The sequence below is a fragment of the Arvicola amphibius genome, chromosome 9 (genome assembly GCF_903992535.2).
Source record: "Arvicola amphibius chromosome 9, mArvAmp1.2, whole genome shotgun sequence".
Classification (NCBI taxonomy): Eukaryota; Metazoa; Chordata; class Mammalia; order Rodentia; family Cricetidae; genus Arvicola; species Arvicola amphibius.
Genome location: NC_052055.2, coordinates 123,396,429 through 123,467,753, shown reverse-complemented (window position 1 = coordinate 123,467,753; position 71,325 = coordinate 123,396,429). Strand labels below are relative to the sequence as shown.

At 44.9% G+C, this 71,325-nt stretch overlaps 2 protein-coding genes, 1 long non-coding RNA gene and 1 other non-coding gene across 4 annotated transcripts; 2 read left to right on the top strand and 2 right to left on the bottom strand.

Annotated features, from left to right (window-relative positions):
• The first annotated feature begins 26,101 nt into the window (after nt 1-26,101).
• Nucleotides 26,102-31,533, top strand: LOC119823508 (H-2 class II histocompatibility antigen, A-F alpha chain-like). The gene is made up of 5 exons (XM_038343552.1): nt 26,102-26,231; nt 29,755-30,003; nt 30,397-30,678; nt 30,923-31,097; nt 31,256-31,533. The coding sequence occupies exons 1-4, from the start codon at nt 26,147-26,149 to the stop codon at nt 31,075-31,077; spliced, it is 771 nt and encodes a 256-aa protein (XP_038199480.1). The 5' UTR covers nt 26,102-26,146; the 3' UTR covers nt 31,078-31,097; nt 31,256-31,533.
• Nucleotides 31,534-36,601: 5,068 nt separating this feature from the next.
• On the bottom strand, nt 36,602-42,114 carry LOC119823509 (H-2 class II histocompatibility antigen, A-U beta chain-like). Its single transcript, XM_038343554.1, has 6 exons — nt 42,018-42,114; nt 40,142-40,414; nt 38,625-38,906; nt 37,939-38,049; nt 37,517-37,540; nt 36,602-36,937 (listed from the first exon to the last, which is right to left on the bottom strand). Exons 1-6 carry the CDS (start codon nt 42,106-42,108, stop codon nt 36,924-36,926), a joined length of 795 nt encoding a protein of 264 aa, XP_038199482.1. The 5' UTR covers nt 42,109-42,114; the 3' UTR covers nt 36,602-36,923.
• A 4,777-nt stretch (nt 42,115-46,891) lies between these two features.
• On the top strand, nt 46,892-47,324 carry LOC119823222. Its single transcript, XR_005286917.1, has 2 exons — nt 46,892-46,997; nt 47,191-47,324. It is a non-coding gene; the product is annotated as an uncharacterized LOC119823222 (long non-coding RNA).
• Nucleotides 47,325-48,856: 1,532 nt separating this feature from the next.
• Trnak-cuu lies at nt 48,857-48,929 on the bottom strand. Its single transcript has one exon. It is a non-coding gene; the product is annotated as a tRNA-Lys (tRNA).
• Between the last annotated feature and the right edge of the window lie 22,396 nt (nt 48,930-71,325).

Here is a 71,325-nt window from a genome sequence, read left to right as displayed (position 1 = left end):
TCAGCTTTCCAATCCATCCTAAAAGTTGAGTTTCCAGAATATTGTTTAATTAAAAATAAATTATAAAGTATTTTAGTATTTGCTTTACTGATAGTCCATTCCAGATGATAATCTCTTAGCTGACCAATAAAATTAATAGCAGTTATTTACATTAATGACATTTTACCTGAATAAAATCAACTCAAATATTTTATAAAGCAAGGTTGGGGATGAGTAATCTCCCGCTGTCACAATGTCATCCTCTACGTCCTATGTCAGTCAGCCCAGCACACACAGTCTGATGTCATGGAATAATCTTTGACAGAATCATCAGAAAGTCATTGGGATCTAGAAGCAATAGAGTCGTCCACGTTCTGACAAACATTAAAAAGACAACCAAGGTAGTTTGTTTCTTTTCATCACACAACAAATAAATAAATAAATAGTCAATAGTCACCAAGTTAAATACAGTATACCTTTTATCACAGCAAATAAACTAACTAAATTTTGTCCTTTTGTAAAAGCAAAGAGCCTTTATTTTAAGCAAGTTTGCAAACTCAGTCTCTCTGCATGTCCAACGTATTGGAATAAACAGAGAGCCCTGAGCTCAGTTAGAATTGGGTTTTTATAGTAGTAAAGGTGGGGGTGAGGGGTTTCTGAGGTTCAGGACCCCTGATTGGCTGACATTTGTCTAGGGGTGTCCTGGTGAGTGTGTGCTGGCAGGTGCTCCTATCTACAGAGGTTGCAACGTTAGGCATTTCCTTTGGATGGTTTTTTCCTTGGGTGGTGATCAGGTAATCTCAGTTTGTGGTTCTTCCTGCAACCAGGTATTGCTTCAGGGTAAACTACTGAGACTCAGGCCCCTATTAAACTTATTGATTCCTACTCTAGCAGGTGATAATGGTTGGAAGTGAAGAACTTTCTTTGGGTGGTCTGTTTCTATTTAGCTTATCATGGCTGACTCCTACTTTCCCCCTTCACAAGCACCAGTGACAGGACCCAATTCTAGGTCCTGCTTTCCTAGTGTTTTAAGGAGGTATTATTGGGACCTAAGAACTACTTAAGTTAAATATACTTAAGTTAATAAATCTATTAATTGACAACTCTGGACCTATTTTTTTGGTATATCAACCGGCACTATAGATATCTTGTCCCCATGCCAGTGAATTTTCCCTTGTCTTAGCCTATGCAGGGAGCATAGGATGATGTGTTCCTTTCCACAACTACTTCCAGCTGTCATTGGGGCATTGTTATCAAGGCCCAAGCAGGTTGAAAGGCTAGCCAAAGGTAGGGAGAAAATTTAGGCAATGGGGCACTCATCAGACTCCATTGAAGGGAGAGGGAACGTTCATATCAGCTGAACTGGTCCATATCAACTTTTAGGAAGTTTAGGGCTTGCCACCATTCAGAGCGGGTTGTAGTCAGCAACTCATGCTTAGATGTGTCTGCCAGCCAAGTGGAAGCCTATTGAAATAAGTTCAAACTAAAAACAGAAGTTAAAATTTATGTACTTAAAGAAAAACCCATATTGTAGAAGAAGAGCAGAAGGAATAGACTCATACCTTTGAATCCTAGCAAAAACTACAGAGTTTGGTTAGAAGCATGTATATTTTTCTGCTATCCAGAGAACCATTTATGGTTTGGACAGAGATGTCTTTTGCCCAATGAGAACCACCTTTTATATTTAAGTGGCAACTAGAATAAATCTAAAATCTTGAGTTTGTGATCCAAACAGCTAGTAGTCATTGTTCTATTAGCTTATTAGAACTATACCATGGAGGGGGGAAGAAATTAGAAACATTTTTCATATTTTAACCTGTATTTACATCTTAAGTCATTTCTTTTAGACCCTCAAAGCTCATGAACTTTTATATCCTCAGGCCTTAAAGCATTTTTTAATGAGCTAACACGCTGACTGTAGCTTTATGGAAGGATCTGGATATCTTTTGCTGTTGCTAAGCTGACAGTATGACTGCCCTAGCCATCAATATGATCAGAGATCCTAGGAGGATAAATAAAGTATATCTGAGTACAGACCAAACAGTTTCTGAATCTATTAAAAAATGACAGGGACCAGAGTCATACCCAGGTCTCCATGGCATTGGAGGCAGACATATCCAGAACAGCAGTCTTACTGTCAGCCAGGCCCATAAGGCGGATTTTTTTTTTCCTATGGAAAAGGGACATGGAAAAAAAACTGACCTTATTTTGTCTAGGAAAAAGTGGTGCAATCAATTCTCCAAGGTCCTGCTGTTTGTCCACAGTCTGGACTGGGTCCTGGCATCAGGTATTGCACTCGGGCACCTTGCCCGGTGGTCAGCGTCATCGTAATCCAAGTGGAGACATCATGGTGTCCCATAATCCTCTCTGGAGACCTTTGGTTACCGCTAGGATCTTGGAGTCTCTGTCTAATATAAGCTTTTTAATCATTATTTTAAATGGCATATTCTGCAGATTTCTGAAGTATGAGGGCTGCCTAGGTATATCTGATTAGACAAACTTTGTTTCTCATTACTTGGTTTTTTTTTTATTTTTATTTTTCCATTCAAATATTTACACTTCCTTCCCTCCTCCCAATCCCCTCCCGCTCCCCCACACCCCCTCCTCCCTCTCCCTCCCTGTTTGAGAGAGGGCAGGGAACCCTGCCCTGTGGGAAGTCCAAGGCCCTCCCCGCTACATCCAGGCCTAGGGAGCTGTGCATCCATATAGACTAGGGTCCCAAAAAGCCAGAACATGCCGTAAAAACAAGTCCCAGTGCCTTTATCAATGGCTTCTCAGTCAGCCCCCATTGTCAGCCACAATCAGAGAGTCCGGTTTGATCACATGCTCATTCAGACCCGGTCTAGCTGGATTTGGTGAGCTCTCATTAGAACAGGCACACTGCCTCAGTTGGTGGACCAACCCCTCGCGGTCCTGACTTCCTTGCTCGTTCGTCTTCTCCCTCCTTCTGTAAAGGCAGTATTTTTTTAAAGCCCTCCAAAAAATGTCCATGATAGACAAGCCTCACATGTTCTGTGGTCTCCCTGGGAAACAAACGTTACACTTTGCACAGAAGGATGACAAGTGGGAAAGATGGGCCAAGATGACTCCTAGCTCCAATGTCACCAAAGTCTGTTCAGACAAGGAAGCCACAGCTCCGCAGCGGCATGGGTGGAGACTGGGTTTCGGGAGTTTGTGGTTCTCAGAGGCTGATGGAGGAGAGCTCTTGTCAGGATTCCCGAACAAGCAGGAACAAGCAGGCCTGGCTTCTCTCAGGGGTGGGGGCTGAGGGGAAGAGAGGAAGGGGCTGTTTGCAGAGGAGAGCAAGAACTGGTTTCCAGAAAACCCAAACAGGCAATTTAAGCAGTTATTTGGTGAAAACTGATTCTTATAGAGGGGGAAAATAGAGTCTGTTTCTCTCCCACCTACTTCCACATCCAAACATCACCATCAGAAAATGCTGATTTCTACTGCTGCCTCTGGTGGTGTTGGCCTCACTCACCAGCAAGTGGAGTTTAAGTGAGGGGCCGGCACGTGCGTATTACACACACAGTCTAGTGCAGACACTCAGATCACACATGTCAGTGTTTCCAGTGAGTTCAGAGCATCTTCTAATGCTGGGCTGAAAAAGACTCGAAGCTGGAGCCCTTGGTAAACATGGGACAATAAAATTAATAAATATCTCTCTCTCTCTCTCTCTCTCTCTCTCTCTCTCTCTCTCTCTCTCTCTCTCACACACACACACACACACACACACACACACATCTTCTTCTCTTCTTCTTCTTTTTCTCTGTTCCTCCCCCACCTTCCCTGCTCCTTTTATGGCCAGGTCCTGTCTTGTAGCCATGTTTAGTCTACTACTTTCTTTCCCTGCTCTGGACTCTTCCAAATGCCTCTGGTTATTCTCTCCTTCATGTCCATTATAAAAAAATCTTTCCCTCAACCATATCTTGGAACAGTCATGCCCTCACTTTATCTATATTCCAATCATTTTTTTCCTGTTCTCACAACTGAACCTATGGCCTTGTGGACACTGTGCATATTCCCTAACCCTGACTCATTCCCAGCCTATTTCTGTTATTTTTTTTAATTTATGTTATTATTTACTTGGTGTGTGTATGTGTGCATGCACCTAAATTATGCATCCCACATGCATGCAATGTCCATGGGGGAAGAAGAGAGCATCAGATCTCCTGGAGCTGGAGTTACAGGCCACCTAATGTGGGTGCTGGGGACTGAAAAGAGAAATACATGCTCTTAACCACTGAGCCATCTTTCCAGTCCCATGGTTGCATTATGTTTTCAAACAAAATGGTTAAAATTAAACCAAATCCAGTATTTACATTAAGAAAGAATAATTGGGCCGGGCGGTGGTGGCGCACGCCTTTAATCCCAGCACTTGGGAGGCAGAGGCAGGCGGATCTCTGTGAGTTCGAGACCAGCCTGGTCTACAAGAGCTAGTTCCAGGACAGGCTCCAAAGCTACAGAGAAACTCTGTCTTGAAAAACAAACAAACAAAAAAAAAAAAAGAAATATTAAGTCTAGGCCAGGTAGTGGTGGCGCACGCCTTTAATCCCAGCTCTCGGGAGGCAGAGGCAGGCGGATCTCTGTGAGTTCGAGGCCAGCCTGGTCTACAAGAGCTAGTTCCAGGACAGGCTCTAAAGCTGCAGAGAAACCCTGTCTCGAAAAACCCAAAAAAAAAAAAAAAAAAAAAAAAAAAAAAAAAAAAGAATAATTGAACTGGCCATGGTTCATGTCTGCAATCCCAGCACTGGGGAGGCTGAGACAGGAGGACTGCTGTGAGTCTGAGGCCAGCCAGGGCTACATGGTTTCAGGCAATCCTGGGGTACAGACTGAGACTTTGTCTCAAGCCCCCTCCACAAAGGAGGATTGCACAGGTGTGTGTGTCAGAGGAAATGATTCGGGATTGGTAGGAGGGTCATGTTTCAGGTTGGTTAGAGACAGAGTTAGTCTAAACTAACTAGAACAACAGGGAAAAGCAGGTGTGTGAGGCGTGGGAAGGAAGGGTGTACAGGGAGGGATACTGATGAGTGGGAATGGGGGCCCTTCAGCCACACTGGGCGCTCCGGTCACAAGCAGTTGATGTTCGTGATGAGAGGCATAGAAATGACATCTATCAGAAATCTAGGAATAGGAGAGAAAGTATTAACCAGTAAAACTGTCAGCGGGAAGAGCCGGGCACACAGTTTGGGCAGTGACAGCAGGAACACACAGGAGGACTCCCACACTCCTTTTTGGTCCCCAAGGGTGTTTTTCAAACTGATGCTGGCAAATATCAAAATAACAAATACATAAGAAGGGGGAGCTTGGCGCCCTTCCTTTTGGAGGCGGCACGCAAAGAAACCAACCCTTCCTTTAAGAGTCCAAGCGAGGTTCCTCCTTTCGGGAAAGACACTGGAGAGAGATCTTAGTGGAAATCCCCTCCTGTCTCAGATAACTCCCTCCACCAATGGGGACCAAGGGTGAGGCAGCGTCAGCTATCTCCAGCGGACATGTGTGGCCAGAAGGTCTTTTGTGAGCATTGGGAGAAACTGGGGTGAGGCAGTTGATGATAGCTTCGTGTAGAAGTTGATTTTGTTTCTTGTTCCGTGTTGGGGATTGAACTTAGAGCCTCACACACTCTGGGCAAGCACTCTGCTCCCCCTGAGCCCTGCTCCCGCTGAGCCCTGCTCTGGAGTAAAGCAGTGTGGAGTGAGGTTGGAGCAGCTGACCACCAACGTGAACAAGCAGTGGCCTTGCTGGAGTCTTGCTCTTGTTCCCAGCAGCACAGCTGGGGCCATGAAAGGCCTGATGCCTCAGCTCTGACTGCCAAAGGCTTATGCTCAAACTCGGGGGTCTCACACAATGAATCATCTACTTTCTACCAGACTCTGAGTTAGGGAGTCCAACACCTGTTCCCACCACATCCCAGCAGACACTGTTTCCCACAGACCACTGCAAGCTGAGCACACTAAGACAGCCGAGGGCCCAGGACAACTTGCTAAATACTAAATTACTGAGAAATGACCAGAAATTAAATATTTTAAAGTTTTAATACTATGTGGTGAAATAGAATTGCAAATAGAAGAAATTAATACACACTTACTTATTGTTGTTCCAAAGTCCAGAGAGCCATGCAGATCTAAAGCCAGCACCAGGAACACAGAAGGCCAGCATGCCTTGTCCTGTCTACACTGCCCTCCTGTTCCCCCAGGTAAACTACTGTCTGCGTTCATGTGAAGTGTCTCCCCCCAGGCTCGTGTGTCTCCCCAGGTTCGTGTGTCTCCCCAGGCCCGTGTGTCTCCCAGGCTTGTGTGTCTCCCCAAGGCTCGTGTGTCTTCCCCAGGCTTGTGTGTCTCCCCAAGGCCCGTGTGTCTCCCCCAGGCCTGTGTGTCTCCCCCAGGCTTGTGTGTCTCCCCAAGGCCTGTGTGTCTCCCGCAGGCTCATGTGTCTCCCCCAGGCTCGTGTGTCTCCCCAGGCCCGTGTGTCTCCCAGGCTTGTGTGTCTCCCCAAGGCTCGTGTGTCTTCCCCAGGCTTGTGTGTCTCCCCAAGGCCCGTGTGTCTCCCCCAGGCCTGTGTGTCTCCCCCAGGCTTGTGTGTCTCCCCAAGGCCTGTGTGTCTCCCGCAGGCTCATGTGTCTCCCCCAGGCTTGTGTGTCCCCTCAGGCTCGTGTGTCTCCCCAGGCTCGTGTGTCTCCCCCAGGCTCGTGGAGCTCAAGGCCAGCAGGGGCTATAGAATTAGAAGAGGGAAAGCAACAGAGGAAGGTGGGATAATAGATAATTCAGTGTGAGCTTATTCACACTAATAACAATAATAGTGGGTAATAGAATACTTGTGAGCTATTATTTATGGATAATTTACATTGGTATACTTTTTGTATATTGATACAAGTTTAAATTATTTTTGTTATTTTTGTTTATAATATTTGTACACCTATGCAAAGTTATTCTGTCAGATTGTATACATGCAAGTTTTTACTTCTGTTTAGGACATTTTGCAAATTGATACAACTTTTAGGATATATTTTTATATTGTATTACGTATTATTTTTACCTCTGATCAAGATACTTATACATTGTTTACATTTTGAGGTCATTGTCCCCATTTGCTGTACATTTGTTTACAGATTTTTTTAATATTCTGATATAAAGTCTTAGTCTTTCAGTTATACAGGTATTAATTATTATAGGTCAATAGTTGTTCATGTTTGTTATATATACAGTCAGATTAATTAGGTTCTTTAGATACATAGAGATTGTTTTGCCTAGATAGGTAATCTTCAACCACTTCAAGGATCTGTAGAACATGGCATTTAAATAACTTAGGGTTCTGTTGACATGAGACATGGTTGCTTCTGACAGCACCAATCTACTCCCAAGAAAATGTTGAGCACCAAAGACACTCCACTTGGAGTTTGCTTTCTTCTTGGCACAATTGGCCTTTGGGCCAGGAACTGCCCAGGCCTCAACCATTGACAAAGTACATGGTATCCAGACTGGATAAGCAGGACACAAGAAAAAGGACTGCCAACCTTGCCAAGACACAGTAAGACTGTTTAGAAAACTTTATCTTCCTCTAAAAATGGTCTTGTTATAATAGGCCTTAGCCAAAGTTGGTTGCTTCAACACTGCAAATGAGACCTTGGATGATTGCTCAGGTAGTCAATTGTCGCTGTTATATACTGCTCAACTCAAATAATATTATCTCCTTTTTCAGGCCTTCAATGGGGTTAAAGATTAGATAGTAGTATTTACCTTTCTCTTATGATTTAGCCAAACCTTCCGATGCAAGACTTAGACTCTTCGGAATAGAATGTTTATTAAAACATTTATTATGTGTTCCTTGCCTAGTATTCCTTATGTTGGTTGTAATTTTATACTTGATATCTATTCCTATTGTATACAGTTTTGTATTGGGTTTGGACCACTCTTGTTTAGACAAAAGAGGGAATTGATGGGGAGTCTTTGTCAACCAATTATCTTTAAGAAGTGGGACCAAGTTAGGGTGTGGCTTTCTGGGACCTGGAGAAAAAAGGGCACATGGCCCAGGTGCGCTCTCTGTGTGATTCCCCTGTGGCACAGCTGACCTTGGATTTCTCGTTCCTGTTTCGTGAATTTTCCCCTTATAATAAATAAAAACATAATTGTTTTATCTTTTAGCTAGTCTGGTTATTTCCCAAATCCACAGGAAAGAGAAGATATTTTTAGATTTTTTTGGGGGGGGGACATAAATTCATTTTTTAATGTGCTGGTGCTATAATTACACAAATATTTTTCAGAGCAATGGCCTCACAGGTGTGACTGGGGTCAGCAAAGCTCATTTCCTGGGCCCAGAGCCCACATAAACATGCAGTGATGACAGACACAGAGAGCTACAATGGTTTGTTTCAAAAGCAAGAGTACAGATTTGCAGGCTATGAGTTTGTAAAAGCTGGCAAAGATGTTTTACTATGTATAAGTCCATAAGAATGATAAAGCTTTTTAAACTGTAGCTCTGTGTGCTGGAGAGAAAGTCAGCAGGTAGAGTGCTCGCCGAGAATGCAGAAAACTCTGGCTTCTATTCCCCAGCATTGCATGAACCAAGACTGTTAGCACACACCTGCCAGTCCAGCACTGGGGAGGGGAGAGCAGAAGAATCAGAAGTTCAAGGGTGGCCTTGCCCAAGCAGTGAGTTTGACGCTATTCTAGGACACCCTGTCTCAACAAACAAACAAACAACAACAAAAACCTAGGGAAATGAATATGTTTCAAGCCATCTAAAGGACCAGATGGGGACAAAGAAGAACCAACAATGAATGATTGCACAGGGTATTACGGGGGCGTGTGACAGGGAGAGTCCTGTTGGCCTTAAGAAATGAAAGGCAATACACAGAGTAGAACCAGTTGGCAAAGGTAATGAATTGTGTAGCTGCAGACCATGGGAATCAGTCAGGAATCATCCTTGTAAGGCAAGGGTGTCACAGGTGGAACAGAGGGTTTGAATTTACTGAGTGACCAATATTCTCATAATTGTGCTAGATAATATAACTTGAAGAATAGAGAAAGATGAGCCTTCAGAGATAGTGCATTCCTTCCTCCCTTCTCTCCTCCCACTTCCCTGCCTTTCTTTTCTTCCCCCATGGCCCCGCCCTCAAACCCAGAATCCATCTCATGAGGCTCAGTTCTGGCTAGTTAGTTCCTATTTGGGAAAGCAGTCCAGCATTTTCTTCACCAACGCATTTAAGAAAGAAAAACATTTTTGGAAATTCCCCTCGAGACAGCAGGTTTTCCTTCGACCAATAGGAACAGAGAGAGAAACAGCGTCCCTTGTCTCCAGCAGATGTGACTGCTATGAAGGTCTGAGCTGGTGCAGGTCTTGAAGACAAAGTGTGCAGAAGAAGGACAAGGACAGGCGGTGGGGGAATGGCTGACCAGCTGGTGTAGTGGGGGAAGGAGGATCTGCAGGAAACCACAGCTTGGATGACTAAGCTGAGCAGAGAGGGAGGATTTAGTGTGTGATATTAGCAGGGATGGAATGGACATCGAATATTCTTCATGCATCTGTGGCAAGTCCCTTGTCAGTATAAGGGGAATGAAGTGATTGTGGTGCCTGAGCTCACTGCTAGGGATGCATTGGTACCTGGTGGATGAGGAGGGAACTGGAAAATTCCATGGTCACACCTGACTGTCATGGGACAAGGTGAGGGGAAGCCATGTTACGAGGGACCAGCCCTGCCTGCCTTCCCATCCCAGCTAATCACCACAAGAAATCTCTATTGTATTTTTGTTATGTGTTGAATCTTTAGCACCTATGACAGTTTCTGTCACTGAATAAATATTTTAAATTAATTAACCATTTATGACATGTGTGTTTCCAAAGAGAGGAAGTGTGGCATAAATTCCCCCAGGACCATGGTGCATCACAACTGCCTGGCTGGCTTGTCACTCAGATCTTAGGCTCCCTGGGTAAAATGGAAAAAGGAAGTAATACAAATGTTCCATCTCACATGACACATAAAGATATTAATAAAGTAGAAGTACAGAGAAGACAGTGCCGTCATCATCACCACAGTCATTATTATCATTATCACTCAGTACAGAGAACTCCAGTCTTCCAGTGGCTCCTGACCCCTGAGACTTTCTTCCCAGAGACAGCAGTTCTCCTCTGCCAAGACAGTGAGGAAACGAAGGCATTGCAATGTTACCTGCCAGTCACAATGACTGCAGTGACCATTGACGCAGTGATTAATAATGATGACTACGATGATGATGGCGACTCTCTGTACTTTTACTCTATTAATACATTCATGTGGCACATGAGGTGGGACCTTTCTGTTCTTCCCTTCTCCATTTTACCCAGGGAGCCTAAGATCTGAGTGATGCACCAGGCAGGCAGTTGTGATGCACCGTGGTCCTGGGGGAATTTATGCCACACTTCCTCTTGTGGTCACCACGCGCGGCAAAGCACCCAGCCGATTCCTCCAGAGAAGTGACCCACAGGAACTGCCACCTACACCCTTGGCCGGCTTCCCTTTTCTGTGGACTCCTCAGGCACAGCAAAGGGCTCCTCTGTCTCAGCTCTGACACAGCATCAGGTGCACAGCTAGGGGCTCCTGTGGTCCAGCTTAACTCAGCTGCAGGCAGGGTGATAGCGTTCTCCTAGAGTGACAGGAATCAGAATAGAAATTCAATCGGATTTGCTTGGAATTATTATGGACTTTGGGGCTAGCAATACTTTTCTGTTTCATCAAAATACAAACAAGCATTCTTGAGTCCAGACCAGAGGAGACCTAGTTGGGATTTGAGCCGAGTCTGGATCCATCCAGAAGTTTCTGTAGTTGGCCTGAGACTGGAACTTTCTTTCTCTGGGGAAGAAAGTATAGAAACCCCAGCAGGGCTCAACGGAGTCTCTCCTTGTGGACAATGAGTCAGTGTGCAGCAGATTGGGGGCGTTTGTGTCTGTGGCTGCGAGGAATCACAGTAATGTGAGGTCTGTGTAGGATCACGGTGGCGTTGTTTCAGTTCTGAGGACAGTAGATAAAATATAACAGTAAAGATGGCTAAAGAATTGTAAAGAACTGGACAGTGGATTTAAGTGCTTAACCCAGGGAACCCCACAGTCCTGTAGCTGAGAGACAGAAAATAGACACCAGCCGCCTGGGCACTTCCAGCCTGCATTGTCCCTGAACTGAGGAGTCTCAAGGCCCCAAAGCTTCATTCCTCAGACCCAACTGAGACTCCAAATAGGACCAGGGCACCGCCTCAGTTGGTGAAGGTGCCTGCCACCGTGCCTGGGTTCTGACTCTGGGACTCATATGGTGGAGGGAGAGACTGACTTCTCTCTCTGTCCTCTGACCTCCACACACATGCGCACACACATAAATGAATATAAAATCATTATTTTAACTTTATGGATTATACCTCCATCCAGGTCAGTGATATCTTCCCACTTACTTGTGATTTTTTTGGGGGGTGTGTCGTTTTCACTTCCTCTGGATTATATGCATTTCCTAGGAAAATTATTCTTTGCTTCCAGGTGTTAATGGCACCGCTTCCCTCCCTGCTGCTTTGGCTATGACTTCCTGGCTACTGAGTCTGCCAGAGACCGCTGATATGGTCTCTCTGCCTTGCCTATTAACTGGGAAGAAAAGTAATTAAGACAATGTCATGGCCTCATTGAGATGTGGTTTATGCAGATGTTTATGTCACTAGCCTTCCTTAAGAACCACGGCCTTGGGCAAATAGCCACTCCCCACACCTGGGTAGCCCCCTTGCAAGAATCAAACATGTTATTTATTTTCTGAGTCCCTCAATGTAAAGTTTAGATAGAAAGATATCTTTTGTTCAACCCAACAATGTTCACACAAGACATAAAAGACAAGAGACTAAAGCTATTCATAACTAATGGTGTTGGAGAGTAGTTCCAAGCTGTGATTGCCTAAAAGGCAGTTACTCTACCAGGGTCTTTCTTTGGGACCGCCACCCAGCTCCCAAAGCATGACGTGGAGACTTCTTAAATGCAGAACAAACGTAACACATCTTTATATCATTAACAAAGGCAGCAGAAACAAATGTAACACACATATCTTTACACAGTTACAGCAACACAAGGGTGCAGAGAGGAAACACTGCATCCAGATGTGGTGAACTCACAGCACCAGGGTGCAGAGGGGAAGCACTGCATCCAGATGTGGTGAACTCACAGCATGAAAGTACTGAGGACTTTTGTCCAGACTCTCCGGCAAACTAATATTTTTAAAAATTTATTTTCATTTTACATGTTTGAGTGTTTTGCCTGCACGTATGTTTGTGCACCACACATATGTACAGCACAAGGAGACCTGAAGATGGGGCTGAATCTCCTGTCAGATGGTTGTGAGCTGCCTTGTGGGTTCCTGGAATCAACCCCAGATCCTCTGGAAGAGCAGCCTGTGGTCTTAACCACTGAGCCATATCTCCTGCTCCCAAAATAACATTTTTTTCTAATTCCTAGAATTTGAGTCTAGGTGGAACTGGGTTTGAACAATAAAAAAACCACTTCCTTATATCACTAAAGATGATTCTTAATTTGGTACCTGGTTAATTATTAAAAATATTTATTCAGGCCGGGCGGCGGTGGCTCACGCCTTTAATCCCAGCACTCGGGAGGCAGAGGCAGGCGGATCTCTGTGAGTTCGAGACCAGCCTGGTCTACAAGAGCTAGTTCCAGGACAGGCTCCAAAGCTACAGAGAAACCCTGTCTCGAAAAACCAAAAAAAAAAAAAAAAATATTTATTCAGTGCCAGGAGCTGTCATAGGTGTTAAAGATCCAATACATGACAAAAATACAATAAAGATTTCTTGTGGTGATTAGCTGGGATGGGAGGGCAGGCAGGGCTGGTCCCTAGTAAAACAACTTGTCCTCACCTTGTCCCATGACAGTCAGGTGTGACCATGGAATTTTCCAGTTCCCACCTCATCCACCCAGGTGCTAATGCAGCCCTAGCAGGGAGCGCTGACATCACAGTCACTTCCTTCCCCTGACACTGACCAGGGACTTCCCACAGATGCATGAAGAATGTCCCATGTCCTTCCCACCCCTGCTAATATTACACAAGGAAATCCTCCTTCTCTGCTCAGCTTAGCCATCCAAGCTGTGGTCTCCTGCAGATCTTCCTTCCCCCACTACACCAGCTGGTCAGCGATTCCCCCACCGCCTGTCCTTGTCCCTCTCCTGCACACTTTGTCTTCAAGACATGGACCAGCTCAGACCTTCATAGCAGTCACATCTGCTGGAGACAAGGGACGCTATCTCTCTCTCTGTTCCTATTGGTCGAAGGAAAGCCTGCTGTCTGGATGGGAGTTTCTGAAAATGTTTTTCTTTCTTAAAATGTGTCAGTGCATAAAATGCTGGAGTACTTTTCCAAATAGGAAGAGACTAGCCAGAACTGAGCCCCATGAGGTTGATTCTATATTTGAGGGTGGGGGCCATGGGGGCCGCCTTTGGGGAAAAAAGAAGGCACGGGAAATGGAGAGGAAGAGGAAGGGAGGAATGCTCCATCTCAGAAGGCTCATCTTTCTCTATTCGTCAAGTTATATTTTCTAGCACAATTATGAGAATATTGGCCACTCAGTAAATCCAAACCCTCCTTTCCACCTGTGATATCCTCGCCTTACAACTGCTCTGGGATCCTGGATGATTCCTGGCTGATTCTCATGATCTGCAGCTGCACAATTCATTACCTTTGCCGGCTGGTTCTACTCTGTATTGTCTTCATTTCTTAAGGAGGACAGGACTCTCCCTGTGCAATCATTGCGTTGTTGGTTCTTCTTTGTCCCCTTCTGGTCCTTTAGTTGACTTGAAACATATTCATTTCCCTAGGTTTTTTGTTGTTATTCGTTTGCTTGTTTGAGCCAGGGTGTCCCAGGCTGGCCTCAAACTATGTGGGCAAGGTCAACCTTGAACCTCTGATTCTCCTGCTCTCCCCTCTACAGTTCTCGGCTGGCAGGTGTGTGCTAACACTCTTGGTTCATGCAATGCTGGGGATTCGAACCCAGGGCTTCCTGCATTCTAGCCTAGCACTCTACCTACTGACTATCACTCCAGTACACAGAGCTACAGTTTTAAAAGATTTATCATTATTTATTTATTATTTATTTAAAATCTATATTGTTCTTGTGGAGTTATACATAGTAAACAATTTTGCCAGCTCTTTAAAACCCAAATCTGCATTCTTGCTTTAAAAATAAACTTAAAAAAAAACCATTGTAGCTTTCTATGTCATCACAAGCCGTTTACAGGGCTCTGGGGTCCCAGGAAATGGGATTTGCTGACCCCAGCCACACCTGTGATGCCATTTCCCTGAAAAAATGTTTGCAGCACCAACACATTAAAAATTAATTTATGAGACAAAAGAAAAAACACTATAAATATCTTCACTGTTTTTCCTTTTCCCTTGAGATTCAGTCTAACTCTGTAGCCCTGACTCAGTAATCTTCCCACAGGCAGGGATCACCAGCGTGAGCCACCACACTGTGCTTTTAGATGTCAGGATGTGGTTCTCCTCTTCCTATGAACTTCACACTGTGTAGTGGGACTTGCAGGGTTGTTACAGAGACTGAACGAGGTGATTGCCTCATGGGACCTACGGGTTTCATTTCCCTGCACCGATCCTGCACTTCCTGTAAAGAGTCAGAAGGCTAGAGATGAGCCTCACTCACCCTCTGTTTCTCTCCTTCCATCTGCCCCAGAGATTTCACCTTCCCAGCTGAAATGAGAACCAGCATCCCCACCATCTCCTCCACTCGGTGCTGGGTGGGGTTACGGCCAGAACTGACGACCAGGCTCCCTGATTCCACACTTGACATCCACCCAACCCTTGAAGGGAAAAGTGGGGCAACCTTGGCAATCTGCAGCTACATCCCATAACTCCAGTATTAGACCTGCCTCCACCTCGGATCACATCAGCTGTCCCTGCTCCACCTCCTTCTGGGGTCTCTATAGGCGACCGACCATCCAGCTATTGTAACAGTTTCTTTGTGCAGATGATGCACTGCTTCAGCCACTGGTTGTACAAGAAAGAGACTGACAGCAGCAGGGGTTTTCACACCTATGATTTTTATATGCTCTAGAAAACCTCATCTTGATAGGGGTGTAAGTTATGAGTGTAATTATTTATCAAAACTTACTGAGTAGTGTTTTTAAGACCTGTACAGATGTTATCAAAATAATAAAAATTTCATGGAGATGCATAAATCTAGGTCTAGTCTACAAACTATGCAATGAGAAAACTAACATTTTAAAGTTTGCCCACGTTTGCTTTTCTTTGATCTTTGAATACCGAGACACGTGAAGGAGGTTTATTCACCAGGTTTTGCTGCATAGAGAATGACGAGCAGGACAGTGGAGGTGCACGCCTTTAATCCCGGCACTCGGGAGGCAGAGGCAGGCGGATCTCTGTGAGTTCAAGGTCAACCTGGTCTGCAGGACACCCAGGGCTACACAGTGAAACCTTTTCTCAAAAAACAAAGCAAAATATAAAGACAACCAAATCTATGCAGCTTCAGTACTTGGATTCGTATACTTAGTTATTTTTTTTTTACATAATTTAAGGCCTGTTTGTCTTTCCTGTTGGTTTTCAGATTTATGCTGTTAATTATGGAATTTCATTTATTTGACTGATATCAATTCCTATACGGACCCTGGGCCAGTGCTTCAGCTTTCCATGTCTCACTGAACACGTTAGAAAGTTTTGTTGTGTGTTTCCTATATGCTAGCTTTTGCTGGCTCTGTGACACAGCTGCCTTTGTCTGTACATTGGCCCCGTTCCTGTGAGCTCCAACAGCTTCTTCTTCCGGAGACAAATGACGCTGCCCACTCCTGCTCCTCATTGGCTGGAGAGAAAGCGTCCAGCGCCAGCCGGTTTCACTTCAGCATAGCTTCAGCTGAGGCTCTTGGCAATGACCCCGGTTAGTTTCTGCAGTTCTCTTCTGCTTCCTTGGTGGGGACGATCCACTGGATGGGGAGCGGGGGGGGGGGGGGGAGAGAGCAGAGGGCCTAACTACTCTGCTGTCCTGACCCTGTCCTTAGAATTAACTCTTCATTACAGTGCCATAATTATTATCACTGTTATAGATAAAATAACAAATGGAAAAATTGTTTCCATGTAAGACCATAAAACAACAGAACCCTGAAAAAAAATAAGCAATGTGGGAGTGGGGAAGGCTAATTATTTTACAAAAATCACTCTAGACTTAGACTTGTGTGAGTGTGTATATGTTTGTGTGTGTGTGTGTTTATAATCACTTTTCGTATTGATTCCTAGAAAACAGCCTCAACTTTATAAAAATTCATATAGATGTTGAATGCTTTAAAATATGCATTATAGTTTATCCTTAAGAACATAGAAATCTTTTTCAGTCACCTAAAATTTTAATATTTTAATAATTCATTATATTCCTTATTAAACACATGAATTCAGATGTTTTGTGTTTAGTAGATACTTTCCCCCCATAACCAGATGCCATTTCTATAGCCCTTCATAGTGTTTGATTTTAGCACGGTTTGAGCCCAGTTTCTGCATAGTTTGTTTGTAATGGAAGCCTGTCTAGACAGGAGTGGGGTGTGAGTTTGGGGTTGGGCAGGGAGACTTGGATGGGACTCAGTGATGGGTGTCTTCTGAGGGCTTTGTCTGGGACAAGGTTCTACATGAGGTGAGGGTCACCTGGGGTGTGGGCACGGGTGCTGCCTTTGAGCTCTGGGTCACAACAAGGTTTGGAACCTGGTTCCTCCCTTCCTCTTCCTCCCCCTCCAGCCTTTCTTTTTTTCCCCAAAGGCGGACCCCACGGCCCTACTCTCAAACCCAGAATCCACTTCGTGGGGCTCAGTTCTGGCTAGTCTCTTCCTATTTGGGAAGTAGTCCAGCGTTTCCTACACTGATGCATTTTAAGAAAGAAAACCGTTTTTGGAAACTCCTGTCCAGACAGCAGGCTTTCCTTCAGCCAATAGGAAAAGAGATGGAAGCAGCGTCCCTTGTCTCCAGCAGATGTGACTGCTATGAAGGTCTGAGCTGGTGCAGGTCTTGAAGACCAAGTGTGCAGGAGAGGCACAAGGACAGGCGGTGGGGGAATCGCTGACCAGCTGGTGTAGTAGGGAAGGAAGATCTGCGGGGCCGAGAGGCAGGAGACCGCAGCTTGGGTCGAGAAGCCCTGCAGAGAAGGAGGATTTCCTTGTGTAATATTAGCAGGGGTGGGAAGGACATTGGACATTCTTCATGCATCTGTGGGAAGTCCCTGGTCAGTGTCAGGGGAAGGAAGTGACTGTGATGTCAGCGCTCCCTGCTAGGGCTGCATTGGCACCTGGGTGGATGAGGTGGGAACTGGAAAATTCCATGGTCACACCTGACTGTCCTGGGACAAGGTGAGGGGAAGTCATGTTAGCAGGGACCAGCCCTGCCTGCGCTCCCATCCCAGCTAATTACCATATGAACTCTTTACCACTATTATTATTATTATTATTATTATTATTATTATTATTATTATTATTATTATTAGTCATCTATTGGCTCTTTAGAACCAATAGTTTCTGGCACTGAATAAATATTTTTAATTAATTAACCAGGTACGAGACTAAGAATCAACCTTAGTGGTCCAAGGAAATGTATTTTTTTTTAAAGTTCAAATCCAGTTCTGCCTAAACTCAAATTCTAGGAATCAGGAAAAAAAAATGTTGTTTTGGGAGCTGGAGAGAGGGATCAGTGATTAGGAGCACAGGCTGCTCTTCCAGAGGACCTGGGGTTGATTGCAGGAACCCACACGGCAGCTCACAACCATCTGAGACTCCAGTGACAGGAGATACAGCCCCATCTTCAGGTCTCCTTGTGCTGTACATACGTGTGGTACACAAACATACGTGCAGGCAAAACACTCAAACATGTAAAATGAAAATAAATTTTTAAAAATATTAGTTTGTCAGTGTTTGGACAAAAGTTCTCTGCACCCTCGTGCTGTGAGTTCCCACATCTGGATGCAGTGCTTCCCCTCCACTACTTTCCAATAGAAGGTGATATTCCCCCTCATCAGTTACTCTGCAGCCCGGGTGTAATTACAGCAGAGGATGGAAGAACGCAACACCGAGATCAAGATATTTACACTCGGCATCACTGGTCAGGCTAGTTAGTGTGTTGACCTTGTTTCTTCATGGCTGTAATAAAATTGGAGGGTTGAATTATGTGATTTCCATGTTAACACCCAGCTGGTTCCTGGGACAAGGTAAATATTAGCGAACACCAACTTCTTAATTATATTGCTATTGATTATTTTAACAACTGAAATTGTTATAGAAAAAGGAAATGTCTGAAAACCAATTTCAATAAAATTTAAAACTAATTGCACTGTGCACTTCCAATGAATGACCCAAAATTGAAATCAAGAAAACGTTTCCACTTACAATGGTTTCACATTTGACAGAGGAAGTGCTAAACTAAATAATACTCTACAGAGCTACAGAATGCTATTGAAAGAAGTTAAAATAAAAATTAACAGAAAGACACACCAAGTTCATGTACTGGAAGACCACATTGCTAGCACAGCAATATCCCAAAAGATCTCTAATCAATGAAACTTCTAGTAGCCTCTCAAAAGAATTCTTAATAGGTATTAAGCTGATTCTAAAATTCACAGAGAATTGCAAAACAGCCAAGAAATCCTGTAGAAGAACACTATTGAGTCATTGATATAAGGTTGGTCATAAAGGATTCTTATACCCAGTGAGTGTCTTGCAATAAAAGAAATCATATTACTGTGGTTGTGTTGTGGAATGTTACTTTAACTTGGCAAAGATGTGTTACACTTGTTTATGCTGTGGAATATTGCTGTAACTGTGTAAAGATGTGTTACATTTGTTTCTGCTGCCTTTGTTAACTATGTAAAGATGTGTTACATTTGTTTGTTTAAGAAGTCTCCATATCACGCTTTGGGAGCTGGAGGGGAATGGTGCCCTTAACACCTGGGAGCAAAGAATAATTTTCATAGGAAATGCATATAATCAAGAGGAAGTGAAAAACGACATTTTACAAAAAAATTCCAAAGTAAGTGGGAAGATATCACTGACCTGGATGGAGGTATAATTCATAAAGTTAAAACAATAATTCATTTATGTGTGTGCGCATGTGTGTGGAGGTCAGAGGACAGAGAGAGAAGTCAGTCTCTCCCTCCACCATATGAGTCCCAGAGTCAGAACCCAGGCACGGTGGCAGGCACCTTCACCAACTGAGGCGGTGCCCTGGTCCTATTTGGAGTCTCAGTTGGGTCTGAGGAATGAAGCTTTGGGGCCTTGAGACTCCTCAGTTCAGGGACAATGCAGGCTGGAAGTGCCCAGGCGGCTGGTGTCTATTTTCTGTCTCTCAGCTACAGGACTGAGGGGTTCCCTGGGTTAAGCACTTAAATCCACTGTCCAGTTCTTTACAATTCTTTAGCCATCTTTACTGTTATATTTTATCTATCGTCCTCAGAACTGAAACAACGCCACCGTGATCCTACACAGACCTCACATTACTGTGATTCCTCCCAGAGGCAGACACGAACGTCCCCAATCTGCTGCGCATGACTCATTGTCCACAAGGAGAGACTCCGTTGAGCCCTGCTGGGTTTCTATACTTTCTTCCCCAGAGAAAGAAAGTTCCAGTCTCAGGCCAACTACAGAAACTTCCGGTTGGACCCAGCTTGGGCTAAAACCCTAACTCGGCCTCCCGTGGTCTGGACTCAAGAATGCTTGTTTGTATTTTGATGAAACAGAAAATTAATGTTAGTCTCAAAGTCCATAATAATTCCAAGTAAATCCGACTGAGTTTCTATTCTGATTCTACTTATTGAGAACGCTATCACCCTGCCTGCAGCTGTGCAAAGCTGAACCACAGGAGCCCCCAGCCGTGCACCTGATGCTGTGTCAGAGCTGAGAGAGAGGAGCCCTTTGCTGCGCGTGAGGAATCCATAGAAAAGGGAAGCCGGCCAAGGGGACATGTGTGGTACCCACGCGAGGAGTATGGTATAAATTCCCCCAGGACCACGGTGCATCAAACGCCTGCCTGGTGCATCACTCAGATCTTGGGCTCCCTGAGTAAAATGGAGAAGGGAAGAACAGAAAGGTCCCACCTCATGTGCCACATGAATGTATTAATAGAGTAAAAGTACAGAGAGTCGCCATCATCATCGTAGTCATTATTATTAATCACTGCGTCAATGGTCACTGCAGTCATTGTGACTGACAGGTAACACTGCAATGCCTTCGTTTCCTCACTGTCTTGGCAGAGGAGAACTGCTGTCTCTGGGAAGAAAGTCTCAGGGGTCAGGAGCCATGGAAGACTGGAGTTCTCTGTACTGAGTGGGAATGGAGGGCTGTCCATTGTGCTTTGGTTCTGAATGGATGTAATCACTTTCAGAATGAGCTCTGGGACACATCTGGTTTCATGCCCTCACCCCCACCGTTAACACAGCACAGACTTTCTGGTTGACTCATGCTGTGGTGATCTGACTCAGTACAATGCAGTTGACTTGGGGGCTCATCAGTAGTTTAAAATTGTTTATTTAGTTATTTTTACATGTATGGAAATTTTGCCTGGTTGTATAACTGTGCATCATCTGTGTGCAGTACCCGAGGATGCCAGGAGAGGGCGTTGGATCCCCTGGAACTGGAGTTACAGGTAGTTGTGAGCTGCCATGTGGGTGCTGGGAACTGAAGCAGGGTCCTCTGTGAGAGCAGCCAGTGCTCTAACTGTGGCCCCATCTCTCTCTCCTCACTGGCTGTTTAGTAAGCAGAGCAGAGCTGACCTGGGGATCCTGGAACTCACTGGGACTGAATGGATACAGAAAATGAAGTGCTCTCTGCATTCCCATGATGGAAGAGAGGTCACTTTAAATTGTTCTTGTTTACAGACACCTGTTCACCTCAGATGGTGTGTGCCAACCAGGTTCTAGATCTTAACTGTGACCCAGAGCTCAAAGGCAGCCCCTGTGCCCACACACTCCTGCTGACACTCACCTCATGTAGAACCTTGTCCCAGACAAAATCCTCAGAAGGACACACCCATCACTGAGTTCCATCGATGACTCCCTGCCCAACCCCAAACTCCAGCCACTGTACTCTTGTCTTGCTAGGCTTCTATTATAAGAAAATTTTGTAGAAACTGCCCAAAGAATGCTAAGATCAGAGATTATGATGAACTATAGAAAGAACATCTAGTTATTTGAGGGGGGGGACTAGTCTGTTAAACACATAGAAAGAAATCTGAATTCATGTGTTTAATAAGGAATATAATGACTTATTAAAATATTAAAATTTGGGGGATTGTAAAAGATTCGTATGTTCTTAAAGATAATAGAATGTGTAATTTTAAAGCATTCAACATCTACATGAATTTTTATGAAGTTGAGGCTGTTTTTCTAGGAATCAATATGAAAAGTGATTACACATACCCACAAACACACAGAGACTCACACACACCCACACTCAACACAAGCCTAAGGCTAGAGTGATTTTGTAAAATAGTTAGCCTTCCCCAATACCACATTGCTTAATTTTTTCAGAGTTCTAGCATTTTTAATTGTTCTTATATGGAGGCCATTTTATCATTGTTTTATAATATCTGCAATAATGATAATAATTATGGCTCTGTAATAAAGAGTTAATTCCAAGGACAGGGTCAGGACAGCAGAGTGGCTTTGCAGTGTAGCTGGGCCCTCTGCTTTCCCCCCCCTCTCGCTCCCCATCCAGTGTGTCGTCCCCACCAAGGGAGCAGAAGAGAACCGCAGAAGCTAACGGGGCCATTGCCAAGAGCCTCAGCTGAAGCTATGCTGAAGTGAAACCGGCTGGCACTGGACGCTTTCTCTCCAGCCAATGAGGAGCAGGTGTGGGCAGCGTCATTTGTCTCCGGAAGAACGGGATGTTGGAGCTCACAGAAACGGGGCCAATGTGCAAAGGCAACTTGTCACAAAGCCTGCAAAACCTGGTGTATAAGAAATGCGTAACAAGCCAGCCTGGCCTACAAGAGCTAGTTCCAGGACAGGCTCTAAAAAAGCTGCAGAGAAACCCTGTCTCGAAAAACCAAAAAAAAAAAAAAAAAAAAAAGAAATGCGTAACAAGCCGGGCCGTGGTGGCGCACGCCTTTAATCCCAGCACTCGGGAGGCAGAGGCAGGCGGATCTCTGTGAGTTCGAGACCAGCCTGGTCTACAAGAGCTAGTTCCAGGACAGGCTCCAAAGCCACAGAGAAACCCTGTCTCGAAAAACCAAAAAAAAAAAAAAAAAAAAAAAAAAAAAAAAAGAAATGCGTAACAAAGTTTTCTAACGTATTCTGTAAAAATACGTTAGAAATACATAAAAAGCTGAAGCCCTGGCCCAGGGTCCGGATAGAAATCAATAGCAGCAAATAAAAAAATCCCATAGTTAACAGCATAAATCTGGAAACCAACAGATAATGATAAATAGGCCTTAACGTATATATAAACCAGCTAATCATATGAATCCACACAGTCCTGCCTCCGTCAACAAAGTAGCAAAATGCTGGCACTGGCGTCATCCACCACCTCCTAGGGTCAGAGCCAGGCGCGGTAGCTCTGGGGACCTGTAATCCCACGTTCTGAGAGCTGAAGCAGGAGGTTTCATGTCTGAGGCCAGCCCAGTGAGGCTATTGCTTTGTTTTGTTTTGCTATGTCATCAGACCCCTGATAAATCAGACATGGGATTCTTAACCTCTACCCCTCAGCTGAAAGCCCTTGCAGGTTTGACCAGCTCTCTTTGTGCTGCAAAATCTGATGAAAAAAAAAAAACCTAGTGTGTTTCTGATGTTTAAAGATTAAAGGAAAGCTAATGCAGGAAAACTTTTAAAAATATCATTTTCTCATTGCATGGTTTGTAAACCAAGCCTAGTTTATGAAACTTTGTGAAATTTTATTGTATTGATAACATTTGTAGAAGTCTTAAGAATACTATTCAGTAAGCTTTGACAAATAGTCTTGTAACTCATGCTTCTATAAAGATAGTATTTTTCTAGATACAGATAAAAATCATATTTGTGGGACAGATAGGAGTGATACTGTCTAGGGGAAAATAACAGAGGAGGAAAGTGGGGAGGGTGGGGAACATGGTCAAGGCACACGACACACTTGTATTAAAGTTGAATTTACAAAACCTAATACTATGTACAAGGAATATGCTCCAATAATAATTTATTTAAAAGAGATGAGGGGCTGGAGAGAGGGCTCAGGGGTTAAGAGCACTTACAGTTCTCGCAGGGGACCTGAGTTCAGTTCCTGCACCCTCACTGGTGCTGCTGCATCAACTGCCTGCAGCTCCAGGTCCAGGGGTCCAGTGTCTCTTCTGGACTCTGGGCACCCGCATGCACACCCATATACAGAGACACACAAGTACACATAAGTAAAAATGGATAAATACTCTTCACAAACCTCACACAGAGTGCACTGTGGACTAAGCACATCTGACCACTGTCCCAGTTTACATTATAGAGTAAGTGTGTCTGCTCTAAGGTTTCTAATGAAAGGAATCATGTACCATATATTTCCCTTAAAAGATGTATTTATTGGGCTGGAGAGATGGCTCAGAGGTTAAGAGCACTGGCTGCTCTTCCAGAGGTCCTGAGTTCAATTCCCAGCAACCACATGGTGGCTCACAACCATCTGTACTGAGATCTGGCGCCCTCCTCTGGTGTGCGGGCATACATCAAGACAGAATGTTGTATACATAATAAATAAATCTTTTAAAAAAAGATGTATTTATTGTTTTTATTGGCGTGTATGTGTCTGTGCCTACATGACTTTATGTGCACCACACACATAGCGGTGCCAAGCGAGGCCAGAGGGTGCCCTGGAGCTGGAGTTCATTCATTTGTGTCCTCATGTGGGTGCTGGGAAGGCCAGGCCCTCTGAAGCAGCAGTCAGTGCTCTTAACCCTTAGGTCAGCTCTCTCGCCTCATAGCTTGTCTTCCTGTGCCCAACATTTTTTTTTCTGTGTGTTCATCTTTGCTTTTATTTTTAAAATTTATTTCTTAAATTTATTAATTTGTACATGTGCATGCCAGCTTTTCTACATGGGCACATGTGTATGCCTTGCCCTCGGAGGTCAGAAGAGGACATCAGATCCCAGCAGCCACATGGCAGTTCACAACCACCTGGGACTCCAGCTGCAGGGGATCTGACTACCACAGCTTGCTTGTCCCCCCTTTTCTCCACAGGGCGCTTTCCTATGGAGCTGCCTGCAAGTGGTGCAGGGGACTTCATGGATGCAGCATCCATGCTAGGGTGGGCTGTGTGTGTGTGTGTGTGTGTGTGTCTGTGTGTCTGTGAGTCTGTGTGTGTGTTTGTGTGCCTCTGGGTCACCGTGTGCTTGTAAGCAGCTCCTCTCCTGTGATCCTATCAGTAATCCCAAGAATCTTGTTGCTTCCCCAAGCTTGATTTGATGGAATCATCTCAGTGTGCCCTCTGTGTCCTGCTGAGGACCAGTCATTTGTTCAGGTCTCTGCAGGAAGTCATACAACATCTAATAAGGTTTGTTAACACCTTTAGGCAAAAATCAGCAGAGAAATCAAAGAGAAAGCTCACCAGGGGGAAACACGGGGCCTCTCTGGATATCAAAGGCAGTAAAGCCAGTGGGGACATACACCAGGAAAGCTGCTGCAAGGAATTTGCTTACACAGATGTAGGGGTGAACCAGCATATCTGAGGGCCACTGGGCAGGTGCTCTTCAGGAGGGCAGATGGGAACTTGTGCTGGCAGAGACAACAGTGTCTTCCCTTCTTCAAATAAGCCTCGGCTGGCTCTCAAGACTTCCCAGCTGTGGTCGCTTATCCCGATTGTTCGGGGTCCTCTCTTAACATCAACTGATTACAGAATTAATCACACCGAGGAATACCTTCACAGATACCTCGGTGGGTATTTGATTGAGCAACAGAAGATTGTAACCCAGGCCCTAAATATGGTCCCTAAATTATCTAAATGGAATTTCCCCTCATCCTATCAACAAGTGGAGCAAGTAGGAAAACTCTGTTTGCCCAGAAGGAGACAAACCGGCAGTGAGGCTAAAGCAGCACCTAAACTTCCTTTAGACATGGTCAGTGCATCAACACACAGAGCACGAAGATTACTCAAAAGACGGGGCAATCTGGATAAACATGGCGCTGTCCTGATGACAGCTGGGAGTTCCAAAGTCTCTGCGTTCCTACTGGACACATCAGGACTTCTGAGCAAAGAGCATCCCCACTGGGGTTTACACAAGTACAAAGAGCAAAAGGTATTGACCGGCCACCTTCTGTGGGGACCCCTTGGGTCGGTGGTAAACTCACAATTTGGAATGTTCTGTACACACTATGAAAAGAAATAAAGAAAAGAAAAACAGCTAACTCATGTATGTGAGCCTGAGAAATGGCTGGGAGTCGGGTTTGAGGAAGCCATAGGAAAAAAGTAAATTTAGGGGAGACTTCTTGGACCATACAATCCAGAAAATTTTAAATAACATCATTACTATCTAAGAGTTCACCTGTCCATGAGGTTTTTTCATTGATTTATTATGTATACAATATTATCTCTGCATGTATGCCTGAAGGCCAGAAGAGGGCACAAGACCTCATTACAGATGGTTGTGAGCCACCATGTGGTTGCTGGGAATTGAACTCAGGACCTTTGGAAGAGCAGGCAATGCTCTTAACCGCTGAGCCATCTCTCCAGCCCAACTTTTTTTTCTTCCACAAGACGGAGTGGGAGGGACACGGGACACGGACACACACAACACACGCGGGACACGGAACCGCTCCGTGACAGCATCAGAATCACATGGGATTCAAGCTCGGGACCACACGCACTCACACGCGCGCGCCTTACACGCTGAGCCACCGCCCGGCTCTGTCCATGAGGTTTTTCACACCTTCACTCCTCTCTTGCCAGCCTCACACGCATGCACATCAGAAAATCTGACAGAGCCTCCCTCCTTCCCAGGGCATCCCTCAGGTCCACTCTGAGCAGAGGCCCCTGTGGTCCTGGAGTTCCCCTTCGCCTCCTCCAGGCCTCTCACTACAAACTCTGCACCTGGCAACTGCGATGTCATCATGATGGAATTTTCTGATTGGGTCTGGCAGAGTTTGGTTTGATGTCAGACCTCCTAAGCTGGATCCTCACAATCTCCGGAGGACTCAGAACTGCAGCAGCTGAGACCACCTGGGGGAAGAGGATGACGCCCAGCAGAGCTCTGGTTCTGGGGATCCTCGCCCTGACCACCACGCTCAGCCCCTGTGGGGGTGAATTCGACGTTAAGGGTGAGTTGCATGGTTGAGGGATGCCTGGAGCCGGGAAATGGGAAATCTAGAGAAGAGGGAGACACAAATTGACTGAGATACAAATTCTCAGTTTTAGGCGGTCTAACAAGTGTGTGGCCCCGTTTGTCTTCAGGAGGCTCTGTTGCCAGGCTGTGCTCACCAAGCCATGATTCTAATGGTGGATCCAGTGAGGGAAGTGTGGAGGGCCCTGTGTTGGTGGGGTTGTCTCTAAACTTGGGGTGTTTCCACAAATGGATGATTTTTCATTACTAAAATACATGAACTCTGAGAGTTTCTGGAGCCCTTTGTACCCGTGTCCTGGAGTGTATCCTGAGGAAAAGAGTTCCGTGAATCATGTATACAGATGTACGGAAAACACTTCCCTTGTGCTGGGGTTTATACTCTCCATGCTAGGAACTGGCCCTGGCGGGAGGTGAGAGAAGGGGCCACCATCCTACAGGACAGTCCTCCTGAATCTTGGTTTCCTCATGTGTCCTCACAAGTGACCAAGGCAAATAAGTGTGTAGATGTGCTTTAAAAACAGTGAAAACCAGGCTGGGCCTGGGAGTACTCACCAGTAACTCAGTGCTTAGGTGCCGAAGCAGGAGGATCGTGAGTTCAAGGACAGCCTGGGCTACATAGTGAGACTTTTACTACTAATTCATTAGTAAATGCCTTTAAATGTTAATTTCCCCCTGTTCCCTTTCCAAGTATAGTTTCATATTTTTGTAACAAGTAAGGAATGTAGGCCTGTCCTACACCTCATCTAACAAAGTTCTGTAACAGCAACACGGGCAAGCACAGGATACAAAAGCCTGAGCCCGCATGGCCTGTGGTGCCCACCTCCCTCCACTCTCCCTGTGTACGTCCTTGACTCTCTCAGGACCCCTCCGTAACTCTGTGCCACTTTACAGACATTGATAGTAGCTTTTAAAAATACAGTTGAAAAGTCAAATGTTTGAAATAGGAAGTGAAAGGGATGGAGCCACCTGTGAACCATGGCTGCTCTCACTCCAGATCTGCTGGGAGGTAGAATTCTCGCCTGGGAGACTTCTCCAGAGAATTTGTCTCCTTTCTCCCCAGTTTCTTTTGTTTTAGTATAATACTAGAGTGCTCAAGTCAGGTGTGAATAGACACAGTGGGCACAGTTCCAAGGAACCACAGACCTGTAGGGCTATGCAAAAATATTCCCATTTCTTTTGAATTTAGAAGAAAAAAAAAAGTAAAATTTCAAGGTCCAAAAAATGTTTTGATTTTTAACTCAGCTTATATTACATTTGTCTTATGTATAAAATAAGACTTTCAATATTTTCATCGAGCAAGGAAGTTCCCAAAGCTAAATGCATGGGTGCACGGGTCCTAATAGAGCCCTGCTCATTGCTGACCCTGACCTGACTTTCACATGGTTCTGTCACCTGTCTGTCATTCCCAGAATCTCCATGAGCCTCAAAATTAGCAATAACCATTCAATGGTCCCCTTTATAAAGCACTTCTGCAACTAAGATGTTGGTATGGAAATATATAAAAACTGCTGCCTGCCCCTAGGAAGTGTGCAGACTAGCTTGGACTCAGGCCAAGGTCAGGAAGCAGAAAGACCATTGCTGTGGACCCAGCTGAGGCCGAAACTGTAGCTGTAGGAGGCAGAGCGGTGTCCCCAGCAACACTTGTGGCTCAGGACAAGAACCTGATGAAGCAAATGCTGTGTACACCCACATTTGGAAAATAAATCAAGAATTATATTAATAATGGATAAGGAAGCTTTGAGGGTGAGGTGTGGTGTGGGGGAGGACTGATAAGATCAGCCAAATGGCCACACAGGGAAGGTAGGAGCCAGAGGAGCAGTCAGATGTGGATCGAGAGACAGAGGGGTTGGGGGTCATATGTGACTGAAAATCTATTAAATAGAACTGAGGATAAACTGTAGCTGAGTCTTTCTCTGTCTCACCAGTCAGCTCCCAAATAATGACACAGAGACTTATATTATGAAAGCTCAGCCTTAGCTTGTACTTATTTATAGTTAGCTCTTTTAACTTAAATTAATCTGTTTCTCTTTGTCTACATTTTGCCTCAGGGTTTTTACCTTTCTTCCATTCTGTTTGTCCTGCTTTCTTGCTTCCTCCATGTCTGGCTGGCTGACTGGCCCCAGACATCTCCTTCTCTCCCTCTGTCTGTCCATCTTCTGAGCCTAGATTCCCCTTTCTCCTTACTCTCTGCTCAAAAGCCCCACCTATGCCTCTGTGCCAATCAGGTGGCTTAGACAGGCAAGGTGAACAAATTCAACACATCTTAACCCAATATTCCACAGCAATAAACCTTCAGAGGAGAGGAGGCTTCAGCAAATTAAAAAAACAACAAATTTGATTTCAATGAGAAAAAGAGACCCCTATAAACATCAGGACCATGAGAGGGTGGTGGAATTTTGCTTAGCAATTGCTTGTGCAGAAGGCCAGATGGTAACTTGTCCACAGCCACTCACAGCACAGCACATGTGCAGACGCCAGGCCTGCACGGCCAGCTGCTCCATAAACAGCACTGAGCTAAATAAATGGAGAAGAGATAAAAGATAAGAAACTAAGACTGGCGGTGGTGGCGCACACCTTTAATCCCAGCACTCGGGAGGCAGAGTCAGGCGGATCTCTGTGAGTGCAAGGCCAGCCTGGTCTACAGAGTGAGGTCCAGGACAGCCAGGGCTACACAGAGAAACTTTGTCTCAAAAAAAACTGAGTGCTAAAATCTATGCCTTGACAATAACGTGCATTTGGCATCCTCTGGGTGGGACCATCCGCACTGGCCATCATTTGCTGTGGCACCTCACACGTGCTCACTGTCAGAGGAAAGAGCTTTGATTCACCATGGAAATGCAAGTGACTGTCAGGGTTGACTGGGGCAGAGGAGGTAGAGGTAAGGATTGGCAGAAGAGTAAAATCTAATCAGGTCTCTATTTCTTTTATTCCAGGAGAAATCAGAAAACTGTCCTGTGATTCCCCACAGTTGACAATACAGGAACTTTAGATATAACTGTTTCTATACATTTTCTAGTGATGTCATTGTTCTCTCCCTATAGGATTCTATATGCTTTTCCTTGTTTAAAAAAATGAGAAAGGATACTTGTGTGGAAAATGTCCTTCTTTAGAAAGAAAATGAAATATAACACATATGTTATTAACAAATTAAAGACCAATAAGATATAAAACCTAAGAAGAGAAGTAAGCAGACTGACTGAATCCTTGAAAAGAACACATTTCTCTTGCATTCAGTTGTGAGCTTCTTGGCACAGGCCTTCATATACTGGTGGAGGCGCCCAGGACAGCAGAAATCAACACATGACATTTCACCATCATGTAGCACGTGTCACAAACGGAAAGACTGGACTGTAACCAACACTGAGGGGGTAGGGGAAGCGGGTGATGGAAATGGGCCAAAAATGAAACTCATGGCATTTCTCATTCTGTTTAATAACATCCTTTTTTCTTCCTGTTTTCCATTTTTTCTGTTCTTCTTACTATCCTCCTGAATTCATCAGCCGACCATGTTGGCTCCTATGGTATAACTACCTATCAGTCTTATGGACCCAACGGCCAGTACACAATGGAATTTGATGGTGATGAGGAGTTATATGTGGACTTGGATAAGAAGGAGACTGTCTGGAGGCTTCCTGAGTTTGGCCAACTGCTATACTTTGACCCACAAGGTGGACTACAAAATATAGCTACAGAAAAACACAACTTGGACGTCCTGACTAAGAGATCCAATTTTACCCCAGCTACCAATGGTACGTGCTCAGACCCTGCTCCTCCCTCCCATCCCTGGTGGGGAATGTGATCCACTGCTCTGTTAGATCCTCCCCTTTCCAAGGCGTGCCCAGATCTCCTCATCCCCAAGCCCTCATCCTCTCTCTTCTTACAAATCACACATTCCATGTAATACAAAACTCTTTGTTTCCACAATGAACTCTTTGAATCCTTCATAGAGGCCCTGACAGACATCCTAACACCCGAGAAAAGAACATAGGGATAAATTGGATGCAGCACACATTAGCTTCAAGTAGAAGGGCAGCTCAGGGTCTTGGGTCATCATGTATGTGAGCCTCAACAAGCAGACAGTGCAGAATGTCAGGGAGAGAAACTCCCATCGCTCACTCATGTCTAGGCCATTTCCTTTCCAGAGGTTCCTGAGGTGACCGTGTTCCCCAAGTCCCCTGTGCTGCTGGGACAGCCCAACACCCTTGTCTGCTTCGTGGACAAGATCTTCCCTCCTGTAGTCAACATTACATGGCTGAAAAACAGCAAGTCAGTCACAGAGACTGTTTATGAGACCAGCTTCCTCTCCAAGCGTGACCATTCCTTCCACAAGATCTCTTACCTGACCTTCATCCCTTCTGACGATGATGTCTATGACTGCAAGGTGGAGCACTGGGGCCTGGAGGAGCCGGCACTAAAACACTGGGGTACGTGTGGGTTCTCCCTGCTTCTGCATGTTCTTGTTCTTTGTCTTCTCTAGAACAGCCTGTCTTCTGCTCTGGTGACCAAATCCATTTTCCACTCTTACAGAGTTTCTATGGTAGACTTCATGTTCTTCCACAAGCCCAGCCCCAAAGTCTGTGTGGATTGACTCCCACCCTCACCCGGGCCCTCTTACATACATGTACATGAATGTGCTCCCTCCTGACTCCAAAAACTTCACTTTCCCAGAACCGGAGGTTCCAGCCCCCATGTCAGAGCTGATGGAGACTGTGGTCTGTGCCCTGGGGTTGTCCGTGGGTATCGTGGGCATCGTGGTGGGCACCATCTTCATCATTCAAGGCCTGAGATCAGGTGGCCCCTCCAGACACCCAGGGCCCTTATGAGCCCCACCCTGGAGAGTAAGGTGAGGGTTTGTGTTTGTGGGAGCTGAAGAGTCCACACAGGGCGGAGCAAGGGAAGGGAACACTGATGATAACGCAGTTGGAACATTGCTGGAGAATTGTGCAGTCACATGAGCACAGCTCAGGACCTCGGGAACACATCCCTCTCCTGTCTGTTTTGTTGCAGGTGTGTGGTCCTCTCCAGGACAGACGTGGTGTGCTGGATGACCTGGACCAGTGTGTTTCCTGGACCAATTCACATGTTGTCTTCCCCAAGTGCCCTCCATCTTGCTTTTCTCCTGGTCCTGAGGCTGACCCCCTCACAGCTCACATTCCCTTGGAATTCTCCCCTGACCTGAGTTTTGTCTTTTGGAGTCTTTCACATCACATCTACTGTAGAATCTCAGTGACCCTGACTCAGTAGCTCCACGAAACCAATAAATCACGTTTTGTAAGTCAGTTACTGATTTTTGTTTTGTTTTTTTTTTCTTTCATTTTGGAGCTTACTGGAGCCAGAGCCATAACATCCCATGATGGTGACACAGAAACAACCAAATCCAGCCTCGGAACGCTTGGGGATCCACTGCTCTTGAGCACTGCAACACACGATGCATAGACATATGTGTAGGCAGAACACTGTACACATAAAATTAAAAATATTTTAAGTGAATTATAAACTATATTTAGAATAATAATTATGTGTTACTAATGTAGGCTTATTAGCTGTAAGAAATACACTACTTGAGTGGATTTTTTAAAATTCATACCAAGATTGTTTTTTAAAATTAAGGTTTTTATTATGGAGAATTTCCTACATAGATACAATGAAATATGATCATATACACCCACCATCTCCCCTTCTTACTCCTCCAAATACTTTCCCAAAACATTCCTGTCTCAACTTCATGTCTAGATAGAGCTGTTCATGTGTGTGTGGCTGTGGGACAATTCACTGGGGTGTGGGAACCCCACCAGTGGCTACGCCCTCAAGAAGTAATAATTCTCTCTTCTCCAGCAGTTACTACCTGCCAACAGCCCCTCTGTAAGGGGTGAGATTGGAGAGCACTTCCTTCATCTACGCAGGAATTCTGGCTGGCTTGATATTCTGCGGCTCCAAAGTATAGTAGCCAAATCCTGTCTACAGCACAGTGTTGCCCATACCCTGACCTTCCAGCTCTTCCATTCTTTCTGCCTCCTTGTCTGCAATGTCCTCTGAGCCTTGGGAGAAATAGCAGGTGTCACTAGGGCAGGCTTTGAGGTTTCTCACTTGCCATTCCCAGTTTGCTCTTTCTGCTTCCTGCTTGTGGCTCAAGATGTGAGCTCTCAGCATCCTGCTCTAACTGCCATGCCTGTGTGTGCTGCCATCCTCCTCACTGTGGTGGTGACTGACTCTTATCCCTCTAGAACCATTGGTCTCAATAAATCCTTCTGTAAGTCACCTTGGTCAATGTGTTTATCACAGCAACAGAAAAGTGATTTATACTATCACAAATTATGAAATAAAACATGTAAAAGGTATTAATAATAAATGGGGACCAAAGAGAAGGGTTAGCAGTTAAGAACACTGGCTGTTCTTCCAGAGGACTTGGGTTTGGCCCCCAGCACCTACATGGCAGTGCACAGCTGCCTATAACTCCAGTTCCAGGGGATGCACACCCTCTTCTAACTGCTGCGGGATCCTGTATCCATGTGGTGTACATAAACACTCAGGCACATGCACATACACATTAAAAAAAAAAGAAGTAAATAACCGGGCGGTGGTGGCACACGCCTTTAATCCCAGCACTCGGGAGGCAGAGGCAGGTGGATCTCTGAGTTCGAGGCCAGCCTGGTCTACAAGAGCTAGTTCCAGGACAGGCTCTAGAAACTACAGGGAAACCCTGTCTCGATAAACAAAAAAAAAAGTAAATATAATAGTTCTAATAATCAAAGAGGAATGGAAAATACTGGGGCTTGGGGAGTAATTGAGAACACTTGTTGCTTTTACAGAGGGCCCAAGTTTGGTTCTCAGCACCTAAGTGTCAGATTGCAGTCCTACAGTTCCAGTGACAGCAGATCCAGCGCCCTCTACTGGCCTCCTAGGACACTGCACACATGTGGTGCACAGAGATACAAAACACTCAGATGCTTTAAAAAGATTATTTTATCCCCAGGTGGTGGTGGTACACCCCTTTAATCTCAGCACACAGGAGACAAAGACAGACAGATCTTTGAGTCTGAGTCCAACCTGGTCTACAGAGTGAGTTCCAAGATAGTCAGAGATACGTAATTAGATCTTGCCTCAAAAATAAAAAAACAAAGCAAAAAATATTATTTTCATGTAAAGGATGATAAGGAAAGCCTCACGCTCTAATAGAAAAATACTTTCTATTAACAAATGTGCACATTTTCTAAATCACAGCCAGAAAGGATAAAAAAATACTTTTGAATGTGAGAGGATATAAAAATTTACTTAACACATAATTTTATTGGAAGTTGATTCAGATTATGACATAGTAAAGTACAACTGTGGATCAGGAAGCAGGAAGTCAAAGATACAGCTATGAAGAATTTCACTACTACAGTTCCATGACACACCAAGAGCAATGAGCGACCAGGTGGTGTTTGTAAATGATAATCATTTTTCCAACTTGTAGGATTAAAAGGCAGAAATCTCAATTTGACACGTGGAAGCGCAAAGAAGAGAAAAAGAAGGGTAGAAACATCAAAGCCTTCGTCTAATAAGTGGGGTGAGAGCCCAGCCATATCTAAGGGAAGAACACACAGATCCATATTTTAACTGACTGTAGTAACTGGTAGATTTAAAAGGTGAGCCATGAATTCAAGCAGGGCTGTAGCAGGTGGACTGATTTCATAGTCTAAACCACAGACAACTGAGGCTGCTAAACTTGAGTAAAGTTCTAGGTCTTTACACCCCAAACAGTGGAACAAAACCCAGTGAAGTAGCTCTCATTGCCCACGGCAGCTCCAGGGGAACAGAATGGGACGAGCAAATGCTTTGGTTCCGTAGAGGAAGGGATGTGTGTGACAGGACAGCACCCACTGCAGAAACACACCCAGTCATGCTTTTGAAAATTCCTCACCTAAATTTTTAATTAAAACTGCCATGTAATCTGGCAATTCTGCTTGTGGGTACATGTTGTGGGATATTTGATCACACTGTGTGAAGATGTCTCTGTTTTACCTAAGGCACCTTCTGATTGGTTTAATGGAGAGCTGAATGGCCAATAGGTAGGCAGGAGAGGATAGGTGGGACTTCCAAGGAGAGGAACTCGGGAGAAGAATCAGAGAGGCAGAGGGAATCAGATGTACAGTATGGAGGAAAGGGAACGAGCCACATGGCATAACATAGATTCATATAAATGGGTTAATTAAATATTTAAGAGCTATTTGGGAACAAGCCCAAGCTAAGACCAAGCTTTCATACTTAATACGAAGTCTCTGTGTCATTATTTGGGAGCTGGCAGTCCAAAGAAAGTTTAACTACAGGTACATATGCAAAAAATATCAGTCTATTTAAGAGATATGTACATGTAATGTTCACTGTAATGATATTCACAATAGCTAAGACATAGAAGCAATCTAAATTTCCATGAATGGAAAACAAAATGTGGAGTGTGTGTGTGTGTGTGTGTGTGTGTGTGTCCATCTTGTTCTGGAAAAACTCAGACTTTGATCTTGGGGAGCAGAACCCCAAGTGCAGTCTACACACCCCATAGTACCCCTGGCTGATGACCTGTGTTGCAGACTGGATCTCAGAAGATACAAAGGGCTGCTCGCCATTCTGACCTGGTCCAGAGGATGGGAATCCTGCTAACATCCTCTACACAAAGTGTGTGAATGAGGGTGTTCTCCTGAGACATGGTCTTCCATGATCTCAGTGATAGGCTCGCCAGTGTTTAAGAAAGGAAAACTGATCAGGTGGTGGAGTCTCACGCCTTTAACCCCAGCAGTTGGGAGGCAGAAGCAGGAGGATCTCTCTGAGTTCGAGGCCAGACTGGTCTACAGAGGAAATGCCAGAACAGGTACCAAAGGTACAGAGAAACCCTGTCTCAAGAAAACAAAAACAAAAACAAAAAAGGAAAAGAAAGGAAAAGCTGAAGATGTGCTGTAGCTCTCAGGACTGAAACCAATCAAAGAGGCCACCATGTGTGGTGACTTTCCTAATAACCAGGTAGAGAATGGCACTAGGATCGAGAGGTCACAATGTTCACAAGTTATAGGGGCTCCAACCACTAAGGATTTCAGCTCAGTGATGACATCATGTTCCTGTGTAATGATGGTCACATGTGAAGTGGTGCATGCTGAGTGGGGACTAAGGACCACAGACGACTGTCCTGTTTGTTCTCACCTGGCAGGGAGCAACAGCAGTCAGGGGTCCCTCTTAGCTTATGATTCAAGGAGGAGCAGTTCGTTATGATGGGGAAGGCTACGAGGAGGATGGGAGGTCACAGATGTTGCCTTTGCTTCCCCTCCCCTCTGTTGGGGACCTCAGCCCATTTAAGGTGAAGTTTCCCACCTCAATCTAGAAGGCCTCTCACAAATATGTCCAGAGATGTGTCTCCAAATTGACCATCAACATAAACCATCACAAACCTATGAAAACGAAAGCACCCCTTATCCCCAGCTGTAAGGGGATCTGGAGATCCAGGTGCTTCATGAGGCTGATGTAACTCCTCCATGCGGAGGCTCTGGAAATTCATTTCCCTAACAAGAGGAATGAACACAATGCCAGCTGTCCACATCCTTGTGATAGTGTTTTTCAATATTGTATATGTCGCCCAGGATTGGTCAGTGAAGATTTCCTCAAAAATGTTAAAACATTGGTAGACAGACAACAGAGTCAGAACTACACACAGAAAGGGAGGTGAGATTTGAGGTAACAGGAGAGATGTAGAAAACAGAGATGCAAAAGAAACACAGAGAAGAGAACAAATGACCAAGGTGTAGACAGAGAAAAATGGAGAGAGAAGGCTCTGTTCAGTGAGACAGACAGGAGGAAGAAGAGACAGAGATGGAGAGACACAGGGACCAGGAGATGCGGTGACACCGAGGAGAGACGACTCTCATCAGTCACAGGTACCCAGTCACTCTGACCAACAACACCCAGCATCCTTACATCAACACAATAGGGTTAAGTTGGGTGTTTAGCATTTGCAACCACAAAAATACTTATATTGTTGACTGTAATCTCTAAAAAATGAAAGTGAGCTTTAACCAATGTGACTTCACAGGACACATTTGGGACACCAGTGATGAGAGCTCACTGCATTCATCCCCCAAAAATTCTACCATGTTTAGTTGTACTGTCCTCACCAACATGAAAGACGCTGTGGTGGTGTGAGAACAGGACACCAGCCGTGAAGATGTGACAGCAGGGTCCTGTCTCCTCAGCCCACATTAACATGGAGCCAAGATGGTTCCAGTTGCCTTCATAGTAGAAACTGTCACTTCCGGCCACAATTTGGCTGGGCCACCTTTACCCATATCACTCCCACCCAGCCCTGTCAGTTAAAGAGATTCAAGATACATATTCATAACCTGTTTAATTATGAAAAAGAGGTGAATGTTTTCAGGGTCTCTTCAGCAGCCTGTGTGGCACAGTGGAAATAGAAGGCCTGAGGTCTGAGTAGATTGTGCTGCAGGACACGGACTGAGTCTCTGGAATCAGCCAGGAGCAGAGCCAGAGACAGAGTCTTGGGGAGTCGGGGAATCACAAAAGCTGAACTGGTGGGTACACTGGCACCATGCTAGACTCTGAATCAGAGAAGGACAGGCAGGCTGGCACAGATGGGAACTGAGGGCAGGGACAGGCCTTACAGTGTGACAGTCAACTCAGCCACCATGAATCACTGTAGGAGCCCTGTGGAGACAGAGAGAGGCAGTGGTCACAAAAGGTCCCCTGGAGATGCCTGACTCTTCTCCTGGATTCTGTTGAGTTAGACAAAGAAAGCTGTGTCCAGGCCCTGCCACCACCTTCCCCATCACCTGTGCAGAGGTGAGAAGGAGCTAAAGGGGGCACAGAGCTCACAGGACACAAACATGTGGGAGGTGGAAAAGAGGCACCACCTCCAGGGAATATGCAGGATCTGATCATTTTGGTAAGTCAGATGAATCCATCTCCTCTGCAGGACTGTTGGTCTCTTCTGCCACTGTCAATGCCCATGGTCACGGCCTCCAGTGTAGGGCACAGAACAGACAACATCTTGGTGTCTAAATTCAAGGCATGGCTCAGGATCCACTCAAGACACCACTCGAGTGATGTTGGCAAAGTCCTGCTTGGGGACAGCCTCTGGAGCATCCTATAGACGCCAGCTGTGACACTCTCAACCCCACAGCAGAGACAGGCTATGAACCAGGACTGTGCCAGGTATACCTGTGTCATGTCTTTCCCTTATACTCACACCCCCACTCCCTCTCCAGATAAGGGCTGAAATATTACCTGCTGCAGGAGGCCCTCGAGGTCCTACAAAAGGAAGTCACAGAGAAATGTCTTGTTATAAAAACAGGGGCTCTCTCACACAGACCAGGGGCAACAGGATGTGCCATTTAGCTGAAGCTGTCCTCTCATTATGAGTTCTCTAAGACCCTGAGCATCCCCAGAATGGATGAACCTGCCACCAGAGGAGGGAAAGCAAGGTCCATGTTCTCTCAGTTGTGGGAACTTCTGGAAGGGAGGCAGTGAGAGTGGACAGTAACACAAGTCCCAGAATGAACTCCATCCAGCATGGCTGTGGTACAGTCACACAACCAACAAACTCAGATTCCAGTGTCTCCTCCCAGAGTCTCCTGTGGACTCCCACCCCCAACCCAGTTCCTTTCCTCAACACAGCCCACTATTCTAAGTGTCCCCCAACTCCTCACCTTTCTGGCTTCTGTGACGGACGAAAAGGCCCAGCCCGAGGAAGATGAGCCCTAGCACAAAGCCCCCGATGCCGCTCAGCATCTTGCTCTGGGCAGACTCGGACTGTGCACCTGGGGAGCAGAGCCTGGGTGTCAGCTTTGTCCCCACATATCACAACAGCCCTGATTGGAGACCTAAAGTCCACCTGAGTTGTAAGAGGTGAAGGAGCTGGGCAAGGAAGGACCAGGAGATGTGAACACAGTGGTCAGTGAGAGAGGCTAAGTGGATGTTCACACCTCACAGACATAGCTATAGCCTTGGGTCAAAAACACCCAGTCACTGGCTGTCACTGTCAATTCCTCTGGATGTTAGGGACGAGTTCCCAGTATGTGCAGTGATCTCTCAGAACTCCTGTCAGGAAAGACAATGAGTCAGGGTTCTCCTGATGTCCTTACTATTGAGGCAAGAGATATAGCTTCCTGTAGCTCTCAGCTTATTAGTGGAATCAGATGGGTGGCATTGGGGGATGGGGTGGGTGTCACTGGAGAGATGGGGTGAGTGGCACTGGAGGGGTGGGGTGGGCAGCATTGGAGGGATGGGGTGTGTGACTTTGGAGGGGTAGGGCGATGTCATCAGAGAGATGGGATAATAACAGCAAAGATCCCATGTCATGTGGGGCCCACAGTGAAAGAAAAGTTTCCCTTACTCCACTCCACGGTGACGGGGCTCTGCAGGCTGGGGTGCTCCACGTGGCAGGTGTAGATGTCTCCCCGCTGAGGGGTCATCTCCAGCATGACCAGGATCTGGTAGGTCCAGTCCCCGTTCTTAATAAGCTGTGTGGACTCAACTCCCTCTGTCTCCTCCTGGCCATTCCGGAACCAGCGCACTTTGATCTGGGCCGGGTAGAAATCTGACACTGAGCAGACCAGCGTGTTGTGGTGGTTGAGGACCTCCTTCCTGGACAGGGAGACGACCACCTTGGGCTGCTCTGGGGGAACAGAGGAGAAAAGATGGTGAGTGAGATGGGGGCAACACGTGGAGGGTCCCCATGGGGAAAAGGCAGGGTGGAGATGCCTGGGCTCTGGTACTGAATGAAGATCCACTCCACAAATACAACGTTAGCAGTCAACAGGAAAATAGCAGTGGCCCTGCTCTTATGTAACATGAAATGTAGTAAGACAAAGATAAAAAATGATCATGATTTCAAGTTTATAATTTTTGAAGAAGAAATGCAAAGTAACTCCAGCACAATACTTCCTTCATCTCCTAGACCATAAAGCACAGTCGTCTTTCCCAAATGACTTCATACACCGAGCCCACTACCCCAGGAGCCATCTCCCTGCATTCCCTTCATCCATTCTGGGTGAAAACAGCGTGCATACTGAATGTGTTTCATGAATTGAGGACACCCTAGTTCTTTCATCTTTCCACAGTCAAGTGAGTTAGTTCCTGGCTGCCTTCACTGAATTCCTTTGCTGTGAGGAATTAACTTCCTAAGGGACCAAACAAGTGACTGGCTTCAGTTGAATAACAAGGTCGCCCAGAAAGCAAGAGAGGAAAACATAAGCAACCTTGTGTTAGCGATCAGTTGTGAGGTACAGTATTGAATCTGAACCCGACCCTTTAATTGGCATCATGTCTAAGAGGTTCTGTAACCCCAGCTCTAGGGCTCCAGTGAGGACGTCTTTTTGCTGCTGTTTTGCTTTGTTTTGTACTTTTCCCTCAGATTTTTGTATCACAAACTTTTAGTATGATCCAAGTCAGCACAGTCTACTTCAAAGCAGGAAGAACATAAGCCAGCAATGGCTTCGGGTAGGTGCCAGGCAGTAAACAGACTTCACAAGAAAACTTGGGCCCTCGAAGGACAAATGGAAATCAGGGAAACACAATGGCAGTGGAAGATTACTTGACTCCAAAAGTTAAAACACAACGTTACAAGACCGTGGCCTCTCCCCTGTTTAGCTTCCCTGAGTCAGCGCAGGCTGGTGTCCTGGCTGTGGGATTCTAAGCAGAGCCGGGGTCACAGGGGAGCATGAACAACACAGGTCATAGGGCAAAGGGCAAAGGTGAAGAAGGAGGGAGACTCCAGGAGGCGCTGTGTGGGGCAGGACCTACGGGGAGGAGGCCTTGGCAGCTCCTCACTCTGGGACCCTGGCTGCCCTGTCCCCTTCCGACCCACTCCCCTAACGGTCGCCGCCTCCCGCGAATCAGCCCTGCGCTCACCACGCCGCCGCAGGGCCGTGGGGACCTCCGTCTCCTCGTAGTTGTGTCTGCACACCGTGTCTATCTCGGCCCGCAACCGCTCCAGGATGTCCTTCTGGCTGTTCCAGTACTCGGCGTCCGGCCGCCCCAGCTCGGTCACCGCGCGGTACTCGCCCACCTCGCTGTCGTAGCGCACGTACTCCTCCCGGTTGTAGATGTACCTGGTCACATACCGCATGTGCTGCGTCCCGTTGGTGAAGTAGCAGTAGGGCTTGAACTGGACCACGAAATCCCCTGCGGACGGACGCGGTCAGCCGGGGGCGGCGCCGGGAACCGAGACCCCGGAGCCCGCGATCTGACCCCCGCGGCGCTGCGGGCTGGGGCGACGCGGTCTCTAGGGACCTCGGAGCCTCGGGACCGGCGGTCGGGAGGGGACCCCGCCCGGCTTAGAGGGGTCGGGACTCTGACTGAATCCCGCCTCCGGGGGCTCCGGAGCACCTAAGGGAGGCTTCCTTCTGAGTAAAAAAAGAGTTCAAGAGAGGGAGGGAGTCAGGCGACCGACTCTTCCTGACAAGAATATCCCCGGAAGCACCAATTGTATTTAGTGCAATGGAGGTTTTTTTTTTGGGTTTTTTTTTTTTTTTTTGCCAGGCAGTGATGGCGCACACCTTTCCCCAGCACTCGGAGGCAGAGGCAGGTGAATCTCTGTGAGTTCGAGGCCAGCTTGGTCTACAGAGCTAGTTCCAGGACAGGCTCCAAAGCTACACAGAGAAACCCTGTTTAGAAAAACAAACAAAACAACAACAACAAAAAAAAATCTTTAAAGAAAACATTCAAAGTTGGATGGGGTAGAGAGGGGCTGGGTGGAGCTTTGAAGTGGGGGAGAATCTGGTCAAAATACACTGTACCAAAGTAGAAAGTAAAATACCCCAGCGCAAACACAGTGAGATTCTCTCCTGGGTGCAAAGGGCCCTGACCTCCCGGACCCTAGGGCGCATTTGTTCTCAGAGAGCACCTGCTGGAAGACAGGTGACCTCCGGGCCTGCCTGCTTGGGCCTGTGACTCAGCAGAGGATCTTTTTGTTAGTTTGTTTTGTTTTTCTAGACAGGGTTTCTCTGTGCAGCCCTGGCTGTCCTGAAACTCACTTTGTAAACCAGGCTGGCCTGGAACTCACAGAAGGGAGGATTTTAAGAATAACTGCTAAGGGAAGTTAAACTGTGCACAGGCATTAGTGGGGCGGGGGCTCTGTATGAAGTATATAAAGCACTCTCCTGTCTCTGAACTGAGGGGTCTCCCTGTGTGTATCACAGATTTCCATTCCATGCCTGACTCTTTCTGGGAAATTCAATTTACCAACCCAGAGTCCTCAAGCTTCCATTTGCTGAAGAAATTTAGACTCCTGTCTGCTGGTTCTCTCGGGGTTAGAGGCCTAGAGTTTGCCTCCCTTAAACCTCCACTCCACACCAGGAATTTTCCTCAAATACCAGGACTCCAAAAGCATCACTGACCCATGTTTCCCCGTCTCAGGATCCAGCATTTCCTCCAGACAGGGACTGGGGATGGGGGTGTCCAGGGTGGGGTGAGGGGCTGCTATGCCAACCCTGCTGTTTCCTCAGCTATAACCCTGTACTCCCTTTGTCCTGTCCTGGGTATTAGATTTAAACTGTTTCCTCCCACTTCAGTATGCCAGCCTCAGCATGTGCAGTGAGCACCATCCTAACTTCAATACCAGAACACAGAAATGAGAATATAACTGCTTTCCAGATAAAGGAAATCTATAATAAAAGACTGTTTTAAAATCAGGATCTTACCATGCTCCCCCCACCTCCCAGCATCCCAGAATCCCAAGATCCAGTCCCCCAGAGCGCTGGCTCAGAGACCCCTGCCCCGCACTTACTTGGGGGGTCTCTGCCCTCGGCCCCCAGGCTGCTCAGCACCATCAGCACCGCAGCTGCTGCAAGGAGGAGGCTGGGGACCTGCACAGCCATCTCGAAGGAAAGGGTAATGGAAGCCACCAGGTCTCACACCGGCTGTGCCCTCTTCAGAGAGCAAAAATCTGTAGATGCCTCTATGAGAACTGGGTTGGTCCCAGGAGAGGAGCCAATCAGCACTGGAGCTGAACTGTGTCACCAGTCTCTGGGCAGACATTGTTTACAAAGGATCTCTGTGCTGTGCATGGTCGTATCTTCATAGAGCCCAAATAGGTAAATATTTGAGGTGACAATTCCCTTCAGTTACAGGGTAAAGCTGTCCAAACTGCAGACTGACTGTGTTTGGGCTTAAAGAGACAAAAGAGAAGCAAGTCAAGTATAGACAACTTTGGGAGAGTTATTTTAGAACTGCTGTTCTTGAGGGGTTTAGTAGGGAATTAATAGAAACCATATATTAGGAGACAGAGATTGTCCTTTGGCTTTTCTGACACTGAGGAGCCTCAGGTGAGAAAGCAGAGTTCTTGGGAGTCAACAAGAGCCTCTTTCTAATCTTGGAATTCTTGTAAAATGTAAACCATGTTCTGACCACTGTACACCTAGATCTTCCTGTGCACACAGGAAAGAGTGATGTGACGTAGTTAATCATGAAAACTGCCATGTGAGTGTTGGAAACAGCAGGCCAGTGTGTAGCCAGCCCTGCTGGCTCAGGCATCTTCCTTATGGAGGAATCTATTGCTTTCATGATATTCCAATGGAAATATTTGAGAAGTTAATTAACCCAACTTTTTTCTTATGAATTCTTCTGCTGTCTAAATCCTCCACAACCATGAACTAGATCCACAATGTCATTAAAGGCAACCATAAGTTCTTAGGGCTTCCATATGCAGTCACCTGGTGTGTCAAGGACAAGAAGCTGAAGATGCGATGCAGCTGCTTCAGGAAGGATGCTCACAGGCTTGTCACACGGTGCCAGCCCAAGTGTCAGTGATCAATGTGTGCTTCCAACCCTGTCTGCTCAGGTCTGCGCACACACTACCGAGTCTACTTATTAGTCAGTTGCAGCAGTGCCTGGCAAACACCAGTGACTAAACACTAAGTCTCTCTCTGTTGTTCAATGGTGCTATCTCTATCATTTTAGATCCTAGTTAAACAGGGGACAGGACCAGAAAGCAGACTTGACCAGGAAAAAGGGAAAGGGATAGAGATGAAGCAGCAAGAACATCCCATGAGGGCTCTGGCAGCGCAGGTGAGCTGCAACATTGCTGGGGTCCACACTGCACACACTGATGTAGAGAACCAGGAGGGACAGCCCTGGGCTCCCAGAAGCTGTGGTGCTCAGGGTGGACACAGATCTCAGCCTATGCAGGGAGCATAAAGAGGATCATCAAACTCAGTGTGGAATGATTGACAGACAAACATGGTCATTCGGGGATCTTGAGATGGATGCTCTCGGTGTCCTCACCCCCACCTCAGACCTCCACACACAAGCTGAGGGCTCTGTCTCTCTACTCCCTTCCTAAGGGGGAAGCGCTTGGGCTTGGGCTGTGAGGGAAGTCTGTCACACAGGGGATTTCCAGCTCTCCCAGGCCTCTTCATGCAGCCTTTTCATCTGGCAACAAAAGTGTCACCAGGAATCTTTTTCTGATTGGCTAAGATCATATTAGGAAGGCAATGTCTTGGCCTTCTGCCAGCTCCTTCATCGTAGCCAGCCTTTTCTAGAGTCCTCTGCAGGGTTCTAATTGGACTATCACACAGCATCCCTGGTTCAGCCATGTGGGGTGTGGGGCAGCATCCTCTCTCTCAGGCAGAGAAAAGAACTAAGGAGACTATGACTTCAAGGCGACCCTGGTCTACAGAGCAAGTTCCAGAACAGCCTGGGCTACACAGCAAAACCCTGAGTTTTAAAAAAAAAAAAAAAATAGAAAGGAGACGGCGACACCAGGTTCTTCAACTGGAAACTTCCCATCAGACATAGGTTGGCATGCCTTAACTTGAACATTAATGTGGTTTTCTTCATGTCTCTGTTTTCTCAAGAGCAACAACTGCATAGAAATAGCTGTTAACAAAGACAAAACCTTTGCCAGCTTCCTTCAGACAAAATGGTTAATGCCTCCAGAATATGAAAAACTGCAAAAATTCAACACCAGAAAACTTCAGATCTTCCAGTCACTAAGTGAGAGAGTGCATGGGAGGAAGAACTCTAAGAAGACACACAATGGCCAACAAATATCTGAAAAAGTGTTCAACACCCTGAGACATCAGGGAAAGAAAATTAAAGCTGCCCTGAGACCCCATCTCATCCCGGTCACGACCACCAACCAGGAAACAAATGACAGCAAATGCTGGAGAGGAAGAGGACCTTTGTTTATGGTGGGCAGATGTGCAAATCAGTGCAGTCGCCATGGAAACCAGTATGGAGGTTTTCAAAAAGCTAAAACATAGAACTATGAAGCCTGGCTTGGTATGGCGCACCTTTAGTCCTAGAACTCAGGAGGCAGAGGCAAGTGAATCTCTGTGAGTTTGAGGCCAGCCTGAACTACAGAGTGAGTTCCAGAAGAGCTGGGGCTACACAGAGAAACCCTGTCTTGAAAAACCAAAATAAATAAATAAATGACTAAATAAATAAATAATAGAACCAAAATATGACTCAGCTCCCCCGACCCCCTGGGTGTGACCTGAAAAGGACCCAGTCCCACCACAGAGATGTCTGCAGACCATGGTTATCGCTGCACTGTTCTCAGTAGCTAAGAAATGGAGCAGCCAGATGTCCATCGTGACAGACGGACAAAGAAAACATGGTGCATACACACAGCGGAACTGTTCACCCATAAAGAAAACTGAGATCATGAAGCTGGGGAAATAGACTTGAGAATTACTATATGAAATGAAATAACCAGGATACAGGAAAACAAATGGCACAAATTCTCTCTGAGAGAAGGATCCTATATTTTAATTTTTACGTGTTGGGCAGGAGGACAGGGAAAGAGATGGGGAAGAGGATCAACAAAGGTATACAGGTGTGAACACGCCATAACGAGACCCACCGTTCTGTTTATAATTCAAAAACCTATTATTAAACATGGGAGTCGAGGTTTGAGAGGCAAAGGCTGATGGGTAGTGGGGGTGAGCAGGGGTGAGCAGGGGTGAGCAGGGGTGAGCAGGGGTGAGCAGGGGTGAGCAGGGGTGAGCAGGGGTGAGGCAGGAGACGAGTCAGAGGCTCGCAGGGCCACTGAGGCACCTGTGGTGGGAAGGAGGAGGAGGCGTGTGGGGAGATGAGCTGAAGTGCACGGACTCCAGGGAGGTTTGCTCGTTTCCTTTGTCTAAGAGCGTGTTTGTCTCCTCTTCACCCCTGAAGCACGGTCTGGGCAGATGGAGACTCCATCACGACAGCTCTTACCTTCAGCACTTGAAAGTTGTAGGGTCGGCAGCTTCAGGTGAAAAATTCATGATCACCGATTTGAAGCTCCTCTTCCCTCTTAGGTGTCTTAAGGTCCTCAGTGAGGAATTGATTTACCTGATGCTGGTTTTGCTCAGCTCTGAAATCCATAAAATTATGCCTCACCAAATTTAGGAAGTTCTTAGCATTTATTTCTTTGAGTATTTGTTCAGTCCTTCACCCTTTTCCTCTTCTCTGGCACTCAGTGGGGCAAGTCTTAGGTCTCCTGTTGTCCTGGAGTTCCAGGGCTCTGTCCGCAGCCTTTGCCCTGTTTCTCCTTGTTATTTAGACTCAGTGAACTGATTCTCTGTCTTTGAGCTCATGCATTCTGCTGTCTGCCATGTTCACTCAACTGTTGAGCACAGTAATTAGTGTTTAATTTTACAGTTCTGCAATTTCCATTAATTCCTCTCAGTCTGTAATATCATGCAGCTAGGCTGTCTGTTTTGGGGTTTTTTGTTTGATTGTTTTTTTTGCTGTTGTTTTTATCTGTTTGGGTGAGCTCGTCATTGCTTACTATAGTATTTCATGATGTTGCTTTAATGTCCTGCTGTAAATTTCCCAACATCTGATTCATCTTGATATTGGTTCAGTTTAATTTTCTCATTCACACTGTGATTGTCCTGATTGTGTGGTGAGCATGGCACTTTGCTGTGTCCCGGACAGTTGACAATTATGTTCGAAGATTCTAGGTGCTGACTAAGTAATGTTACTGTCAGGCAGGTGCCTTGATTGGCTCCACACACAGGTCCTGGCTGACTTTTCTGGTAATGGGTCTGTGGTGGTTTGAATGTAATTAGCCCCCATAAGTTCATAGGGAGTGGCACTATTAGGAGGTACAGTTTTGTTGGAGGAAGTGTGTCTCGGTTCACTTCCTGCTGCCTGTGCATCAAGATATAGAACTCTCAGCTCCTTTCCAGCATCCAGCATCATGTCTGCCTGCATCCTGCCATGTCTTGTCATGTTAATGATGAACTGAACCTCTGAAACTGTAGGCCATCCTAATTAAATGTTTTCCTTTATAATAGTTGTTGTGGGGGCTGGAGAGATGGCTCAGTGGTTAAGTGGCTGCTCTTCCAGAGGTCCTGAATTCAATTCCCAGCAACCACGTGGTGGCTCACAACCACCTATAATGAGATCTGGTGCTGTCTTCTGGCCTACAGGCAGGATACTGTATAAATAAATAAATAAATAAATCTAAAAAAAAAGAATGTTTCTTTTTAAAAAAAAAAAAAAAGAGTTGCTGTGGTCATGGTCCCTCTTCACAGCCATAGAAACCCTAAGAGAGGCTCCAAAAGCAATTCTGCTTTGGACGTGGCTGCGCGGCTCCATTTCTTTTCATTCACCTGCTAACCTGGGGGCCATTGAGTCCCATCTGGCGTCTTCCAGTTACACAGTGGCAGACATTTCCCTGGACCAGCTGGTGCTCTCAGGTGGAGGTTGTGTCAATCACCCTGGATGAAGGAAGATGTTTGTCTTGCTCTGCTCTCTGGGTCCCAGTGATAAACAGGTTTGTGGTGGATTGGATGAGAATGGTCCCTAGAGGCCGATATATTGGAATGTTTTATTCCCCGTGGAGGAACTGTTTGGGAAGGATTAGGAGGTGTGGCCTTGCTGGAGGGGGTGTGTCATTGGAGGTGGGCTTTGGGGTTTCAAAAGCCCTCACCAGGTTCAGTCTCACTCTCTCTGCTTCCAACTTGCAGATAAGGATGTAAGCTCTCAGCTACTGCTTCAGCGCCATGCCTGCCTGCTGCCATGCTCCCCACCATGATGGTCATGGACTCACCCTCTGAAACTATGAACAAGGCCCACATTAAATGTTACCTTTATAACTTTCTTTGACCGTGTGTCTCTTTACAGCAAAAGAAAAGTAACTCATACAGCCTCTTCCTTTCTTTTAAAAAAGTTTTATTTTATTTTTATTTTATTTTGTGTGTATGAGTGTTCTGCCTGCATAAATGTTTGTATTTCACACACATGCAGTGCCTTTAGAGGCCAGAAGAGGGCACCAAATCTTCTGGAAGTGGAGCTGTAGGTGATGTAGGCTGCAGGTGGGTGCTGGGAGCTGAATCTGAGTTCTCTGCAAGAGCAGCCAGTGTTCTCAGCCATGGAGCATTTCTCGTGTTGAAAATGAATCTTTAGCCTCGAACTTTGTTTACTGACACCACAGATAGGGATTGCTGGTGTGATCTAGTCAGGCTCCTGGCTGGTGGCAGGTACTAGGATTTCATGTGTCTAACAAGAAAGCAGAACCGTCTGCTCAGGTTTGGGGCCTGAGAGCAGGTGGCGCTCATGGAGCAGCTGCAAGTTGGGTTCACACACGCAGCAGCCACATTCCTGGCAGGAAACAGACAGCAAACTCAGCTTCGTTACTCTGAGAGGAGTCTGGCCAGGACCTGTTTCCTAGCTGTACCATCTGAGAGCAGCCAATCACAGGGCTGCACTGGGTTAGGGAGAGCAGTTACAGCTGCCTCAGCTACCGTCTTGTGCTCATAGGCTCAAGGATTTGTACAATTATCCACACCTAGTGCTGTCTGGGAAAGTCACAGGACTTTCTTTTGATTGGAGGAAGTAAGCCACTGGGGGTGGGCTTTGATGGTGCATAGCCTTGCCACACTTCCTGTTCCTTCTCTGCTTCCTCTGTGTAGATGAAAACGCGGCCAGCCAGCTTCCTGCTCCTGCTGACCGGCATCCCTGCCTGTTGCCACACCATTCCCTCCTGCAGTGCCGTCCTGCCATGAAGGACTCCGTCCTGCTAGGACCATAGCCAAAACAAACCATTCTCTCCTTCCTAACTCAGGATGCTGTTATCACAGCAACAGGAAAAAAATACACCTCTCAAGCTGGAGAGCTGAAGGAGGTGATGGCGGGACCCTGCAGTCAGAGGACAGCCAGGGGGAGCCTCCTGGTAGCACCCGTGGTCTTGCTGAGCAGAACCTCAACTTTCCAGGGTAGATTTAAAGATGGGGTGTGAAAGAAATGGCAGAGCCAAGAACATTTTTGTGGCATGATTAATAAAAAACCAGAGACAGATACTGGGGTTCAACCTGACCATAAAAGAAAAAGCAGCCAGCCAACGGCTCTTACCTCAGCCTCAGTCAGAAATGGCGATTCTGCCTTCAGGAATCTCAGAATGAGGCTGTGAGTGAGAGCTGTCTCCTCCTGTCTTATATTCCTCTCTAGGGCTGGAATTAAAGGTGTGCACCACTATCACCCCGTGTCTACGGCAAACTAGTGTGGCTATTAGGATTAAAGGTGTGTGCCACCACTGCCTGGTAAGAGCCAGTGGATGGATGCTTTGCTTTTCTGGACTTCAGCTTGAACCCCAATATCTGTCTCTGAGTTTTTATTAATAGTGCTTACATTTGGTGCCCAACATGGGGCTCGAACCCACAACCCTGAGATTAAGAGTCTCATGCTCTACCAACTGAACTAGCCAGGCAGTCTCATTTTGAGGATTCCTGGAGGCAGGATCACCATTTTAGGGCTAAGGTAGAGGTAAGAGCCAGTGGTTGACTGCTTTGCTTCTCTGATCTTCAAGTTGAACCTCAATATCTATCTCTGGGTTTTTGTTAATCATGCTGGAATCTTCCTCTAACCCAGTTGTTCCTCATTGTCCCAAACCAGAATCCAAGAAAGAGCCAACAGCCACAAAAACATGGAATTCTCAGAGCCAAGGAACCAAATCTTCCACTTGTTTTTCTCCATCAAGTTGTGGGATGTCCTGTAGTCAAGGCAACGCACAGTGTCATTTGACCTGTGAAACCCACATCCCACAGGTGTGGGAGGTCCTTCTGTATATGTGTTGCTTTTATTGGTTAATGAATAAAGAAGCTGCTTTCAGCCAATGGCTTAAGAGAATATAGCCAGGCTGAAAGAGATATACATATAGGGAGAGTAGGTGGAGTTAGGGAGAAGCCATGTAGCCACCCTCAGAAGATAGATGCACTGGAACCTTGCTGGTAAGCCACAGCCACATGATGATACAAGATTAACAGAAATTGGTTCATTTAAGACATATGAGTTAGCCAGAAATATGCTTAAGCTACTATCCAAACAGTATTGGAATTAATACAGATTTCTGTGTGATTATTTAAGGAGTCTGGGAAGGCGAGACAAATGAGCAGCCTCCTCCAACATCCCATGACTTTTCCATGACTTTGGCCTTCAGCCTTTCTCCTTCCTCTCACATATAATCATCTGTCAGAACGCCTTCACCTCGCCTGTCACTGAAAACTGAGAAGAAAAGGAGCTCTTCTGTCCCACATGAGCCAAGCCCCATCCATTTGGAAGACAAGACGTAAGCACCAAGATGGGAAAGCTAAGAGGGGGCAGCCCCTCCAGGGAGGGGGAACTAGCAAAGTAGTGGGCGCTGTGCACATGGCCCTCACATCTCCAGTTAAATTGATTGTGATCAATTCTTTATGTGAAAACACAGTTTTTTACCAACCTTAGATGGTGTCACTTCCTTTAAATGTCTATATTGGGTAATATGGCTCGGTCTGCCAGCACACGCAGCTCTCAGGAGGCAGAGGCAGGTGGAACTCTATAAGTTCAAGGCCAGCCTAGTCTACAAAGTAAGTTCCAGGACAGCCAGGACAATATATTGGACCATATCTAAAGGAAAAAATGTAAGTAAAACTTCAGATTCCCCACCCTGTACATTGTTGCTGTGTACATTTGAGGTCATGTCTGCATGCTTATGCTTACTGATAAAGTATTTGATTTTACTCATTAGCAGCTACTTAATCAGACACCAGACACTGTAACAACGGAGGACACAGAGCTGTCTCACATCTGTCTGCACAGACGTCACCCTAGGGACCTGAGAGGAAAGAGCCCACTCAGCAGCAACAGTGCAGATTTCCACTCCCTAAGACAGGATCTGTGCAGGACGTGGGGGAAGGTGGAGGGAAGCCGAGGCAGACTCATTCAGTTGTCTCCTGTGGGTAGTGAACGTGGTCATATGGAAGATTCGCCCACCAGCAGATGGTGCAGATCGTTAGCGTGTGTCCTCTGAAACCAGACTGCCTGGTGCCAACTTTGGTTTCGTCTCTCACTCGTGCGACTCCACACAGATTCTTTACCCTTCTGCCCCAGCTTCCTTGTCCCTAAATGTGAATGGTGATTGTCTCAGTACCTCACTCGGGAAGTCAGCATTTGTAAGTGCACAGCAAGGTACTTGGCAAGAGGTGCATGCCACACAATAAACGTAGAAAAACAGAATAGATGAGAATCAGCAGCAGCAAGACACTGGGTGCTGCAGGGCCTGGTAAGGCACCTGCCCACGTGTCTGACCCAAAAGGACACTTGTGGGCTTGGGAACAGGGTCTCAGTTCCAAGAGCACGGGACAGAAAGAAGCCAAGTTTGATTTGGATTTTGGTTTTATATTGAGTGGAATGAAGGACTGGGTCAAAAGTCATTTTTGCCTGCCCTCCACAGCCCTCTGAACTCCGTGGGGACATGGGGACTTTAGTTGTTTCTCCTGTCCCCAGCTCTCATCTCGTACCGAGCAAGCCATGAAATCCTGTGTGAGAATCAGCTGTTCACAAGGGTCTAGAGCCGTGCCTTCTCATTGGTTAGACCGAGACCTGGAACAGCACAGGAAGACTCTGAGCTGGTCTCATCCTGTTAGATGGTCTCCTAGATTTCCTCACAGGGAAACACACTGCAGCAGTGACCTTGAATCCTCACCTCTACCACAGCTAATGGAGACCACCCTGGGATTAGAGTTCATGATCTGATTGTGACTCTAAGTGGGTTGTGTCCCCCCCCCCAAGTCCTGTTACTGATCCCACTGCCTCCCCTTTGAAACCATGTAATTTTGTAGACACAAGAGCAGACACTCCGGAAGGCACGTGTACGAGGGGACTTTCCTCAGCGGTTTCCCGTCCCCCGCTAACATTCAGGCCTCACACTTGCCCCTGAAGCTGAAATAGAGACACTGAGAGGCTTCACAGGCGGTGGTTTCTGACCCAGCCAATGAGAGAGGAGTGTGAGGCAGCATCACCAGTCTCCGGCAGACTAAGTCACCAAGACTGCCAGCAGGAAGCGCAGAAGAGCAGCTAGGGGAAAGCAGCGTAAAATAAGAAATACGTGAGATTATTGGAAAATTACAGATTGTGGGATGGGATACTAAGGGAAGATGTGTTACATTCTAAGACTTAAAGAAACAATCAAAATATCCAGAATATTTTTAAAAAATTTAAAACTGATGCTTCATTGCTTTTATTTGTGTCTATGTACGTGTGTCTGTATGAGTGAATGTCACGTGTGTGCGGATGCTCATGGAGGCCAGAGGAGGATTCTCCTCCTTCTCCAGCTGCTTCCTGTAGACCAGGCTGACCTCAAACTCAGAGATCCTCCTGCCTCTGCCTCCCAAGTGCTGGGTTAATCCCACACTTTAATATCTTTAACATCTTTAATAGATGTGTGCCACCACTTTATCAAATTTGATCTGTTATATTTATGTATTATTTCATATGTATGAATGTATGACTGCATGTATGTGTACCATGTGTGCTTGCCCTGAGTGTCAGCAGCACACTGTGACCACACGCTGGTGTGTGGTCCACTTCACACTCACAGCTGTGGCTGTCTTGGGAATGCCATGGGGTAATGTGTTTTGTCACAGTTTGATGTAAAAACAAAGACCAAAGAGGACTCGAGTCTGACCATGTGGCAGTGAGGATTCTGAGGTTAGGAAAACACCTCGTTAGCGGTCTCTGTCCTCCTTGTCTGCCATCTGCCTCCCACAGCTTCTGCCCTGGCTCCTCTCTCTGCCTTGTCCCTTCTGTCTCCCTGTGAAATTACTAATTCTACTAAACACCCACAATATCTCTCTCTCTCTCTCTCTCTCTCTCTCTCTCTCTCTCTCTCTCTCTCTCTCTCTCTCTCTCTCCTCTCCTCTCCTCTCCTCTCCTCTCCTCTCCTCTCCTCTCCAAGCTGTGAATGTGGCTCAGTGGTCCAGCGCTTGCCTAGCATGCTCAAGCCCTGGAGTTTGATTCCTGTGCTGACTAATTCTGTGTTAACGTGACACCGGCTGGAGTCATATGAGATGAGGGACCCTCCACTGAGAAAACGCCTCCATGAGATCTGACTGTAGAGAGAGCATTTTCCTAGCTAGTGACTGATGGGCCCAGCTAGCTGTGGTGGGGTCATCCCTGGCTGGTGGTCCTGGGTTCTATAAGAAAGCAGGTTGCATGATTCATGATGAGCAACCCAGTGAGCAGCTCCCCTCCAGGGCCTCTGCCTCAGCCCCTGCCCCCAGGCTCCCGCCCTATTTCAGTTCCTGCCCTGACCTCCTTTGATGATGAACAGGGATGTGGAAACATGAGCCAGATCAACCCTCTCCTCCCCATACTGTTTGGTCATGGCGTTTCCCCACAGCAATAGTGACCCTGACTAGGACAATTCCCAATAGTGGGAGAAAGAAACAAAAACAAAGCAAAGGAACACAGTACTTCTTCAGAAACCCGGGTTTCCACAGTAAAAGAAACGGCAGGAGGCTTCTAAACTCACAGGGATCAGAGGGAAATTGATGAAATTTCCAAATGAAGGACAGCTCTCCAGGAGCAGATCTGAGACTCCCTAGAGCAGAGCCAAGCCCACCCAGGACAAGAAGGGTGAGACGTGGGGGTTGCAGGCCTGTGTGGGAGAACTGGCCTTCCCCTGTCAGGTTAATGACCATGAGAGAGTGGAGTGTCCCCTGTCTTCGAAATCTAATCAAGGAATATTTTGATCCATAGTCGTTTTCTTGACTGTTTAATGCCATTTTTGTAAAATCCTTTAGTGTGTTTTTGATTTATTTTGGTACATCACCCATTTGTGACTAAGTTTTCTTTTATGATTTTGTTTTTTTTTCTTTCCCCCTGTCCAGTTAACTTTCATTTTGTGTCTTCCTGTTTCCTATCCACTTAATTGCTGGATTTCTCATTCTTAATTTGTATTGTCCTTTGAGCCGTGAATGCATGCACGGTTCACTCTGGCCTCGCTGCTGTACCGTGGCTCCTCTTCTTGTCCTTAAGACTAAGAAGACGATACGTGCTGTTTAATAACAACTTTGAGTGATCGCACCTACAGCCCTATATTCTATTTGTTTTTATTTTCCCTTGTTAACCAGACCAGCTAAGTGCATTAGGACAAGAACGGAGAAGGCTTTCTGGGTTTCTTAGCTCAAGGTCGCCCTCTAGTGTTTCTGCAACGCGGTACCGTTTCATTAACAATGTGGAGAAGTCGGTGTCCTCTGATTTTATAACTCCTGTTTCTGGAAATAATTGAGTTTGCCCACTCACTTCCTTTTTCCTTTTAAAGCCATGATTCTCGGAGTTTCCTCCCTAGAAGCCGTCCCTTCACTCCCTAGATTAATGCTTTCCCGAGATCTTCCCCGCCGGTTTCCCAGCCCAGTTTGTCCTCGTCAGACCCCACAGCAGCAGCAGAAGACAGCACAGCTGGGAAGACGGCTCACTTGTTCCCATAACGACCCCGTTCAGAACGGAAGGTTTTATTTTTGAGACAGGTTCTCACCATGTAGCTCTGGCTGTTCTGGAACTCACTGTGTAGACCAGGCTGGCCTCAGACTCACAGAGATCCGTCCTCCTGTCTTTGCCTCCCGGGTGCTGGGATTAAAGTTGTGTGCCCCACAGCGGGCTGGAAGGTCACTGTTGCAAAGAAGATTTTCTCTCGATCCATTGCCCACAGGTCCCTGCAGTTTCTTCTCCAGGTTCTATTGTGCATCCGTGTGCTTTGCTGGGGTGAAGGATGTCGCCCCGAGCATAAGTTTCGAACATCATCGTATTTCTCCCACTTACGCTGTCCCTGACAGTCCGCATTCTTTGTCGGCCTCAGAATGTAAACCCCGAGTGTGGTGGAATTGAGAACAAAGTTAGATGAACAACACGTCAAAGTGATTGGAATCTAGTTAAGTACTCCTTATGGAGAAATTAATTTATATAAATGTGTATACTGGTGCAGAAGAGGTGTTTAGAATTAACCATGTTCCCTTTTACCATGAGGTTAAAAGAAAAAGAAGCACGTTAAACCTAGGGAAACCAAATAAAGATAAAGATGAATTATTAAAAATTAGAGCAAAGATTATAAAGAAAAAATGAAAAGCAGAAAAAATAAAAATTTAAACTAGAGAAGGTTCTCCCACAGAGCCCGTCCATGCAGAAGAATCAGAGCCCAGCGCCATTGTCCTTTGCTTCTCAGTCAGCCCCCGCTGTTGGCCACATTCAGAGAGACGGGTTTGGTCGCATGATCCATCAGTCCCATTCCAACTGGAGTTGGTGATCTCCCTTTAGTTCTGTCCCACCGTCTCCATGAGTGAACGCACCCCTCACGTTCCTGACTTTCTCCCTCATGTTCTCGCTCCTTCTGCTCCTCATCAGGACCTTGGGAGCTCAGTCCAGTGCTCCAATGTGGGGCTCAGTCACCTTCCCCATCTGTCGCCAGCTGGAGGTTCCCTCACGGTCCTGACTTTCTTTCTCATGTTCTCTCTCCTTCTGCTCCTCATCAGGACCTTGGGAGCTCAGTCCGGTGCTCCAATGTGGGGCTCTGTCATTTTCTTCATCTATCGTCAGGTGGAGGTTCTATGGTGATATGCAAGAAATTATCAGTATAGCTATAGGAACTGGCCTTTTCAGGCTCCCTCTCCTCAGCTGCCCAAGGAACTAACTGGGGGCGTCTCCCTGGAAACCTGGGAACCCCTCTAGGGTCAAGTCTCTTGACAACCCTCAGGTAGCTCCTTAAATTAGGATATATGCTTCCCTGCTCGCATATCCACCCTTCGTATATCCCAAGCATCCCATTCCTCCGAGCTCCCCCCATTCTCCCCTTCACACTTTTCTCTCCCCATCTTCCCTTGGCCCAGTCTCGCCCAACCCTCAAGTTCCCAATTTTGCCTGGCGATCGTGTCTACTTCCAATATCCAGGAGGATTACTATATCTTTTTTTGGGAGTTCACCTTCTTATTATCTTCTCAAGGATCCCAAATTTATAGGCTCGATGTCCTTTAATTATGGCTAGAAACCGATTATGAGTGAGTACATCCCATGTTCATCTTTTTGGGTCTGGGTTACCTCACTCAGAATAGTGTTTTCTATTTCCATCCATTTGCCTGCAAAATTCAAGATGTCATTGTTTTTTACCGCTGAGTAGTATTCTAGCATGTATATATTCCACAGTTTCTTCATCCATTCTTCCACTGAAGGGCATCTAGGTTGTTTCCAGGATCTGGCTATTACAAATAATGCTGCTATGAACATAGATGAGCATATGCTTTTGTTGTATGATTGGGCATCTCTTGGGTAGATTCCCATGAGTGGAATTGCTGGGTCCTGGGGTAGGTTGATCCCGAATTTCCTGAGAAACCACCACACTGCTTTCCAAAGTGGTTGCACAAGTGTGCATTCCCACCAGCAATGGATGAGTGTACCCCTTACCCCACAACCTCTCCAGCAAAGGTTATTATTGGTGTTTTGGATTTTAGCCAATCTGACAGGTGTAAGATGATATCTCAAAGTTGTTTTGATTTGCATTTAGCTCAGACTTTTTATTAATTAACTCTGACATCTTAAATTAACCCATTTCTATTAATCTGTATATTACCATGAGGCTGGGGCTTACCAGTAAGGCTCCAGGGTCCTTCTCCTTCATCAGCTACATGGCATCTGCCTGATTCCACCTTCTTTCTCCCTGCATTTAGTTTAGTTTTCCCACCTACCTATATTCTGCTCTGCCATAGGTCAAAGTGGCTTCTTTATTAACCAATGGTAATAAGCTATATTCATAGCTTACAGAGGGGAATCCCACATCATCCCCCCTTTTCCATCTAAATAAAAAGAAAGGTTTACATTTTAACATAGTAGAATTACATATAAAAAAACAGTTACCAAGCAAAAATTACAGTTAAATCTCTGTGAGTTCGAGACCAGCCTGGTCTACAAGAGCTAGTTCCAGGACAGGCTCCAAAGCCACAGAGAAACCCTGTCTCGAAAAACCAAAAAAAAAAAAAAAAGAATTACAGTTAAAATATTTCTTTGTGAGTCTAAAGTTTAATATCTAATTTATCTTTATAACTATAACTGTCTGTCTTCAACTCAATCAAAGAAGGATATAATATTATCTAAGTAAACAGAAAATCTATTGTAAGTAACTTCCAAAGTTCTAGAATTGACAGAGATATCTTCTTGTCTGGACAGTCACCCAAAGTTCTTTTGTACCATTGAGGCATCCATCTTCAGCAGTTACAATTGTTTAGCCATTTGCTCCGGTTTCTTACTGTCTAGCTCCAACTATAAATGAACCCATTCCTATTAGTTTATATTTTAGCTTGAGGCTTGTGATTTGTTACCTCACATCTTATTTCCCTGGCAACTACATAATATCATGATATTTTCTTGTCTCTGTCTTCTCTCTCTGTCTCTCTCTCTGTTAGAATTTCTTGTCTGACTCTAGTCTGCTTGGCCATTGTCCAAAACATCTTTATTCAACAATCAAGAAAAGCAACACATATTCATAGCATGCAGAAGGACATCCCACATCATCTCCCCTTTTCTGTCTAGCTAAAAAGGAAGGTTTTAACTTTAATATCAAAAAATTACATACAACAAAGCAGGTATCAAGCAAGAATTACAGTTACAATATTTAGTCTATTTGTATCTCACAAAATTTTAAAAAATTTCTTTATCATATATCCTATCTTTGTGACTCTAAACTTTTATATGTAATTTATCTTTTATCATAACTAAGGGAAACTATAATTATAACTATCTAGTCTTCAACTCTATCAAAGACCCCAGAAGGATATAACATTACCTAAGAAAACAAGAAGTACATTGTAAATAACCTCCAAAACTCTAGTATTGACGGAGACATCTCTCTGCCTGGACAGTCACCCAGAGTTCTTTTGTAATGTTAGGGCTTCCATCTTCAGTCTACAGGCCCAGAGTGTCCGGAAGACTTCTCAGTGAAGCAGGAAATTTGAAGATCTAATTGACCCTTTACTGGCAAAGCTCCAAAGCCATTGATGAAATGGATGTGCTAGCAAGGTGAGGACAAGCAGACAAAGAGCAAAACATTCCTTCTTTTCTGTCCTTATATAGGATCTCGGCAGAAGGTATGATCTGTATTAAAGGTCTTCAGGACTCAAGATTTAAATAAAAGGTTGTGTCTTCTTACCTCAAGATCCAGATCAAAGGTGTGTGTCTTTCTACTTCAAAGATCTGAACTAGAAGTGGAGTCACACATTTCAAACCAAGCAGAAAATATCTCACAGCCATGCCCCCCATTCCTAGATTGTAGTTCATCCCAGGTAGAGTCAAGTTGACAACCAAGAATAGCCATCACAGCTGTTATATTTATATTACTTTAATATATCAAAGTTGCATTTATCAATATTTCATCACTCTGGGAACCCCAAGAGTTCATTATTTGCTGGAAAAACCTGCTTCTAGTGGTGGTGTGGCTCAGGCCTAGCACACACCTTTAATCCAGGTGCTTTCTATTTGCATATTGTAGACAGGATTAAATAAAGTCAACCATATGTCAAGAGGTGGAGCAAGCATCCAGTTAACAGGAAAAAACCATAGAGAGTAAGAGGGAGTCAGGAAGAAGGATAGAGAGATGTGTAGGAAGTAAATAGGAGGGTCCACCCATTGGAAGAGTTTGTTTGAGATGGCTTAGGAGTAACCTCTCTTTCTGGGCTGATGGTGGAGGAGGAAGCAGCTGAGTGCTTTTTCTGACTCTCTGAACAAACAGGTTTTCACCCCAGCATCTGACTCCTGAATCATTATTGATAAAATACAACAAAAGATTTATTTTAAACAAATTTGGCGCCCGATGTGGGGCACAACCACAGGGACGGAGAATTGATGCCAGCGGTGAACAAACTGAGAAGTCATCAGATTTAGTAAGACTCCAAGAGAACGTTTTCCAGCATTAAGGATGGGAATATCCTAATGCAGGGTGTTAGGGCCCTGCGTGATGCTACTTTATACGGCCGGAAATAGAAGCTAAAATGAAAGGACAAACAAGTTAACTGCGATCGCCATGATACCAATTGTAAGTACTATCAGTCTGATATTTTTATCCTAAGTAACTAGAGTGGTCAGTTAAGTCATTTTTCTATTTCATTTTATGTTTCTAAAAATAGCCTATAATTCTGATCTTTGAAGTGAATCATAAGGACATTGATCCACTTTATTCAAATTTCCTGATTTATTAGCTGCCTTTCCTGATTTGTTTGCATCAGTATGGAATGTAGGAGCTCTAGATAATGGTGTTTCCCACACAATATGATGAATGATCCCATTGTTTCTTTTTATAAATTGAAGTTTCTTGCTTTTAGGATATGTTCTTAATCTCTTTCCAAAAATTACTGCAAGCACTTTGCCAATGTTCATTTTCTGCCTATAGTGAAGAAATTTCAGCATTGGGAAAAGAGATACAATTTCTGTTGGGTCCATTCCTGATAATTGAAAAATCCCAATTTCTATTTCAGAAACAACTCAGATACATTTTCTACATAGGTCTTTAATTTTTTTTTACTCTTTATGGCAAAAATATCCACTCTAAAATATTATCTTCTCTCTGCATAAGAATTCATGTAGGAGAATTGTAGAAGGAAGAATGACTGGGATATAATCAAGCTCTGGATCTAAGTGATCCAAAAGTGTATTCTGTAATTTTTTCTACCAGAACCAATTCTTTCTCTGCTTCAGCTGATCATTTTCTTGGACAATTTAGTCCTATCACCTTGTAAGGTTTGAAATAAATTACTTAGCTCTTTAGTTGTTAATCCAATTGTGGGCAATAGCCAGTTAATATATCCAAGCAATTTTGAAAATCATTAAGGGTTCACAATTAATCTCTCCTGATTTTTACCTTTTGTGGTTGAATCTTTTGCAAACCTGTCCTATATCATAGGTATTTAGTAGAATCTCCTCCTTGTATTTTCTCAGAGGAATTTGTAATCCCAGCAAGGCAATATTTGCTTTACTTCTTCAAACATTTTTTCTAAGGTTTCTGCATTTGAATCATCAAGTAAGATATAGACCATACAATTGTAAATTATAGATTGTGGAAACTGTTTCCAACTTGTTTACCATGGCTGTTGTATATTGATACAAGGTGGGCTTGTGTAACATTCTTTGTGGGAGAATTTTTCATTGACACCTTTTAATGGTTGGAAATTTTTATAAGCAGGCACCGTGAGGGCAAATTTTTCTCTATCCTGTTGTAAAGTATATTGAAGAAACGGTCTTTTAAATCCATCTCTATAATAGGCATTTTTATATTATTTTAGGTAATGGAGAAGTCAAAGGAATTCCAGGCTGTAAATTTCCATTGGCTGAATTACTTTACTTGTGGCTCTCAAATCTGATAACACTCATCATTTTCTAGATATCTTTTTAATGACAAATATAGAATTCTAAGGAATTATGGGTTCTTCAATATGTTGAGCATTTTGATGCTCTTGTACAAGCTGTTCTAATGCCTGTAATTTATCTGATGTTAAAGGCCATTGCTCCACCCAGACAAGTTTTTCAGTTAGCCATTTTAAGAGTTAATTGTTGCTATTGGTACCTTCATAGGTTTACCAACTCTTGAGTCCTGTTTATATTTAACTTGAACAGTTGGTGACTGCTCTTGAGAATACCTCCTAATATTTATCTCAGAAACATTCTCTACTTTACAGCTTGTTTCTGGGATTGGAGGAATGTTGATTTGTGTTTTCTATTACTGCAATAAATCAGGTCCCCATAAATTTATTGCTATGTCTTTCTGGCCTTATGTATCTAACCCATCTAGAACTTTGTTTTACCTAAATAGGCCAATCTGGATTACATGATCTTAACAAAATTTTGGTTACCTCCACCTGTGTAAACCAAACCTTCCATTATGATGCCATTTATCCATATTTTATCTTTTGTGTTTGGTCTTTTATAGGAATTTGCCAAAATACCTTTTTCATGGTGTTTCTCCTGAAAATTTTATCTTACCTACTGAAGCTGTTCTGCCACCCAGAGCAGTATTATTTTTAATAGCAGACATTAGATCCTTTGACTGCTCCATGGGAATGTATCCCCTTTGATGGCAGGGAATGATTTAACGAATTGTGATAAAGCAGACTTTGAGAGGTCCCCTATGGCATTTCCCAATGTAAAGTGTTACCTTGCCTTTCCCTTGTTGATCTGCATTTATCAGTCCAATGTTGCCCTTGGCCACACTTACTGCACACTCCAGAAGGCTGGGACCTTTTGTTTAGATTATCTCTAGCAAAAAACATGTTTCTAGGAATGCATGTGGTCAGAAAAAGAACGATATACAATAAAGACAGACTCAGATGGAGAAAACCTCTTAATGGTTAACAGTGTGTTTAAAATATATGTAGGCTTGGGAGAAAAAAGAAAAAAAGGACAAAGTCCTTAAAATAAAAAGTAACAAACACAGAGTAGTTGGGTGCAGTGGCACACACCTTTAAATCCAACACTTGTGAGGCTGAGGCAGGCAGATCTCTGTGAGTTCAAGGTGTGATGACACACACCTTTAGTCCCAACACATGGGAGGCAGAGGTAGGTGGATCCCTGTGATTTCAAGAACAGCCTAGTTTACAGAGTGAGTTCCAGTATAGCCAAAGATACAAGAGAAACCCTGTCTCAAAAAGCCAAAAATTAAAAATAAAAATAAAAGAAATAGTTTAAAATAAAGCCACATAAAGATGGAAAACACACAGAGAATCTGGATAGTGTATGTTATTGTGTAGCCTTTGAATTGCATGACTGCTAATGAAGAAGCAAAAGCTGCTAAAAAGATATTTGATTATAAATGCTGTTGGATTGATCCAACACATATATTTTGAGAATGCCTTGACTTCAAAATTTAAGTCAAAAGGTATGTTACTTTGGAGAAGAAGTTTTGCTTTTGTTTCCACAGGAAATAGGAGGCTGTGGATTCATTCAGGATTAAGAAAAATCAGGTTTGATCAAGGAAGACCCCCTGAGAAATGTCCAATAGGAGTGGGTTACCCAGATGTCTGAGTTCTACATCCAGAACAGATTTAAGACTGCTGGCTGAGATGATCAAGCCTCACAGAATACTCTAGTCATGACTTAATCATAATTCTAAATTTTCTTTAGGTTCCCATAAGCTTATCAGTGCACCCAATCAGCAGGAAGTAGCCTGGAAAACTATGCCCATATTCCCAAAAAAATGTACTGTAGATATTTTCCTTTGTTTAGAATGTTGGTTACAAGTTGATCTGCATAATGGTCAGGAGAAAAGCTAAATGAGGGAGATTCAATTCAGAGTTCTTGTTTTGAAAAACAAAATGGGGGAAGTGCTGTGGGACACTGGTTTTACCCTGTAAAGATTTGTTTCTTGTACTTGTTTAATAATTGGGCAGTAGTCAAGCAGGAAGTATAGGCAGGCAACCAGGCAGGAAGTAGAGGTGGGGTATAGGAGGAGGTCCCACTTGTTCCTCCCGGCTGCCCAGAACCTAAATAACCACACAGAAACTGTATTAATTAAATCACTGCTTGGCCCATTATCTCTAGCTTCTTATTGGCTAACACTTATATTAATTTAACCCATTTCTATTAATCTGTGTATCACCACGTGGCAGTGGCTTACCAAGTAAAATTCCCAGCATCTATCTCCAGTGGATCCATGGTGTCTGACTATTTCCTTCTCTCAACATTCAGTTCTGTCTTCCCTGCCTACTTAAGTTCTGCCCTATCAACAGACCAAGGCAGTTTTTTTATTCATTAACCAATGAAAGTGACACATAGATAGAAGGATGTCCTATACCAACAGGACAATGAGAACAGGAGAATTCTGGGAAGAGAAAAAGTCATTTTGCAGTCATGATTCAGACACAGAGGAAGCAAGAAGTGACTACCTGGCCAAAAAAGGTACCAAGCCATGTGGCTAACACAGACAAGTATTATGGGCTAATATGTTTATTTGGGACTGAATGACTGCAGGGCCAGGCAGGACAGAAACCCCAGTCAACAGGAAGTGGCTATTTGGCCAGGGTTGTGGTTGATGAGAAGGGATAGTGACACAAACATTTGCATAAACCACATCTACATGAAACCATGACATTATCTTAATTACTTTACTTCCCAGTTAATAGGGAAGGCAGAGAAGCCACATCAGCTGTCTCTGGCAGACTCAGTAGTTGAGAAGACACACCCAAACTACAGGGAGGGTATCAGTGCCTTAATACCTGGAAGCAAAGAATAATTTCCATAGGAAATACATATGATCAAGAGGAAGTGAAAATGGAATTTACAAAAAATAAAAAATAAGTGGAAATATATCACTGACCTGGATCCATAAAATTAAAATAATAATTTTATATGTATTTTTTATATTGTGAATGTATGTTGAGGTCAGAGGACAACTTGAAAAAGTCAGTCTCTCCCTCCAACATGTGTGTCCCAGGGACAAAACCCAGGCATGATGGCAGGCACCTTCACCCACTGAGGCATTGCCCTGGCCTTATTCTGAATCTCAGTTGGGCCTTAGGAACTAAGCTTTGTGGTCTTGAGAATCCTCGCTTCAGGGCTGTTGCATATGGAGTAAACTGCCCATGGATGCCATTGTCTCTGCCTCTCTTTCTCTACTGCAGGACTGCAGGGTTCCCTGGGTTAAGCACTCAAATCTACTGTCCAGTTCTTTTAAAATTCTTTAGACATATTTACTGTTATATTTTATCTACTTGTTCTTGGAACTGAAACACAGACCTCACATTACTGTGATTCCTCACAGATGCAGACATGAATGTCCCCTAAGTGATGTGCACTGACTCATTGTCCCACAGAGAGACTCCCTTGAGCCCTGCTGGGGTTTTTGTACTTTCCTTCCCAAAAAAAGGAAAATTCCAGTCTCAGGCCAACTACAGAAACTTCCTGTTGGACCCATGTTGGGCTCAAACCTGAATAGACCTCCTGTGATCTGGGCTCAAGAATGTTTGTTTGGGTTTTGATGAAGCTAAAAGGTATTGCTAGTCTCAAAGTACATACTAATTCCAAGCAAATCTGACTGAATTTCTGTTCTGATTTCTTGCCTACTTAATAAGAACACTGTAACATTACCTGCAGCTGAGCTAAGCTGGACCCACAGGAACCCCCAGCCGAGCACCTGATGCTGTGTCAGAGGTGAGAGAGAGGAGCCCTTTGCTGCGTGTGAGGAGTCCACAGAAAAGGAAAGTCGGCCAAGGGTGTAGGTGGCAGTTCCTGTGAGTCACTTCTCTGGAGGAATCGGCTGGATGCTTTGCCATGTGTGGTGCCCACGAGAGGAAGTGTGGCATGAATTCCCCCAGGACCTTGGTGCATTACAAGTGCCTGGCTGGTTCGTCACTCAGATCTTAGGATCCCTGGGTGAAATGGATAAAAGGAACCAACAGAAAGGTTCCACCTCTTGTGCCACTTGCAGGTATAAATAAAGTAGAAATACAGAGAAGAAAGCTGTATTCATCATAGTCATTATTATTAATTACTGCTTCATTGGTCACTGCGGTCATTGTGACTGACAGGTAACATTGCAATGCCTTCGTTTTCTCACTGACTTAGCAGAGGAGAACTGCCGTCTCTAGAAAGAAAGTCTCAGGGGTCAGGAGCCACTAGAAGGCTGGAGTTCTCTGTACTTTGTGGGGATGTAGGTTTGCCCATTTGTGCTTTGGTTCTTCATGGGCATGTCCACATTCAGAATGAGCTGCAGAACACATCTGATTTCCTGCCCTCACCTCCACCGTTAACACAGCACAGACTTTTTGGTTGACTCGAGTGGCATTCAGCCACCCGAGATTGAGCAATAACAAGTCTGTGATGCCCTTAGATGTCCGGGGCATAAGCTAGCCAAGTGGCTGGCAGCCGGGCGGGAATGCAGTCCGCCGCTCCTTACTACAGACTCACACTGTGAGGATCTGACTGAGACCAATGCAGTTGACTTGGGGGCTCATCGGTAGTTTAAGATTGTTTATTTAGTTATTGTTACATGTAAGGGTGTATAACTATGCACCATCTGTGTGCAGTACCCGAGGATGCCAGGAGAGGGCGTTGGATCCCCTGGAACTGGAGTTACAGATGGTTGTGAGCTGCCATGTGGGTGCTAGGAACTGAAGCAGGGTCCTCTGTGAGAGCAGCCAGTGCTCTAACTGTGGCCCCATCTCTCTCTCCTCACTGGCTGTTTAGTAAGCAGAGCAGAGCTGACCTGGGGATCCTGGAACTCACTGGGACTGAATGGATACAGAAATGAAGTGCTCCCTGCATTCCCATGATGGAAGAGAGGTCACTTCAAGTTGTTCTTGTTTACAGACACCCATTCACTTCAGATTATGTGTGCCAACCAGGTTCCAAGTCTTAACTATGGCCCAGAGCTCAAAGGCAGCCCCTGTGCCCACACCCCTGCTGACACTCCCGTCATGTAGAACCTTGACCCAGACAAAGCCCTCAGAAGGGACCCATCACTGAGTCCCATCCATGTCTCCCTGCCCAACCCCAAACTCAGCCACCACACTCCTGTCTAGACAGGCTTCCATTACAAGAAAATTGTGCAGAAACTGGGTTCAAACAGTGCTAAAATCAAACATTATAAAAAACTATTGAAAGAACATCCACTTATTGGGGAGGGGAATATCTGTTAAACACATGGAAAGAAAATATAATGAATTATTTAAATATTATTAAATTTTGGGGGGACTGAAAAAGATTTCTATGTTCTTAAAAATGAATATAATGGGGCTGGAGAGATGGCTCAGAGGTTAAGAGCACTGGCTGCTCTTCCAGAGGTCCTGAGTTCAATTCCCAGCAACCACATGGTGGCTCACAACCATCTGTAATGAGATCTAGTGCCCTCTTCTGGCATGCAGGCAGACATGCAGGCAGAACACTATACATAATTAAAAAAACAAAAAAATGAATGTGTACATTTAAAGTATTAAACATATGCATGAATTTTTATAGTTGAGGCTGTTTTCTAGGAATCAATAGAAAAGGTGACTCCATACACAGACACACACACACTCACACACACACACACTCAACACAAGTCTCAGACTAGAGGGATTTTGTAAAATAATTAGCCTTCCCCACTTCCACATTGCTTAATTTTCAGGGTTCTGTTTGCTTTTATTGTTCTTATATGGAGACAATGTTTTCATTTGTTTTATAATATCTATAACTGATATTATAATTATAGCTCTGTAATAAAGAGTTAATTCTATGATGTGGGATTCCCCTCTGTATGCTGTGAATACTGTTGGTTAATAAAGAAACTGTATTGGGTCTGCGCAGGGAATAGAGGTATGCGGGGAAAATTAAACTGAATGCTGGGAGAAAGAAGGAGTAAGGAGAAGCCTTGTAGCTTCCCCCACCCCAACCCCCATGCACTGAAACTTTACCCGGTAAGCCACAGCCTCATGGTGATACACAGATTATTGGAGATGAGTTAGTTTAGGATATAAGAGTTAGCCAGAAACACGCTTAAGCTTTTGGCCAAACAGCAGTGAAAATAATATGGTTTCTGTGTGATTATTTCAGGGCTGAGCAGCCAGGAACAAACAAGCAGCTTACTACAATTCCAAGGACGGGGTCAGGACAGCAGAGTGGCTTTGCAGTGTAGCTGGGCCCTCTGCTCTCTTCCCACCCTCTCGCTCCCCATCCAGTGTGTCGTCTCCACCAAGGAAGCAGAAGAGAACCGCAGAAGCTAACGGGGTCATTGCCAAGAGCCTCAGCTGAAGCTATGCTGAAGTGAAACCGGCTGGCACTGGACGCTTTCTCTCCAGCCAATGAGGAGCAGGAGTGGGCAGCGTCACTTGTCTCCTGAAGAACAGGATGTTGGAGCTCACAGGAACGGGGCCAATGTACAGACAAAGGCATCCGTGTCACAGAGCCAGCAAAAGCTGATGTATAGGAAACACACAACAAAACTTTCTAGCGTGTTCAGTGGTAACATGCAAAGCTGAAGCACTGGCCCAGCGTCTGGATAGAAATTGATATCAGTCAAATAAGTGAAATTCCATAATTAACAGTGTAAATCTGAAAACCAATAGGAATGATAAATAGGCCTTAAATAATGTAAACAAACAACTAATTACGGTAATCTCCACAGCCCTGTCTACCTTCAGGAAAGCAGCAAAATCCTAGCACTGCCGTCATCCATCACAACCATAGCGTCAGAGCCAGGCGAGGTAGCTCTACAACTCCACATCTCAGAGGCTGAAGCAGGAGGTTTCATGTCTGAGGCCAGCCCGGTGAGGCTGTTGCTTTTGTTTTGTTTTTGCTATGTCATCAGACCTCTGATAAACCAAACATAGGAATCTTACCCCACCCCTCTGCTGAAGGCCCTTAAAGGTTGGACAGCTCCCTTTATACAGCAAAACCTGGTGAATAAACCTTGTGTGACTCCAGTATTCAGAGAGCAAAGAAAAGCAAATGCAGGGAGAACTTTAATAGTTTTATCATTGCATGGTTTGTAATCTAGACCTAGTTTTATGCAACTTCATGACTTTTTAATGTTTTAATAACAGTAAAATTTGATTTGTCCAGGTCTTAGGAAGGTTATTCAATAAGTTTTGACAAAAAATTATACTCATAACTCATGCCCCTATCAAGGTCTGTTTTCTAGACACACATAAAAATTATATGTGAGGGGACAGATAGAAGTGATACTGTCTAGGGGAATGTTTAGAAATAGCAGAGGAGGAAAGTGGGGAGAGGGTGGGGAACATGGTCAAGGTACATGATACACTTGTATTAAAGTGTGTTTACAAAACCTAGTACTATGTACAAGGAATATGTTGCAATAGCGGTTTATTTAAAAGAGAGGTGGGGCTGGAGAGAGGGCTCAGGGGTTAAGAGCACTTATGGTTCTTGCAGAGGACCTGAGTTCAGTTCCCAGAAACCTCATTGCTGCTGTTGCACTAAGCACTTGTAACTCTAGAACCAGAGGTCACGTGTCTCTCCTGGACTCCAGGCACCTGCATGTATATATACATACAGAGAGAGAGAGAGACACACACACAAGTACACATAAGTAAACAGAGAAATACTCTTCAAGAACCTCACACACAGTGTACTGTGGGTTGAGCACATCTGCCCACTATCCCAATTTACATTATAGAGTGTGTCAGCTCTAAGGTTTCTAACTAAAGCAATCATATAGCATATATTTCCCTTAAAAGATGTATTCATTGTTTTTATTGACATGTTTGTGACTACTTGAGTTTGTGTGCACCACACACATAGCAGTGCCAAGGGAGTTCAGAGGGTGCCCTGGAGCTGGAGTTCCAGGCATTTGTGGCCCCATGTGGATGCTGGGAAGGGCCAGGTCCTCCGCAGCAGCAGTCAGTGCTCTTAACCCCTGAGCCAGCTCCCTGGCCCCATAGCTTGTCTTCCTGTGCCTGACTATTTCGCTTGTGTATGTTTATCTTTCCTTTTATTTTTTTATTAATTTCTTAAATTTATTTATTTGTATGTGTGTATGCCTGCTTTTGTACATGAACACTGTGTATATGCCATGCTCCTGGAGGTCAGAAGAGGGTGTCAGATCCCCTGCAGCCTAGAGACCACTCAGTAGTGAAGAGCACTGGCTGTGTTTGCTAAGGACTTAAACTCAGATCCCAGCAGCCACATGGCAGCTCACAGCCACCTGTGATTCCAGCTGCAGGGGATCTGACTTACCACAGCTTGCTGGCTCCTCCTTTTCTCCACAGGGCACTTTCCTATGAAGCTGACTGTAAGTTGTGCACGGGACTTCATGGATGTAGTTTTCATGCTGGTGTGGGCTGTGTGTGTATGTGAGTGTGTGTGTGTGTGTGTGTGTGTGTGTGTGTGTGTGTGTGGCTGCCTGTAGCTCCTCTCCCGTGATCCTGTCAGTAATTCCAACAAACTCGCTACTTCCCCAAGCTAGACATGTGGAGTCATCTCAGTGTGCCATCTGTGTCCTGTTGAAGAGCAGTCATTTGCTCTGGTCTCTGCAGGAAGTCATACAACATTTAATAAGGTGTTTCAACACCTCCAGGCAAAGATCAGCAGAGAAATCAAAGAGAAAACTCACGAGCAGGAACCATGGGGTCTTTCTGGATATCAGCCTGTTGGAACCAAGGAAGTAAAGCCACTAGAAATATACACTAGGAAAGTGGTTGCATGGAATTTGCTTACACAGATGTGGGGGTGAACCAGCATGTCTGAGGACCACTGGGCAGGTGGTCTTCAGGAGGGCAGAAGGGAACTTGTGCTGGCAGAGGCCACAGTGACTCTTCCATTTCTCAGACAAGCTTCACCTCAATCTTAAGTTTTCCCAACTGTGGACAGCTCAGCCCGATTGTCCAGGGTCACCTCTCTTAACATCAGCTGATTACAAAATTGATCATGTGTGCCCTGTGTCTCCCTCCTCTGTCCCCACCTCTGTGAAGAGAATAGCTGGTCCTAAGTCATCATGCACTTGTGGCCTCCACAGAACACAGAAAACTTCATCTTCTATAAAGAATAGAATCCTCTAGGTCACCTTGACTTTAAACCTCAGTGTTGGAAGAGGCCACTTGTTTGTCCCAGTAGCCCAGAGCCGAAATAATCACACAGAACCCATATTATTTAAATTACTGCTTGGCCCACTAGATCTAGCTTCTCGTTGGCTAACTCTTAAATATAAATTTAACCCATTTCTATTAATCTGTGTATCGCTACATGGCAGTGGCTTATCAGCTAAAGTTCTGGCATCTGTCTCTGGCAGATCCATGGCTTCTGTCTGACTTTGCCCTTCTTTCTCCCAGCATTCAGTCCAGTCCTCCCCACCTAGCTCTGTTCCCTTATAGCTCTGCCATAGGCCCAGAGCAGATCCTTTATTAACCAATGATATTCACGGCATACAAAGGGAAATCCCGCATTACCTCCCCTTTTCTGTTTAAATAAAAAAGAAAGTTTTTAATTTTAACATGATCAAATTACAAAACTGGCATCAAGCAAGAATTACAGTTATAATATTTATATCTACTTTACCTCTTATCATAACTAAGGAAAACTATAACTATAAATTCTTCAACTCCAGAAAGGTATAATATTACCTAAGTAAATGATACGTTCATTATAAGAAACTTCTAAAACTCTAGAATTGACAGAGGCATCTTGCTACCTGGACAATCACCCAAAGGTTTTCTGTACCATTGGGGCATCCATCTTCAGCCTACAGACCCATAGTATTCAGCAGACTTTCCCATGAAGCAGGAAATTTCAAAGACAGTTCCACCTATATTGGCAGTTTGTCAGTCACTTTCTTCTGTATCCTGTAGAATGCCTGGCAGACTCTTTCATAAAGCAGGAACCCTGAAGGCCCTTTTTCACCTTAAGGCAAGTTCAGCAGTTATTTCTCTGTGGGTCCTGAATGTCTAGTTCATCAAGCAGTCCAGGCAAAAGCAGTTTCTTGCTCAAATGGCTAACCAACTCCATAAGGAGCCTCTTTGATGACAATCTTCCTCTTGGAGTAGATTGGTGCTGCCAGGAGCAGATGTGTCTCATTGTCATGAAACATCCTAAGTTCTTAAAACATTTTTAAATGCCATATTCTGAAGGTCTCTGAAAGATTTGAAGAATACCTATCTAACTGAAATTTCTCTCTATACATCTAGGAAATCTAATAACATGACTACAAGCTTGACTACTATAGATGATTATCCATTAACTTGTATTTCTTAATTATACATTACATTTTCAAATGAGCTGTACAAACACGATATCTTAACCAAGAGCAGAAATATATATGTATGTATATATACAGCATAACAAAATTGACCTAAAATTTATATCAATAAATCAAGATCCACACCAATGCAAATCTCTGTAGCATAACCCTCTTTAAATGTAAACAAATATTTATAAACAGTGTTTGGGAATATGGGCATAGTTCTGTCTAAACTTTTTCATGCTGTTTATTGGGAAAAGAAATTTTTTGAGAAGTGTTCAAGGCAACCTCTCTGGGGGTCATGGTTCATCAGACCACATTAGCCTGGAGTGAATCCCATCCACAGTTCTCATCCTCTGTGGAAACATAAGAAAAACCTCTTTTTCAAAGCAACATATCCTTAGACCCAAATTTGGAAGTCATAATACCTTTAGAACATATATTCTGGCTTAGCTTCGAAGGCCATACAATGAAATGTCTCTCTGTTCTTAGCTCCTTCACAGTCAAAAAATTCAAAGAAAGCATAATAATATGCATAATCCAGATTCTCTGTGTATTCTCCATTTTTACATGGCTTATTATGCTCCTTTAATTTATGACTGTCTGTACTCTGTCTCTTTAAAGACTTTGTTTTATTTTTTTAAACCATTTACTTCTTTTTCCACTCTCTATACTCTTTTTCTTCTCTCTCCCAAGCCTATGTACATTTATCCAACACTATGACCCATTTATAGGTCTTTTATGTCTGAATCTGTCCTATTGTATATCTGTAATTCTTTACTGTCCTGGAGTGCTTCTTAAAATGCTAAGCCTTCTTATTAACTTAAGCTGCTGCATTATTAGAAGAAATATGACCCTGACTGCTTGCCCCACCCAGTCTGACATGGCAGAGATGTTTGCTGCATCTGAGAGCCATGCTCACAGCCCGGTTTTTAGGCACTCTACTCACAAACCCCATTTAAATGCTCAGTAGCTGGACCTCCCAAGAAAGAGTTAGAGTTCATGCTAGCAGCACAGCCCACAGCCAGGAAGCCACTGTTTTAAAATTGCAGCTTTTTTCTGCTACAGCTGAATCAGGAAAATCTCTCTTAAAGGAGCCACAGCATGTAGCCAACAACCAACAAAATGCTGGCTACCAAGAAGCCGTGCTTAA

Coding starts and splice junctions, on each gene's coding strand:
- LOC119823509 (XM_038343554.1), bottom strand. CDS start 42,108: ATGGCTGTGCAGGTCCCCAGCCTCCTCCTTGCAGCAGCTGCGGTGCTG. Junction 38,050..38,624: donor CCCCGTCACCGTGGAGTGGA/GTAAGGGAAACT, acceptor TCTGCTCCCCAG/GTGCACAGTCCGAGTCTGCC. Junction 37,541..37,938: donor CCGTCACAGAAGCCAGAAAG/GTGAGGAGTTGG, acceptor TTCCTTTTGTAG/GACCTCGAGGGCCTCCTGCA.
- LOC119823508 (XM_038343552.1), top strand. CDS start 26,147: ATGACGCCCAGCAGAGCTCTGGTTCTGGGGATCCTCGCCCTGACCACC. Junction 26,232..29,754: donor GGGTGAATTCGACGTTAAGG/GTGAGTTGCATG, acceptor TGAATTCATCAG/CCGACCATGTTGGCTCCTAT. Junction 30,004..30,396: donor TTTTACCCCAGCTACCAATG/GTACGTGCTCAG, acceptor TTTCCTTTCCAG/AGGTTCCTGAGGTGACCGTG.